Source organism: Pongo abelii, chromosome 8, assembly GCF_028885655.2.
Source record: "Pongo abelii isolate AG06213 chromosome 8, NHGRI_mPonAbe1-v2.0_pri, whole genome shotgun sequence".
Classification (NCBI taxonomy): Eukaryota; Metazoa; Chordata; class Mammalia; order Primates; family Hominidae; genus Pongo; species Pongo abelii.
Window position 1 is genome coordinate 65996914 of NC_071993.2, and position 71342 is coordinate 66068255.

General features: G+C 45.0%; 1 protein-coding gene across 1 annotated transcript; it reads left to right on the forward strand.

The window, feature by feature from the left end:
* Positions 1-2721: 2721 nt before the first annotated feature.
* On the forward strand, positions 2722-57363 carry POLR3A (RNA polymerase III subunit A). Its single transcript, XM_024253986.3, has 31 exons — positions 2722-2899; positions 6023-6158; positions 6463-6600; positions 7078-7249; positions 7513-7667; positions 9828-10067; positions 10190-10352; positions 10530-10666; positions 12955-13058; positions 14505-14646; positions 18385-18525; positions 21733-21802; positions 22270-22397; positions 22587-22725; positions 24436-24600; positions 27596-27768; positions 30147-30258; positions 31357-31475; positions 32344-32481; positions 39117-39287; positions 41314-41427; positions 46347-46433; positions 46521-46603; positions 47166-47336; positions 48188-48281; positions 48475-48567; positions 49672-49836; positions 50170-50334; positions 50938-51069; positions 52225-52357; positions 54896-57363. Exons 1-31 carry the CDS (start codon positions 2856-2858, stop codon positions 55042-55044), a joined length of 4173 nt encoding a protein of 1390 aa, XP_024109754.1. The 5' UTR covers positions 2722-2855; the 3' UTR covers positions 55045-57363.
* Positions 57364-71342: the final 13979 nt, after the last annotated feature.

The following is a 71342-nucleotide window of genomic DNA, read 5'->3' on the forward strand; positions in this document are numbered from 1 at the left end:
TAACTAAAATTACAGGCCTGCACCACAATGCCCAGCTAATTTTTGTATTTTTAGGAGAGACAGGGTTTCGCCATGTTGGCCAGGCTGGTCTCGAACTCCTGACCGCAAGTGATCCGCCCCCGCCTCGGCTTCTCAAAGTGCTGGGATCATAGGCGTGAGCCACTGTCCCCGACCGACTATTTTCTTTTTTTTCGTTTTTTTGTTTTTTGTTTTTTTTTGAGATCGCATCTCGCTCTGTCACCCAGGCTGGAGTGCAGTGGTGGGATCTCGGGTCACTGCAACATCCGCCTCCCAAGTTCAAGCGATTCTTCTGCCTCAGCGTCCCGAGGTGACCAACTATCCTTATTCTTAAGAAAATAGCCGGCTGGGCACGGTGGCTCATGCCTGTAATCCCAGCACTCTGGAAGACCAAGGCAGGCGGATCACGAGTTCAGGAGTTCAAGACCAGCCTAGCCAATATGGTGAAACCACGTCTCTACTAAAAATACAAAAATTAGCCAGGCATGGTGGTGTGCACCTGTAGTCCCAGCTACTCGAGAGGCTGAGGCAGGCTGAGGCAGAAGAATATTTATTGAATGGTTGTAATGTGCCTGTTACATTCTAATTACTTTTACCTTCATTTTGCTATTTAACCTTCCCACTGACTTTTAAGAAATAGGATACATATTACTCACCCCTGTTATAAGTGGGGAAACTAACACACAATAAGATTAAATAACTTTCCCAAGTTCACACTTTATATTTATATACGTGTATATACATATATATATATATATTTTTTTTTTTTTTTTTTTGAGGCAAAGTCTTGCTCTGTCGCCCAGGCTGGAGTGCAGTGGCACAATCTTGGCTCACTGCAACCTCCGCCTCCCAGATTTAAACAATTCTCCTGCCTTAGCCTCCTGAGTAGCTGGGATTACAGGAATGCACCACCACACCAGGCTCATTTTGTATTTTTTAGTAGAGACGGAGTTTCACCATATTGGTCAGGCTGGTCTCAAATTCCTGACCTCATGATCTGCCCACCTCGGCCTCCCAAAGTGCTGGGATTACAGGCGTGAGCCACCGCGCCCGGCCTGCACAATTTTATTTTTTATTTATTTTATTATTTTTTTTCTTTTTGAGATGGAGTTTCACTCTTGTCGCCCAGCCTGCAGTGCAATGGTGTGGTCTCAGCTCACTGCAACCTCCACCTCCCAGGTTCAAGCGATTCTCCTGCCTCAGCCTCCCGAGTACCTGGGATTACAGGCGCACACCACCACACCCAGCTAATTTTTGTATTTTTAGTAGAGATGGGGTTTCACCATGTTGACCAGGCTGGTCTCGAACTCCTGACCTCAGGTGATCCGCCTACCTCGGCCTCCCAAAGTGCTAGGATTACAGGCGTGAGCCACCACGCCTGGCCGCCTACACAACTTTAAATGGTGAAAGCTAGACTCCCATGATGGCACTGTGATTTCATAACTTTTGCTCTTAACCTCTAGATAAGTCACACACGATCCAAACCTTGTTGGTATAATATTGTAAACATTAGAGCCGGGTGTGGTGGCTCACACCTGTAATCCTATCACTTTGGGAGACTGAGGCGGGCAGATCATGAGGTCAGGGATTCGAGACCAGCCTGGCCAACATAGTAAAACCCCGTCTCTACTAAAAATACAAAAATTAGCTGGGCATGGTGGCGGGCGCTTGCAGTCCCAGCTACTCGGGAGGCTGAGCCAGGAGAATCGCTTGAACCCGGGAGGCGGAGGCTGCAGTGAGCCGAGATTTCGCCACAGCACTCCAGTCTAGGCGACAGAGCGAGTCAACATTATTCCATGATCAAGTGATGGAGTACCGAAATGAATTAGGAAAACCCGATATGCCTTGTTTTTTTGTCTGTGACATTGTGTTTTGCTAGTGACGATCCATGGCGTCTGAAAATGAGATAGCGTCCCTTCTTAAAAATTGAAAGTTGTTAAACACTTTTGTTAAGTTCCGTTTTGAGTTTCTCACAAATAATGAGGACTTAGTTCTAGGTTCTATAGCGCTGAGCCCTGTGGTGAGGTGATTTCCTTGCTAGGCTCATGCACTAATATATCACACTAGGATCACCTCCCACAAGTTGTCACAGACTGTAGACAACTTATTTCAAGACATGAATGATCTTTACTTTCCATTCTCCCTTTTCTTCTGTGAATCACCATGGCTGTTTTCACTCTAACAGATTTTCAACTGTTTTTGTAATCAAGAATATAAGTTTAATTCCTCCCCCCTCCCTCCAAATAACTTCATGAACTGGAGGCACGTGTGCGCCCATATTTTCCGCTCTGTTTTCCTTTGTTGGTCCTCCACAGATAGTGCCCTCTGATGGATGGGCCGATTCATTTTAGCTTCCACCTTCCCTTAAAACAATTAGAAGCTCTTAATTTAGATGGTACTGATGTTAATGATGATGATTTTCCATTTTATGCAAGTTTTGGCCCTCTGCTTGTCTAAAAGTCTTGAGGCAAAGAGTTATATGCAGTTTCTCTGCAGGTGTCTGATTACCTGGAGAAATTGACCAGAAATGGGATTTTTAAAACACAGCACTCTCCTCGGGACTGCTTCCAGGAAGCGCCACCAGGTGACGGTGCGGGGAAAGGGAAAAAAAAAAAAAAAAAAAAAAAAAAACGGCGTGCCGGAAGTCTCTCTTGACAGACAGACGCGCGGGCGAGTAGCGGAAGAGGAAGCGGACACGTGGTACACTCTACGGTGGCCGAGAGGATGCCGCAGATGTGTTAGCGGCGAGTCCAGAAGCAGCCCCAGGAGGTGCCGGGGGCATCGTTTCTCTAATCTGGCCTCCCGAGTGCCAAAGAGGCGTCCCGGCAGCGGTCATCATGGTGAAGGAGCAGTTCCGGGAGACGGATGTGGCCAAGAAAATGTAAGACGGAGAAAGAGTGGCCAAAGGGCTGAGAAATAGGGCAAGGGGTCCGAGATCAGCGGTCCCGGGTCTTGGAGGGTCAGAGATGGGGTGCAATGGGAAGGGGAGGGCCAGTAGTCCATAGGTGTGACCAGCGCCCAGAAGTACCAGCGTTGGTCAAAGAGCATTGGTCAGGCTGAGGGGATTTCAGCACCTCGAGAGGTCCCTGGACTTGGGCGGAGAAGTCGGAGTGGCCTGAGCCTTAATGATTTCTGCACCCTGGGCCAAAGCTCGCGTTCTCCTGAAGTCATACAATGATCCCTGTTCTTCAGCGAACTATCCCCTGCTGCAGCGAGGGGAGCAATCTGGGGCGGGGACTGTCTCTAATTCTGTCAGCCGCAGAGCGTCTGACACGGAGGCAGTAGTTGCTTACCAAAAGGATGGGGTTGCCCACTAGAAAGCTGTACCACAGGCCGACGGATGGCAGTGTCAGAAATAAAGCTGCTATATTCCGGGCTTTTGCCTTCAGAAATACGTTATTAGGCGGTGGCTCCTTCTTAGAGTTCTCAGTAAGAAAGTGAATCCAGCCGGGCGCGGTAGCTTACTCCTGTAATCCCATCACTTTGGGAGGCCGAAGCGGGTGAATCTCCTGAGCTCAGGAGTTTGAGACTAGCCTGGGCAACGTGGCGAAACCCCGTCTCTATCAAAAATACAAAAATTAGCCGGCGTGGTGGCGCGCCCTTGTAGTCCCAGCTACTCGGGAGGCTGAGGCCGGAAAATCACTTGAGCCTGGGAGGCAGAGGTTGCAGTGGGCAACCTCCTGCACTTCAGCCTGGATGACAGAGTGAGACACTGTCTCAAAAAAAAAAAAAAGTGAATTCATCATTCTTACAGCAGACACTGAATAGGATACTGCGCGTTATTCCCAGTGTTGGACGTTAAAAATGCGGTCTGAATAAAACTTTTACGCCTAATCTAGTTGAAGAAGGTACACAAGTCAACACTGGGTACGACAAGTGCAATGACAAGAGTAGGTCCAGGGGGTTCTGAGAGCACATAGTGGGTCCAGGCAAAAGAAAGCAGACCAAATTGCTTTCTTCAAGGAGCAGACCGGAGGGAGAGAGCACAGGTGATGAGAAGGAAGCAGAAGACTTGAAGCTGTGTTAAGAAGTCATCTTGCAGGCAGTGAGGAACCTTTGAAGGATTTTCAACAGAAGAGTATCTTGATAAGAGTTATCCTTCTGGAAAATCTCTTGATTGATGGTGGAAAGAATTAGAGGTTGAGAGACCTTGATACACAGAATACCTTGCTTGGGCAGCTGTGTGGATGGTTGCCATTCACTAGAACAGGTGTCTTACCTAGGCGAATGCAGCATTCTCCCATATGGTAGCTCCACATCGAAACTGGCCCTTCACACCCACCTGTACACCTGTGCCCAGTCAGATATAATACATTCTCACAAAACAGATCAAGTGCTTCTGTCAAAGTGCAAATTAGGGGTATTGTCCATTAAAATCCTCTAGCAGAGGCCAGGAGTGGTGGCTCACGTCTGTAATCCAGCATTTTGGGAGGCCATGGCAGGCAGATCATGAGGTCAGAAGTTCAAGACCAGACTGGCCAATATGGTAAAACCCCGTCTCTACTAAAAATACAAAAATTAGCTGGGTGCAGTGGCGCATGCCTGTAACCCCAGCTACTTGGGAGGCTGAGGCAGGAGAATTGCTTGAACCCGGGAGGCGGAGGTTGCAGTGAGCTGAGATCGCACCACTGCACTCCAGCCTGGGCGACAGAGCAAGACTCTGTCTCGGGAAAAAAAAAAAAAAATCCTCTAGCAGCTTTCCATTGTGTGTGCCATCACGCCCAGCAAGTTTTTTGTATTTTTAGTAGAGACGGGGTTTCATCATGTTAGCCAGGATGGTCTCAATCTCCTTGCCTTGTGATACACCCACCTCGGCCTCCCAAAGTGCTGGGATTACAGGCATGAGCCACCGCACCCGGCCACATTTACGTTATTTAAATAAATTCCCTACCAAAGTTCCCAAGCCCTCATGCTTTAGCTCCTGCATGCTTCACTGACTTCATGTTGTACCATTAGCTTTCTATGCTCCAGTATATACTGATTTCATTTGGTTCCTTGAAAATGCCAAGCTTGTGCCAGTCCCAGGACCCTGGCCCTAGTCATTCTCTCCACTTTAGATGCTCTTCCTTCTGATTGTCAGTTTTACAGCGAGGCTTTCTGACCATGCAACATAAAGTAATTCCTCAGACTCTACTGCTTACATCACTTCTGCATCTGTTCACATTTGTATATTTGTTTGTTTGTGTTCTGTCTTTCCCACCCTGACCTGTGAGCTCTGTGTTGGCAAGGACCTTGTCTGTCTTAGCTAATCTGTATCCTCAGCCTGTAGGATGGTGCCTGGCACATAGGAAATAGCCAATTTGTTGGAAGAATGAATGAAGGGACAGACATGGGAGAAAAAGTATTGGGGTCTGTTTTCAATGTGTGGGGTTTGAAGTACCTATGAGATATCTAGGTGGAACTGTCCAGGAGGAGGTGTCTATACAGACGTCCAGTTGGGTAGTAGTAGCTGGCCTATAGAGATAGATTTGATAGACATCAACATGTATGTGAGTGGCATGATCACTCAGGAGAATGTGTAGGATGAGAAGAGGATGAAGGTTGTAATGCTAGGTGGTACAGTACACCAATATTTAAGGGATAGCAGTAGAAGAAAAGACCTCAAAAGAGACTGTACAAGGAGCAGCCAGAGAAGGGAAGAAGAAAACTCAGAGTGTATGGTGTCACCAAAGCCGAGAGAAAAGCACTTCAAGATTGGGCAGGGTGCCGCCAGTGCTGCAGAGGTAAAATGAGGAAATTCTTATTGGATTCGGCAGCAGGCAGGTTTTCTAGGTGGCCTTGGTGAGCACTGTTCCTTTGATGGTGAGAGTAGAAACTGGATTCCGGTAAGATGAAGGGATATTTGTGAAGGAAAAATGAGAGAGGGTTGAATATATTTAATACTGGTAGGAAAAGCCAGTGGAGACAGTTGGAAGGATAGATTGGTTATGGTGGGCTATGTATGTAATAGACATTTTTGGTCACAGATTTTGCTGTAATTTTCACCTTTTTCTTCCCATTCCAGAAGCCACATCTGTTTTGGAATGAAGTCACCTGAGGAGATGCGCCAGCAGGCGCACATCCAAGTTGTGAGTAAGAACCTGTACAGCCAGGACAACCAACATGCCCCCTTGCTATATGGGGTGCTCGACCATAGGATGGTAAGGCCCACTGACCCCTCCTGGTACCTGTGTCTTGCCCTGCTGATAAAACTGGTGACTTACCAGATTGAAAGGAGCAGGGGCTTCCATCTCCTCAACTGCCCCTGCACATACCAGAGTAGGTCAAGAACTCCTTCTGAGTCATGAAAATTAGAAAAGAAAGAAAAACAGTGGGAAGTGATCTCAGAAAGGAAATTTAAAAAGCAAAAGAAATGATTCTGTGTCACCTGGCCGGGCATGATGGCTGGGCACTCTTTCCTGTCCAGCAGTCTGTGTTGATCATTGGGTGTGCTTTTTTTCAAAGGGTACGAGTGAGAAGGATCGTCCATGTGAAACCTGTGGGAAAAACTTGGCTGACTGTCTAGGCCACTATGGGTATATCGACCTGGAGTTGCCGTGTTTTCATGTAGGGTACTTCAGAGCAGTCATAGGCATCTTACAGGTAAGCACACAGGTTCTGATTTCCAAGACATAAATTCTGGAGTGATTGGTCAGGGACACTGGAATGAACTTAGGAACTGTGAGTGGTGGGGGATACATCTAGGGGACTCTTTTATACTAAATACATAATATTTTCATCTCACACTACATTAAATCACTCAAGAATTATTTATTTTGTTTATTTACCTTGAGAAGATAGTAGATAACGTGTTGTTAAAAAAATAATAGTAGTAATTCAAACAATACAGAATAGCACAAAGAAAAAAATAAAGTTAACAAAGTCTGGCTACTGACCATGAGTACTGCTAATCTAGTGAACACAGGCTTCCTCTCTGCATATCCATAGTATAGAGCCATTTGCAGATCTGTGTATATGGTCACTTGGTTAAGGGTACAAGACAGGGCGATGGCATTTTTAAAAGAAAATAATTTTTCATTCTCCCTTATGCTTTTATCTGTCTTGCTTAATTTGAAAAAGATGATCTGTAAAACCTGCTGCCACATCATGCTGTCCCAAGAGGAGAAGAAGCAGTTTCTGGACTATCTAAAGAGGCCCGGCTTGACCTACCTTCAGAAACGAGGACTGAAGAAGAAAATCTCTGACAAGTGCCGAAAGAAAAACATCTGCCATCACTGTGGCGCTTTTAATGGTGAGTGAAATGCACAGAAGGCTAAGCAATAGCCCTTTTCACTCACTGTCTTCTGTTTAGTTTATTAGGTTTACATAATGTTCAGGAGTCAGCTTTTCTCCTTATAAGGCTTAAGAGCCCAACAACTGATGTCCTATTGGGAAATGGACCTCTCATCTTTCATTGCTATAGTAGTTTCAGTAATTTCATTAACCAAACTACAACCTCTGGCCAATCTGAGAACCTAATTTTTTATTTATTGGTAAATAAACTAACCCTTATAGGTACTGTAAAGAAGTGTGGATTGCTGAAGATAATTCATGAGAAATACAAGACCAACAAAAAAGTGGTGGATCCCATTGTATCAAATTTTCTTCAGTCTTTTGAAACAGCCATTGAACATAATAAAGAAGTGGAGCCTCTCCTGGGAAGGGCACAGGTGAGCCTGAGAATGCACGCCCGCCTTCTGCCTGCGTCTTCCGCACGTCACACGCACACTCCCACCCCAACCTCCGCCCCACCCCTAGACACCCACTTTCTTCCAAAATGAGAGGTCCAGTTAGGTTTGACAGCTCTCCGGTAATTCCTTTTTTTTTTTTTTTTTTTGAGACGGAAGACAGAGTCTCGCTCTTTCACCCAGGCTGGAGTGAGTGGTGCAAATCTTGGTTCACTGCAACCTGTGCACCCCAGTTTCAAATGATTCTTCTGCTTCAGCCTCCCAAGTAGCTGGGATTACAGGCATGTGCCACCATGCACACCTAATTTTTATATTTTTAGTAGAGACAGAGTTTCCCCATATTGGCCAGGCCGGTCTCGAACTCCTGACCACAGGTGATCCAGTCGCCGCAGCCTCCCACAGTGCTAAGATTACAGGCGTGAGCCACCACGCCTGGCCAGCTCTCCAGTAATTCTTATTTGACCATAACAGTGTTTATCTGGCACTAAGGCTAATGTGGACTGGCCTTGTAACACTAATTGTTTTTGTTTTTGCTTTTGTTTTTAATTGAGATGGGGTGTTGCTATGTTGCCCAGTCTGGTCTCAAACTCCTGAGCCCAAGAGATCCTCTCACCTCAGCCTTCCAAAGTGCTGGGATTACAGGCACATGTCACCATTCCTGGCCCCTTGTTTGTGTTTTTACCTCAGTTCTCATTTTTTATTATTTTATATATTTGTTTATTTATTTATTTTAATTTTTGAGGCAGGGTCTCGCTCTGTCTCCCAGGCTGGAGTGCAGTGGTGTGATCGAGGCTCATTGCATCCCCGACCTCCCAGGCTCAAGTGATCCTCGCACGTCAGCCTCCCAAGTAGCTGGGACTACAGGCACACACCACCACGCCCAGCTAATTTTTTAATTTGTTGTTGAGACAAAGTCTTGCTATGTTGCCCAGGCTTTGAACTCCTGGGTTCAAGCAGTCCTCCTGCGTCACCCTCCAAAGTACTGGGATTACAGGTGTCAGCCACTGCACCCTGGCTTACCTTAGTTATTTTTTAACAGTAACACTTTTTTTTTTTTAGAGACAGAGTTGCTCTGTCGCCCAGGCTGGAGTGCGGTTGCACGATCTAGGCTCACTGCAACCTCCACCTCCGAGGTTCAAGAGATTCTCTTGCCTCAGCCTCCCGAGTTGCTGGGACTACAGGTGCCCACCACCATGCCCGGCTAATTTTTGTATTTTTGTAGAGACAGGGTTTTACTATGTTGGCCAGGCGGGTCTGAAACTCCTGACCTCAGGTGACCCACCCACCTCAGCCTCCCTAAGTGCTGGGATTATAGACATGAGCCACCACGCCCAGCCAGTAACACTTTTTTTTTTTTAGATGGAATTTCGCTCTTACTGCTTAGGCTGGAGTGCAATGGCGTGATATCGGCTCATGGCAACCTCCACCTCCCAGGTTCAAGTGATTCTCCTGCCTCAGCCTCCCAAGTATCTGGGATTACAGGCGTGTGCCACCATGCCCAGCTAATTTTTGTATTTTTAGTAGGGACGAGGTTTCGCCATGTTTGTCAGGCTGGTCTCGAACTCCTGACCTCAGGTAATCCAACTGCCTCGGCCTTCCAAATTGCTGGGATTACAGGCATGAGCCACTACGCCCAGCCTCCAGCTACCAATATTTTACGGACATTTTTTATGTCAATTGCTGTGTTTGTCTAGTATCTTTTTTCCCCCCAATGGCTTGCTGCTTTTCCACATATGGATATACCATGATTTTATTTAGCCAATAAACTGTCAGGCTATTTCCAACTTTTCACTATTAAGAACAGCTTTTATTACCTTCCTATTCTGTCACATGGATAAAAAATAACAACAACAACAAAAAACAGCTTTTGTGAACATTCTTGTAGCTAAATCTTTGTGTTCCTTTCTGAAGTTACACCCCTTGGAATAATTATGAGAAGTGGAATTTTTGGCTTGAAAAATTGGAATAAAAGACATACACAATTTTAAGGCTCTTGAAGCATAGCGTGTCATCCATAGAAATCTCTGTTGTCACTTATCCTTAGTGACAGATAGGTTAGAAAACATAGTGAAGGAAAACCTTGCCCAAGCTATGGAAAACTAACATAGTATACTCCATTTCTGCCTTTCTTCCTTTCCATAGGAAAACTTGAATCCCTTAGTAGTTCTGAATTTATTTAAACGAATCCCAGCTGAAGATGTTCCTCTACTTCTGATGAACCCAGAAGCCGGAAAGCCGTCTGATTTGATTCTCACACGACTTTTGGTGCCTCCTTTGTGTATCAGACCCTCCGTTGTGAGTGATTTGAAGTCTGGCACCAATGAAGATGATCTGACAATGAAACTGACAGAAATCATCTTCCTAAACGATGTTATTAAAAAGGTCAGTGCCTCCCATTTACTTGTAAGCTTCGTAGTATATCTATCCAAAAACTTCTGGTCAAGAAAATGTGAGAAAAATCAAACTGACCAGGTTTGTTTCTGTTTGGGCTGTGCTGGTTTTAGCATCGGATCTCAGGAGCCAAGACCCAGATGATCATGGAGGACTGGGATTTCCTGCAGCTGCAGTGTGCCCTCTACATTAACAGTGAGCTCTCGGGCATTCCCCTCAACATGGCACCCAAGAAGTGGACCAGAGGCTTCGTCCAACGCCTGAAGGGAAAACAGGGTAGGTTTCCCACAAGATGTGCAGAAGCCGGCCCACTCTCTTTGGTTCCTTTTTGTGGAGTGTCTGTCCAGCTTCTCTGATTGGAGGTCACAGGCTTTCCTCAATCTCTCTGTTCTTATTGTTCGCATCAGCACATGGTATGCCATGGGGACCTATGACATGTTTTTGGCTATTTAGGTCGATTTAGAGGAAATCTCTCAGGAAAGAGAGTGGATTTTTCTGGCAGGACAGTCATCTCGCCTGACCCGAACCTCCGGATTGATGAGGTAGCTGTGCCAGTTCATGTGGCCAAAATTCTAACTTTTCCTGAGAAGGTAAGTGACCACTCAGCTGCTGAATTCTTTGTTTTAAATTCAGTCTTTTACATTATATTTTGGTATTGCAAACAACAGGCAGTAGAAAGTCCCCAGTAACCCACTCAACCCGGTTTGGTTTATATGAGTGTATGTGTCTTCCCAGTTTGTTTTATACATATATGGTGGTGTATATTCTCTAAACCATCTGCAGCCACAGTTGTTTCTAGCTTCATGTGTATATACTCATATATATGCTATACTTTTTTGCAACTTTTTTTCCAATTAATAACATCTTGACCAAGCATGGTGGCTAATGCCTGTAATCCCAACACTTAGGGAGGCCAAGGCAGGTGGATCATCCGAGCCCAGGAGTTCAAGACCAACCTGGGCAACACAGTGAAAACCTTGTCTCTACCAAAAATACAAAAAATTAGCCAGGAGTGGTGGCAGGCACCTGTGGTCCCAGCTACTGGGGAGACTGAGGTGGAAGGATTGCTTGAGCATGGGAGGTGGAGGTTGTGAGCCAAGATCACACCAATCCACTTTAGCCTGGGTGAGAGTGAGACCATCTTTAAAAAAAAAAAAAGTAGACACTTTTCTATGTTGGTTCATACCTCATATTTTAAACTAACTAAATGGTAAACATTATCCGTAGTTAATTTTCTTGGGATAGATTTTTTATTTTTAAAACTTTACATTCACTGAGTCAAAGCATTTGAACATTTTAAGGCTATTGCTACATACCCAGAAATGCTTTTATTTTATTTTTTGTTTTTGTTTTTTGTTTTTGTTTTTGAGATGGAGTCTCGCTCTGTCGCCCAGGCTGGAGTGCAGTGGCGTGATCTCTGCTCACTGCAAGCTCCGCCTCCCAGGTTCACACCACTCTCCTGCCTCAGCCTCCCGCGTAGCTGGGACTACAGGCGCCCGCCACCACGCCCAGCTAATTTTTTGTATTTTTGGTAGAGACGGAGTTTCACCATGTTGGCCAGGATCGTCTCGATCTCCTGACCTCATGATCCGCCCACCTCGGCCTCCCAAAGTGCTGGGATTACAGGCATGAGTCACCGCATCTGGCCTGGCTTTTTTTTTTAAGAGGCAGACTCTCGCCCTGTCACCCAGGCCGAAGTGCAGTAGTGTGCTCATGGCTCACTGTAACCTCAAACTCCTGGGCTCAAGCCATTCTTATGCCTCAGCCTCCCGAGTAGCTAGGACTACAGGTGCACACCACTATGCCTAACTAATTTTTAAAAAACATTTTTTAGAGATGGGATTCTCAGTATGTTGCCCAGGCTGGTCTTGAACTCCCAGCCTCAAGTGATCATCCTACCTTAGCCTCCCAAGTCACAGAGATTACAGGGCCCTGTGCCCAGCTAGTACTTTTTTTTTTTTTTTTTTTTTTTTTGAGACTGAGTCTCACTCTATTGCCCAGGCTGGAGTGCAGTGGCACAATCTCAGCTCACTGCAACCTCCACCTCCTGGGTTCAAGTGATTGTCCTGCCTCAGCCTCCTGAGTAGCTAGGATTACAGGCACCCGCCACCACACCCAGTTAATTTTTATATTCTTAGTAGGGACGGGGTTTCACCACGTTAGCCAGGCTGGTCTTGAATTCCTGACCTCAAGTGATCCACCCACCTCGGCCTCCCAAAATGCTGGGATTACAGGCGTGAGCCACCATGCCCAGCCCATACTTTTTTTTTTTTTTTTTAAATTGAGGTCTAGATAACTGCAGGGCCTGCTAATGAGAATATAGCTTTACCCGTGAGACTCACAGTTAGCCCAGATCGTAGATGTTCCTGGTCAGCTTGTGTTGTGTGTCCTCAGTTGAGTTACTAATGATCCAAGAGTTAATTTCTCCAAAATGGTGTTCCACAAGACAATTGTTTAAGAGGTTCCAGAACACATTCAATGCAGACCAGGGCTTGTGGTGCTGGTGTCACAACTTTTAAACCTTATAAGCCCCCGGTAAGTTATTGCAGATCAAGTCGCCACCTGTTTCTAGAATCACAGAAGGTGCCTATAGATCAGTCTAGCCTACCCGTTTTACCAGTGAGGAAACCAAACACCAGGAAAGGAATTGGCCATGTCACTCAGTGAGCAAACAGCTGAGTTGACACTGGAAGCTGGATGCTTGTTTGCCAGTCTGTTGTTCACATTATACTCAAGATCATAGGCAGCAGGCTGCCCAGGATGCCTCTCTTTCTCCTAGAATCTGAACGAGGAAAGTAAAGATTAAGACGCATTTCAGTATCATTTGTTAGTTTCTGGATACCTGGGAGTAACTTATTGTGTATTTTTTGTACTGAAGGTAAACAAAGCAAACATCAATTTCTTGAGGAAACTGGTTCAAAACGGCCCTGAGGTTCACCCAGGAGCAAACTTCATTCAGCAGAGACATACGCAGATGAAAAGGTAATTTTTTCCCAATCTAGTTGGATTTAACTACTTTCTCATGGCAAAGCTCACTGTGGTCATACTCAGCCACAGAATGCGATCCAGAATACAGTTTGCATGACATTTTGGCATGTGGAAAATATCTGTTTAAGTTTCCGTGAGCCGAGGTATGTCATTTGCTCTGTTCAGTCATTGAATATACATGAAGTGCTCCTTTGTTCTCAGGCTTGTAATGTTATTGGATCCAGGAGGACAAAATACCATGGATACTAAAGTCTAAAGAGAATCATTATTGCTGGGCTTGGTGGCTCACACCTGTAATCACAGCACTTTGTGAGGGCAAGGTGGGCAAATCACTTGAGGCCAGGAGTTTAAGACCAGCCTGGCCAACATAGCAAAGAAACCCCTTTTCTACTAAAAATACAAAAATTAGCCGGGCATGGTAGCGCACGTATGTAGTCCCAGCTACTCAGAAGGCTGAGACACAAGAATCACTTGAACCCAGGAGGCAGAGGTTGCAATAAGCTGAGATCACACCACTGCACTCCAGCCTGGGCGACAGAGCAAGACTGTCTCAAATACAATCAATATATAAAGTGGATCATTGCCTGTGTCACCTGAGCTCTCAGGGCTTTTAGCATTTCTAAAATTAGGATATGTCTTTTTTTTTTTTTTTTTTTCAAGATGGAGTCTTGCTCTGTTAACCCAGGCTGGAGAGCAGTGGCACGATCTTGACTCACTGCAACCTCCGCCTCCCAGGTTCAAGCAAGTCTCCTGCCTCAGTCACCCAAATAGCTGGGATTACAGGCACCCACCACCACACCTGGCTAATTTTTGTATTTTTAGTAGCAACGGGTTTTCACCATGTTGACCAGGCTGGTCTCGAACTCCTGACCTGGTGATCCACCTGCCTCGGCCTCCCAAAGTGCTAGGATTATAGGTGTGAGCCACCACATCTGACCAGATATATCTTAAGATCAATTTATCATAGTTTTTTTTTTTTTTTTTTTGATGTCTCACTCTGTCACTCAGGCTGGAGTGCGATGGCACAATCATGGCTCACTGCAGTCTCCACCTCCTGTGCTCAGGTGATCCTCCCACCTTAGCCTCCAAAGTAGATGGGATTAAAGGCACACACCCCACCACGTTTGGCTAATTTTTGTATTTTTTATAGAGATGAGGTCTCACCATGTTGCCCAGTCTGGTCTCAATCTCCCGGGCTCAAGCAATCTGCCCATCTCGGCCTCCCAAAGTGCTGAGATGACAGGAGTGAGTCACCTCGCCCACCCTGTCATAGTTTAATAGAGAGCTTTTTTCTTGGCACATAAAACTATATGACATTAAAATGGAGGCATCTTAGATTTGATGAAATAACATATTAAAGATTGAATCCTGATCTGAAGAGGGAGAAACTTGGTAAGAGAACTTTGTTTTCACAGATCATGTTTATTGTTGCACATTCAGGTTTTTGAAATATGGAAATCGAGAAAAGATGGCTCAAGAGCTCAAGTATGGTGACATCGTAGAGAGACACCTCATCGATGGAGATGTGGTGCTGTTCAATAGGCAGCCCTCACTGCACAAATTGAGTATTATGGCTCATCTGGTGAGTAGCACTGCTTTTTTGATTTTCCATCATGTAGAAATTTGCCATGACTGTTCAGTGCTAAACAGTGGACTTCTAAAATTAAAATTGCTTGTTATCTCAAGTTTTCATAACTTTTTTTTTTTTGAGACAGGGTCTTGCTCTGTCACCCAGGCTGGAGTGCAGTGACACAATCACAGCTCACTGCAACCTTGATCTCCCAGGCCCAAGCAAGCCTCCCACCTCAGCCTCCAAAGTAGCTGGGACCACGGACATATGCCACCAAATCTGGCTAATTTGTTTTTTTTTTTTTGGTTGAGACGGGGGTCTCACTATATTGCCCAAGCTAGTCTGGAACCCCTGGGCTCAAGCGATCCTCCTTCAGCCTCCCAAAGTTCTGGGATTATAGGCGTGAGTAGCCTCTGCAGCTGGCCCAAGCTTTCATGACTATTGGTCTCCCTCTTCTCTCACATATTAGTTTGAGTGAAACTTTGTAATTTCAAGCTTCCTTTTAGGAAGCTTTAATATTTTTTAATATTAAATTTTTAATATTTGCAACGTAATATTCATACAAAACACTAAGAGAGGATTTATTTGAAAGTGACTAGCATGGTTTCACAAAAACATATACACGTATATGTGTTATGTGCACCAACTTACGTAAAATAGGTGCGGCAGAAGATTGACTTTTTTTTTTTTTGGAGACAGTCTCACTCTGTTACCCAGGCTAGAGTGCAGTGGCACAATCTGGCTCATTGCAGCTTTGACCGCCTCGGCTCAAGTGATCCTCCCACCTCAGCCTGCCATAGCTGGGACTACAGGTGTGTGCCATGATGGCCAGCTTTTTTTTTTTTTTTTGAGACAGAGTCTCACTCTATTGCCCAGGCTGGTGTGCAGTGTCGCAGTCTTGGCTCACAGCAGCCTCTGCCTCCCAGGTTCAAGTGAGTCTCCTGCCTTAGCCTCTCAAGTAGCTGGAGTTACAGGTGCATGCTGCCACGCCCAGCTAATTTTTGTATTTTTAGTAGACCCATGTTGGCCTGGCTGGTCTCAAACTCCTGACCTCAGGTGATTCACCCACCTTGGCCTCCCAAAGTGCTGGGATTACAGACATGAGCCACTGTGCCCAGCCTTTTTTTTTTCTTTTTTTTTTTTAAAAGTGGAGCTGAGGTCTTGTATTGCCCAGACAGGTCGCAATCTCCTGTGCTCAATGGATCCTCCCACCTTAGCCTCCCAGAGTGCTGGGATTATAGGTATGACTCACAGTGCCCAGCCAGAAAAATTGACTTTTGATTTAACTTTGCATATTAACTAAGCAACTAAAATGCTTAAAAGATTTTTTCTTTGCAGTAGTCTTCAAACTAAGACCTTAAATCATATTTTTTGGTGATTTAGTTTTACAACAGGAGCAGTTCCTTTTTCTGGAGATTTAAAATGGAAATGAGGTACAGCTTTAATTTGTTCAATATTCATAGATTCTCATATCTGTAAAGCTGTTAATGCATAAGCCTTTGCAAACAGTGTTTAAGCAGCCTCTTATGGTAATATTTTTTCCTAGATTCATTTTGGGGCAGTCTGAACACATTATATCAGTCTGTTTACGTAACAGTAGAAATAACTAAGAAGTAGTTTGTGATTATGGGATTATGATTGTGAGAATGTAGAGGGTTAACTAAAGCCTTCTCTTTCTGGAATGTTTTGCTTGGCTTTGGAACATTACAAAATATAATTATTAGTTTTTTTTGACTGGCAATGGCACACACCTGTAGCCCCAGCTACTCAGGAGGCCGAGGCAGGAGGATCACATGAGTCCAGGAGTTCAAGGCTACAGTGTGCTATATCACGCCTATATATAGCCACTGCACTCCAGCCTGGACAATATATGAGACCCTGTCTCTAAAAAAAAAAGTAGAAATTTTTTTTGTTTGAAAATTTTGAGGCCAGGTGCGTTGGCTCATGCCTGTAATCCCAGCACTCTGGGAGGCCAAGGCAGGTGGATCACTTGAGGTCAGGAGTTCGAGACCAGCCTGGACAACATGATGAAACCCCATCTTTACTAAAATACAAAAAATTAGCTGGGTGTGGTGGCACGTGCCTGTAATCCCAGCTACTTGGGAGGCTGAGGCAGGAGAATCACTTGAACCCAGGAGGCAGAGGTTGCAGTGAGCCAAGATTGCGCCACTGCACTCCAGCCTAGGCGACAGAATGAAGCTCCGTCTCAAAAAAAGAAAAAGAAAATTTTCAAATGTACACTAAAGTAGAAAGAATGGTCTAATGAACTTACATATTCCCATCCCCTATATGCAATAATTTTCAAGGTTTAGCCACACTTGTTTTATCTTTCCCATTTTTCTTCAATGAACCCACATCTGTGTCATTTTTCAATATGTATCCAGTTTACATTTGTAAGAAAAACTTACATAACCACAGTGCTATAATCATACCTAACAAAATTAACAGTCATCTCTTGGCATTCCCAGGTCCATACCTAGTTCATATTCATATTTCCCCATTTGTCTCAAAAATGTCTTTTTGTGGTTTGTTTAAGTCAAGATGCAAGCAATGAATTCATTCTAATTAATTCATTTATCATCATTGCCTGTGTTATTTTATTGGGCTACAAAATGGAACCCCACTTTTTGAATGTATCATTCCTTTCACATTTATTACCTAGAATTCTTACAATGGAAAATACCCGCTTGTTAATTAGGTCTGTTTGCTTGCCCAGAGGTGCAGCTCATAAAGCAAAGGCTGTGTAAATGGTTAAGTCTTTGTCCTTTATTGTCATTTTGGGAAGTAAGAACTTAGTGCTCTCCTGTGTTCGTGTGCTTAGGAAAAAAAAATTTTTTTTTAAAAGAAAGGGCCAGGTGCGGTGGCTCATGCCTGTAATCCCAGCACTTTGGGATGCCAAGGTGGGCGGATCGTGAGGTCAGGAGTTCTAGACCAATGGTGAAACCTCATCTCTACTAAAATATAAAAATTAGCCTGGCATGGTAGTAAACGCCGTAATCCCAGCTACTCAGGAGTCTGAGGCAGGAGAATTGCTTGAACCCAGGAGACAGAGGTTGCAGTGAGCCGAGATCGCGCCATTACACTCCAGCCAGGGCAATAGAGTGAGACTCCGTCTCAAAAAAAAGGGGGTTAGTGCTCAGTAACTTCCAACTAGATTGGTTGGGGTTATTTGTTTGTTTTGACTTTCTCTTTTTTCAGTGTCATTATAAACACATGGGTTTTTATTTAGTTGGTTTATTTTAATCAACTTCTGCTGTTAATCTTTTTGATACTTGAAATCATGACATCCTTGGCCAGTGGGAGCCTTCACATTGGCACCTTGGTTGAAATTCACTGCTTTGGTTCAATCTAATAAAGCTTCTCGAATGAGTCTTTTTTTTTTCTTTTTTTGAGATGGAGTCTCCCTCTATCACCCAGGCTGGGGTGCAATGGCACGATCTTGGCTCACTGCAACCTCCGCCTCCTGGGTTCAAGTGATACTCCTGTCTCAGCCTCCCAAGTAACTGGGATTACAGGCATTTGCTACCACACCTGGCTAATTTTTGTATTTGTAGTAGAGATGGGGTTTCACCATGTTGGCCAGGCTGGGAATGAGTCCTAAATGATATCACTTGACAGAACATACTGGAAATCTTCTTTCTTAACAGTGCCCAGTTTTCCAGGAAGCCATTTTTAATGTTTCAAAACAGAGAAGCTTTTAGATAAATGCCTAAGTCCTCTTCCTGTTTTGTTTTGTTTTGTGTTCCACAGGCCAGGGTCAAGCCCCACCGGACCTTCAGATTTAATGAGTGTGTCTGTACACCCTATAATGCTGACTTTGATGGTGATGAAATGAACCTTCATCTTCCTCAAACAGAAGAAGCTAAAGCAGAGGCCCTTGTTCTGATGGGGGTATGTAGGGTGGCACAGCCCAGCTTTTGCATAACAGCTCCTTGAAAGGAGGCAAAGGGAAACTTACATGAAAACACCACCACAACTAACAATGCCAAAGAAGCCAGGCCGTTTCTGTTCTTAAACCGACCACTAACTGCCTATATATCTCTCTTTTTATTGGTTTCTTTTGAGCCTTTGAAGAATCTCTCTTGGAAATTAGTGTATACATGAGTTAGGGTCTGTAACAGATGCGTTGAGGGGATTTTCTGGCCTATAAATGTGGGTTCTGGGAGAAAATGTATACATGAGGGCCAGTTATGACAAGGTAAGAAAAGAATATAGCAGTATCAATGTTGGATGTTACAGGGGAAGAAGATGTCCTACCTAAGTAAATTTTCCAGTAGCTGAAGATTCTTTAAGCACCAGCACATTTTATTGAACATTCTGAATGGAAACCTTCCTAAACTATATTATATACTTCGTCTTCTTAAAGGATGCAGTGTTATACATAATGATAATAACTCTTACCACCACTTTATTTGACAAATACATAAGGAGTGCCCAGTAGATGCTGCAGGAGATCGGTGATAGTGAGGCACATGCCTGCTCTTAGGGAGCTTACAGTTGGGCTTTAACTGTTGGCACAGGCTGGCGCGGTGGCTCAGGCCTGTAATCCCAGCACCATGGGAAGCCTAGGCAGGTGGTTCACTTGAGCTCAGGAGTTCAAGACCAGCCCGGACAACATGGCGAAACTCCATCTCTACAAAAACTACAAAAATTAGCCAGGTGTGGTGACGCACGCCTGTAGTCCCAGCTACTCAGGAAGCTGAAGTGGGAGGATTGCTTGGTCCCAGGAGGTTGAGGCTGCAGTGAGCTGTGATTGCACCACTGCAGTTCAGCCTGGGCAACAGAGCAAGACCCTGTCTCAAAAGAAAAAAAAAAAACCTGTTGGCGCTACATGTACTATTCGCTCCTGACCCAGCAATAGCACAGTGGGACATGGCACCTGCTGTGTAGGATTCTCCCCTCCTGAACTTCATGATCCCCAACTATTGAGTATTTTAGAGCTTCAGGCTTGCTTTTTTCAGTATTCCAGCTTCCTATATTAGGAACTGGTAAGTCTTATAGTTGTAAGTGTCCCTACCTCCAAAAGCACTTATTACCATTTCTGATGTGATGCTTTTAACCTGTTTTGGTTTAGGCTTTTAGTATTGCATGCATCATTTTGGGGTTTTAAGTTGTCTATATGTTTAGATTTATTTTCTTTTTCTTTTTTTTTTTTTTTTTTTTGTTTGTTTGAGACGGAGTTTCACTCTTGTTGCCCAGGCTGGAGTGCAATGATGTGATCTCGGCCCACTGCAACCTCTGCCTCCCAGGTTCAAGTGATTCTCCTGCCTCAGCCTCCTGAGTAGCTGGGACTACAGGCATCTGCCACCACGCCCAGCCAATTTTGTACTTTTAGTAGAGACAGGGTTTCACCATATTCATCAGGCTGGTCTTGAACTCCCTACCTCAGGTGATCCGCCCAACTTGGCCTCCCCAAATGCTGGGATTACAGGTGTGAGCCACTGCACCTGGCCTTAGATTTATTTTCTATAATGAGCATATATTATTTTTGTAACAAAGAGTAATGTTTAGAATGCTGCTAGAAATAATAGCTATCAGCTTGCAACCAACCATTTAGACTTTGCTGCCTGAGGATCCATACTGTGGACATTGTGTTACAACTGCATATTTCATTGGTTACAAATGGCAATAATAAAACAAAGTCTCCAAGGATTTTGGGGTAGAAGAATCCTTAGTTACCATGTGGACAAGTTTCCTCAATTTCAAGTGAGAAAATACCTATCATTCTGATTTAGCAATGCTGTTCTCAGTGGAGTGCATAGGGCTCTAATTTGGATGTGGGCCCAAATTACCCACTAGACCTTTTCAAAATACACTAATCTCAGCCCCTTGCACTCTGCTTCTACCCCTAGACTACCTGTATCCCACCTCAGAGAGAGTCTCTAAACCAGGAGTAAGAGCAGTCAGGTGGTGTGCAATAAAGAGGCATATCTGGCTAAATAGCTGTCTCCCACTCTGGTTGAAGGGTCCCTGCTTTGGATAGTGGCTCAGAAGTAGGTGGTAATGGGCCTTTGTCTGAGAGGACCCTGCTTTCTGGGTGAAAAGGCCCAGAAAACCCACAAATACACATGTGCATTTTCATATCAAGATTAGAGCAAATGTACTCTCATACACACAGAGCCTTCTTTACATGAGTTAATTATGTTTTACTACCTAACACCCTTTTTTGCCCAACATAGGCCCTCATTAAATGTTTAATTAAATTCTGTTGTTGGATTGATTATTATTAGAACATAATGTCTTAACCAAGGGACATTTAACAGTTCTGTCGTCATTGTGGACAAGTGTGGAATTGGTTGACTTCAGAGGTCACAACGCTCCTCATCATTCACAGAAATGAATTTTCTTTGGAGAAGCACCTATAGTAATAACAATAGGGCTGGGTGCAGGAGCTCATCATGCCTGTAATACCAGCACTTTGGGAGGCCGAGGTGGGAGGATCGGTTGAGCCCAGGAGTTCGAGACCAGTCTGGGCAACAAAGTAAGACCCCGTCTCCACAAAAAAAAAATGCAAAAACTTAGCTGGGCATAATGATGTGGGCCTGTAGTCCCAGCTACTTGGGAGGCTGAGCTGGGAGGATCACTTGAGCCCCACGAGGTTGAGGCTGCAGTGAGCCATATTTGTACCACTGCACTCTAACCTGGGCTATAAGCAAGACTCTGTCTCAAAAACAAACAACAATAAAATCTTACATGAGTAGAGTTTTTCATAGAATTCTGAAACAACTTCACTTGGTATTTCATTTTGGTGTCAGTAGGACCCTCCTAGGTCAATCTTGCTGGTATTTTTTTCTCTCCCCTTGACAGATAAGGGAACTGGGAGTTAGTGACAAAGCTGAGATTCAGACCCCTGGCTTTCATTTCTCAGCCTCGTCCTTCTGCTACTCTATTATTATTAGAACGTAATGTCTTAACCAAGGGACATTTAACAGTTCTGTCGTCATTATGGACAAGTGTGGAATTGGTTGACTTCAGAGGTCACAACACTCCTCTTAAATAGTTATTTGTTCATAACTATTCAAAAACCTTGTGATTCAGGCTTTGGACCGCATCATGCATCCGAGAACAGCTAACTGACTGCGCTTACTTTTCCTGCAGACTAAAGCAAATCTTGTAACCCCGAGGAACGGGGAACCGCTGATTGCTGCTATTCAGGATTTTCTAACAGGTAGGTTGGTGAAGTTCACTTGAAAGGAGACTTCTGACTGGAACACAGTGTTCCTCGTTCATAGTGATTCATGTGATGACTTGAAAAGCTATTTAATAGCCTGTGTTTAATTTGGTTTTTTGTTTACTAAGTTTGATCATGAACCTCCCCATGGTTTTTTTTTTTTAATTGATTGGTTATTCATTAATTCAGCAAGTCTTTAGTGAGCTCCTCTCATGGACTGGGCATTTTCTAAACCTAGTGTCTGGCTTAGAATCTGTCCCTTTTGCCTGGGGATACAGCAGTGAACAAAACAAAGTCACGTTCCTGTGGAGGTAGATCCTAGTTGGAGGAGAAAGCCAGTAAGTGGCTGTTTGTTTCAATTCACGCTGTTGGTCATGGTTCAAATTTATTTTAAAATTGAAACCTTGCAGTATTCTCACAATTTCATTCCTTTTCTTTGTTTTGTGTTGGTTCCTAATGCTTAGGTGCGTATCTCCTCACTCTCAAGGACACTTTCTTTGATCGAGCCAAGGCTTGCCAAATCATTGCTTCAATACTGGTTGGCAAGGATGAGAAAATTAAAGTTCGCCTCCCACCGCCTACAATCCTAAAGGTGTGTGTGGGAGTTGTGTGTTGGTGCACAGGTGTGTGTATGTGTCTGTGGGGGTAGACTGGTGAAATGAGTGGAACCGTGTTGGTGCCAGGCTTGAGTGCAGTCCCTGGGCCGCCTGGCTTTGTCTACCGAAGGGGGATTGAGACCAGGCTCAGCCCACTGACTCTCAGGCCTCCTCCCCTCCCTCAGCCTGTCACCCTGTGGACCGGAAAGCAGATCTTCAGTGTCATCCTCAGGCCTAGCGATGACAATCCAGTGAGGGCCAACCTGCGAACCAAGGGCAAGCAGTACTGTGGCAAAGGGGAAGATCTCTGTGCCAATGATTCCTGTGAGTGGATGGAACTCGGGTGGGGAGAAGGAGGAACGTGACAGAAAAGCAAGTGGCTGGTCATCAGCTTTGCTGGTACCTTCGTGAAGCAAGCAAATTCATTGTTTCTCTAAGCCTTAGGTGGAAAGTTTTTTCTTCAGGAAAATGTAGCTGGTATTTCTTCTCTCAGATGTAATTCCCCATTTATCTTAAAAGTAGAGATCTTGTAGACACGTGATGCAGTGGTTAGAATGTTCTCTCCAAATGTGTTTTGTCTTAAGTGACTAGTTTTTCTCACTTAGTAGTTTGTCTTTATTTTGTCATCTTTTTCGGGGGGGGGGGGTGGCAATAAACAAGGATTTTACTATTTAAGGCATTTAACTTTTTTTTTTTTTTTTTTTTTTTTTTTTTGAGACTGAGTCTTGCTCTATCACCCAGGCTGGAGTGCAGTGGCGCAGTCTCAGCTGACTGCAACTTCCGCCTACTGGGTTCAAGCGATTCTTCTGCCTCGGCCTCCCAAGTAGCTTGGATTACAGGCGCCCACCACCACGTCTGGCTTATTTTTGTATTTTTAGTAGAGACGGGGTTTCACCATGTTGGCCAGGCTGGTCTTGAACTCCTGACATCAAGTGATCTTCCTTGCCCTCCCAAAGTACTGGGATTATAGGCGTGAGCCACTGCACCCAGCCTGGATTGATTTTTTTTTTTTTTTTTTTTTTTTTTAAAGACAAACAGGTTCTCCCTACATTGCCCAGGCTGGTCTCGAACTCCTAGGCTCAAGCAATCGTCCCACCTCAGCCTCCCAAAGTGCTGAGATTACAGGTGTGAGCCACCACACCCAGCCAGGGAAAAGATTTACATGCAAGTCATCTAAGTCTGTCTAAACCAGTTCAACCCAAAGTGCAGTCCACAGAGCCCTGCTGTTTAGCCAGCATCCATTGAGTTACTTTCTGATGTGAGCACGTGCGCTCACCCAGACCACTACCAAACAGTTCCCTAGCAGCCTAGTTTGAGTAGCACTGATTTAGAATGGGCTTTGCTAGCGAGACCTTGGGACTAGAAGTGGATCTCCAGGACTCTGTACTGAAGAACTGAATTGCAGAGTTCTTCTGAAGGTCAGGATTTCTGCTGTCTTCCAATGAAGAGCAAATGTTTTGAAGGGCACTGATACTCATCAGGTTTATTTCTTTGGAAATATGCTCTCTGATCTTTAAAATACTTCAGCTTCTTGTTTTAGACTGTTTTGTGTCTTTTTGGATATGAATTTCATTTGGTTGTTGTATAGGCTGTACATGATGGTACCTTTGTTAATATTTAATATCTTATATGAGTAACAAATTATTTATAGTTTATAGAGCACTTCACTGTATGTTATTTCATCTGATGCTCAAAATATCCCATAACATAAAGATGACAAGTGCTTGATACTGTTACCCACAGTTCACAGATGAAGAGAGTGAGGGTCAACTGGTATATTTCAGGGTTAGGGTCAACTGGTATATTTCAGGGTTAGGACTACACACTAACTGGAGTTTTTATATTTTTCAAAAATTCCCAAGTTTTCCTTTAACCCCCCACCCCCCCACCAAAAAAAAAGCTTTGAGGAGAATTTCTGTTTGTTCTGCTTTAAGTGTCAGTATGGGAACATATTTTCTCAGCTGTCTCAAATTCATTTTGGAATAAGGCAAAGTAATAAATAATTGTTGTCTAAATATATAATCATTCTTCCAGATGTTACAATCCAGAACAGTGAGTTGATGAGTGGCAGCATGGACAAAGGAACCCTAGGGTCAGGATCCAAGAACAATATTTTTTACATTTTGCTGCGAGACTGGGGGCAGAATGAAGCTGCAGATGCCATGTCACGGCTCGCCAGGCTGGCTCCTGTCTACCTGTGTGAGTATCTCAGCATCCTTCTTTTAGTTAAAACTGCAACTGTTAGAGTCTTAAGGGTTTACGTTATTTTGTTCTTTTACTGCCATTTCATCCCCACCACACATATACATACAGAAAAAGATACTCGTTCCAGGCTAAATCATGTGTGCTGTTATTAATGAAATTAACTCAGTACTGAATAGTTTCACAACAGATTTGAATTTGCTTTTCAGTTCTCTTCTCAAAACCAGCAGTAGCTCCCTATGGTCTTCTAGACAGGGTTAGATTATAAAACATCCTTGATGGGCTGCTTCCAAGGTCCCTGTGGAAGCACTAGAACACTCGGGGCTGTCCATGTTTCAGTTCTGCAAGATTACTCAATATTTGCCTACTATGCTTTCACTGTTCTATTTTTTTTGTTTGTTTGTTTGCTTATGCTTTGAGTGGGCCATGAGTGGGCCGTGAGTCAAGTGATGTTTGCATGCCCCCAAAACTTTATTCCACTCTTATACTTGCCTGGATATACAATTTTAGACTGAAAATTATTTTCCCTCAGAATTTTGAAGGTACTGCTCTACTTCTTGCTTTCAGAGTTGTTGTTAACGGGTATTGTCATTCTTATTCCCCAGTTTTTGTATTTGATTTTTTTTTTTTTTGAAGATAGGGTCTTGCTCTGTCACCCAGGCTGTAGTGCAGTGGTGTGATCTTGGCTCACGCAGCGTCTCGAGCAGCTGGGACTACAGGCATGTGCCACCATGCCCAACTAAGTTTTGTAGAAATGAAGTCTCACCATATTGCCCAGGCTGGTCTTGAACTCCTGAGTTCAAGTGATCCACCTGCCTCCACCTCCCAAAGTGCTAGGATTACAGGCATTAGCTACTATGCCCAGCCCTTGAATTGTTTTTTTCATTTTAGAAACTTTCAGAATCCTCTCTGTTCTCACTCTGAAAGTTCACAACAATATACCTTTGGTGTGGGTCTTTTTTCATTCATTGTGCTAAGCACTCAGTAATTTCTTTTAATCTGCAGCTGTGTGTCCTTCCATTCTGGAAATTTTCTTATGTTATTTCTTTAATAATTTTCTCTTTTAGTTTATCTGTTCTTTCTTTTTGGAACTTCAGTTAATTACATATTAGAACTCCTAGATTAATTATCTAATTATCTTCTTTTCCGTTTGTCATTTCTTTATTCTAGATTCGCTTTATCTTTTAATACTTCTGTTGATTTTTAAAATTTTATCACTATCATGTATTTAATTTCCAATAATATTTTTCAATATACTTATTCACAGGTAGTGTTTTTGTTTTTTTTTTTTTTGAGACGGAGTCTTGCTCAGTCGCCAGGCTGGAGTGCAGTGATGCAATCTCAGCTCGCTGCAACCTCCGCCTCCCAGGCTCAAGTGATTCTCCTGCCTCAGCCTCCCGAGTAGCTGGGACTACAGGTGCCTGCCACCACGCCCGGCTAATTTTTGTGTTTTTAGTAGAGACGGGGTTTCACCATGTTGGCCAGGGTGGTCTCAAACTCCTGACCTCAAGTGATCTATCTGCCCACCTCGGCCTCCCAAAGTGCTGGGATTACAGGTGTGAGCCACTGTGCCCAGCCTGTTTTGTTTTTAAAGCTTTCTTGTTTTGATCCCTGAATGTATCTTCTCTGATCACTCTGAGAGAATATTATTTATAGTTTTATTATATTTGCTTCCTGAATTTTCTGTATCCTTTTAGTTTCTTTTTCCTGTGCATTTGTGTCTTTTGTCTTTCATGTTAAAATCTTTCCTCAAATATCTGGTGGTCCTTCAGGAGTAAGGACTGAAACACTGATTGGAAGTGGAGCTGACTGGTTGATGGACCTCTCAGTTTTTTTATTGAGGAAAAAAATCTTCTGTTGAGGGGCTAATGAGGGGCTACCCAACATCCTTATTAGTAACACTTTTCTCTAGGGAAGCTTGATTTCCCTAGAGATGTATTTTGCAGTCTCCATCTCCTAACTTAGGGTAGAGACCTGGCTACTGGGATTCCGGGAGCTGCACAGGGAATCAGGCTTAGGGTTCTCAAGCATGGAATATACAGACTTTCCCTCAGTGCTCTTGTTTACAGTTATTTCATCTGCTTGGTATTCCCAGACCCAGAGCCTCTCTGATTCCATTTCGCTGGGAGTGAACTCCCATCTCCTACAGGAATAAGGGCCTGGAGCCTTCCTTATACAGACTTTCCACTAGGTTTCCTTGTTTCCAGCACATTCATCATCTCCAGCATTTGCAGAACCTAATGATCTCATTTCTGAGCCTTTCCAGGCCCATTAGTCCTCTCATCTACAGATACTTGTAGGTCATACCTTCCTATCCTGCTAAGCCAGAAGCCACTCATTCACTCTCTTTATTTCTACATACAGTATATTGTGGCTAGGATCAGTGGTGGCAACCTAGTTCCATCAAAGGTGGAGAATACTTTTTTGTGTGTGTAACACAGGGTCTTGCTCTGTTGCCCAGGCTGGAGCGCAGTGATGTGATTATGGCTCATTGCAACCTCCATCTCCCGAGTAGCTGGGACTACTGGCATGTGCCACCATGCCCAGCTAATTTTTTAAGGTTTTTGTAGAGACGAGGCTGATCACAAACATCTGGGATCAAGCGAGCCTCCTGCCTCAGCCTTCCAAAGTGCTGAGATTACAGGCCTGAGCCACTGTACCCAGCCCTCAGGCCACCCTTTAGTGTTTAATGTCACTCTGCTTTAGATAATAGTTGGAAATGATATTGTGTTTCCCCACCAGCTTGTAAGGTCTCTGAGAGAAGTCAGTTGAGTCTTAGTCATTTTGTGTAACTCCCTAATGACTGAGAAAGAAAGCCATTATTTAATTGAATTGTGGTGAATTCTGTGAAGATATACACTTTTTTATACTTTAAACTATACATACATAGTTTCTATATAGTACAAACTGTATCTAGCAGGCATAAACTATATTTAGTAGGTTTGCTGAGTCTCATTTATGGCCCTTTCTTCCTGCTCTACCAACTCTACAGCTAACCGTGGTTTCTCAATTGGGATCGGTGATGTCACACCTGGCCAAGGACTGCTAAAGGCCAAGTATGAGTTGCTGAATGCCGGCTACAAGAAGTGTGATGAGTACATCGAAGCCCTGAACACGGGCAAGCTGCAGCAGCAGCCTGGCTGTACTGCTGAGGAGACCCTGGAGGTGAGCCCGGCCCTTTGGTTCAGGGTCACCACTTTCCGTGCACAGTGGCTAAGGTGGTGCCCTCTGGGGTTGTGCTGAGCCACGAAGAGAGGTAGCAAAGGAGTGGGCAAGTCAAGGCATTGGCATCTGTCCTGTTGGGGCCCTAGGCTCACAGTGTGCATCCTCGTTTGTTTCCTGAGGGTAGGGCCTTTCATCAGATCCCTCATGTCCCTCCTAGCTTTCACATCCAGGTGGTGAAAACATAGCCATCTGTTCATTCGGCCACACGGGGCTGCTCTTGTTCTGGTGGCACACTCAGGTCCCTTCTGTAACTGGTACTCGAGTGCTCCTGCCTTTTCTATTTTCAGCATCCTTCAAGTAGGAACTGACACCACAGCTCTTTGGTTTTTGGGGGTTTGGTTTTTTTTGTTTTCGTTTTTGTTTGAGACGCAGTCTCGCTTTTCATAGTTTTATGAAGCACTCCAGCCAGGCTGGAGTGCAGTGGTACGATCTTCGCTCACTGCAACATATGACTCCCTGGTTCAAGCAATTCTCCTGTCTCACCCTCCCAAGTAGCTGGGATTACAGGCACATGCCACCATGACCACCTAATTTTTGTATTTTTAGTAGAGACAGGGTTTCACCATGTTGGCCAGCATGGTCTCGATCTCCTGACCTCGTGATCCGCCCGCCTCGGCCTCCCAAAGTACTGGGATTACAGGTGTGAGCCACTATGCCCAGCCAGTTTTTTTGTTGTTGTTGTTTTAAGATGGAGTCTCACTTTGTCACCCAGGCTGGAGTGCAGTGGTGCAATCTCATCTCACTGCAACCTCTACCTCCTGGGTGCAAGCAATTATCCCTGCCTCAACATCCTGGGTAGCTGGGATTACAGGCTCCCACCACCATGCCCAGCTAATTTTTTTTTTTGTATTTTTAGTAGAGGCGGCGTTTTGCCATGTTGGCCAGCCTGGTCTCAAACTCCTGACCTCAGGTGATCCACCCACCTCGGCCTCCCAAAGTGCTGGAATTACAGGCATGAGCCACCGCGCCCAGCCTCCCCACAGCTCTTTGAATGTATGGTCTTTGAAAGAGACTTGGATACAGGAGAGGGAGAATTCATGTCTAATAGTCACATCCCCAGCCTGCTGCCCCTCATTTGAAAGTATTTTAGCTAAGATCTCGACCAGCATGGGTCAGAATCAGAATCACCACCAGCCTGTGAGAACCTGAAACTCCCTCAGCAGTCTGAGTGTACCAGGCGTTCACCTGGCCGTCTTCTGCCTCACCGATAAACCCGTGGCACTGAGCTTTGACTCACCTGAGTGTGGAAGAAAGCCTCTTTAAGCATTGGGAAGTTTTCTAATGAAATACATTTTCTAAAGCAGGGAGAAACCAGAATTTTGTGAGGTATTTACCATTAGCTCATTCTTAATCTTACTTTCACTGAGTCTTAAAGAGAGAGAAAAGGATATCCCTCACTGGTACCTCCTAGAAAATTACTTGAGGCCTTGGCAGCAGCAATTTTTCATGGAACCAGACTCGTAACTGATTCAGCATCCTAGTCTGTAAGTTGAGGAGTAACTGTGGATGAGCTCATGAGCCGGAATATTCTTGTGAAGTCACCTCATCACATGCCTAGCTTGTGGACATTCAGATGTGTGCTTGGCAAGAAAAAGTAGAAAGACAAATTTACAAACAGTATAGGCAATTCTCTTTTACATACCACGTATTATCTTATACATTTGTATGGGGTGCATGTGTGTGTCCACACAGCTATTTATATACAGATATTTTGTTGTGTAGGGTAGTATACACAAAGCCATACATTCTACCTTATGGGCCATTTAACGGATTTTTCAAGTTTTTATTACTGTCAATTTTAGGCCAGGCTTGGTGGCTTATGCCTATAATCAAGGCAGGAAGATCCCTTGAGGCCAGGAGTTCGAGTCCAACCTGGGCAGTATAACAAGACCCCATCTCTACAAAAAAATTTTTTAAATTAGCCAGGCCTGGTAGGGACATATACCTGTAGTCCTAGCTACTCAGGGGTCTGGGGCAGATCCCCTGAGGATCACTTGAGCCCGGGAGTTTGAGGCTGCAGTGAGCTGTGATTATGCCATTGTACACCAACCTCAGCAACAGAGTGAGATCCTGTCTGTAACAAAAACAAAAAAAAGAAAAACTTTTTGCCTTATACACCAATTTTAGAACCTTGTAGAAGATGCACATGTTTATATAGCCAGGGCATTTTGCTCCTCTAAGGTTCTGAAACATTTATTGATCGGAAATTGGGCATCTTCCCTCAGTATTTTCAAATTTCTTTAAATGTTAGATTGAACATTTGTAATCCACAGAGACAATGAGGACAACCCACCAAGGATCTCCTTTTCTCCCACTAGGCACTGATCCTGAAGGAGCTCTCTGTGATCCGTGACCACGCTGGCAGTGCCTGCCTCCGGGAGCTGGACAAGAGCAACAGCCCACTCACCATGGCTCTGTGTGGCTCCAAAGGTGTGCATGCCCCTCTCTCACCTGCTGGCAGTGTGTTCTCTGTACAGGCTGTTTGGCTCCAGAAAATGTGATAGTCACAGCTCCAAACAGACATTTCATTTATTTAAGGGGATCTTTTTAAATCAGAGAGAGAGACTTAATTATTTGCATTTTGGGAAGTTTAACTGCTTTGGAGGAACTTGTTGGTAATGTGTGTGGATTCTGAGTTTGAGGGTGCTTTGGGCAAACGTGGTCTTTAAAAAAAAATGAGGCCAGATGCAGTGGCTCATGCCTGTAATCCCAGCACTTTGGGAGGCCGAGGCTGATTGATTGCTTGAGCCCAGGAGTTCGAGATCAGCCTGGGCAATATGCCAAAACCCCGTCTCTACAAAAAATACAAAAAAAAAAAATTAGCTGGGCATGGTGGCGTGTGCCTGTCGTCCCAGCTACTCAGGAGGCTGAGGTGGGAGGATCACTTGAGCCCAGCAGGTCAGGCAGGTTGAAGAAGAAGAAAGCCAGGGATTTTTTAATGTACTTAATGATGTGGCATAATTCTTTTATTTTGTAGATACCGAGGCCCTCAAAGCGTTTGGTTTTATGATAATGCATTCAAAATCAAAACCTCTGTGCTTCTACTGCTGTACACTTTTTTTTTTTAACAGGATAAAGTCCAGTCTCTTTAACTTTGCTGCCTTTTACCCCATTGCTCTCCTGCTTCTTACCCTCAGGACATAGCCCACACTTGCCCATTTCTCTGTCTTTGCTTCCTACTTTCCTACCCACTTTGGAATTCCTCCCCCTCTCCCTTTATGTCCAAATCATAATGTCCTCCAGGAGTCCAACCTGGACTTGCTGAAGCCTCCTTGAAGACTCGCCTGTCACTTCCCCAGCCTTTCCTCCAACCCACACATGCTCCTGGCTCCTCTCGCCCTCGTTCCGCCTTTCTTGAGTTCCTGACAGCTCCTTGTTGTCTTGATTGTATTTCTGTCTTCTACTGTTCCAGGACCATGACCTCGTTGAGCATAAGGGCCTATTCCTGTTTTACCCTTCCGATCTGCGTGCACTTCAATTAGTGTTATTTTGGTAAATGAATGTTACATTTCTGGCCCATGTCCCCAGGTTCCTTCATTAACATATCACAGATGATTGCCTGTGTGGGACAGCAGGCCATCAGTGGCTCTCGAGTGCCAGACGGTTTTGAAAACAGGTCCTTGCCTCACTTTGAAAAACACTCAAAGGTAAGCAGTAGCAGATCAGGTAGAAATGTGAAGATCTCTTCATCTACACTTCCCTCCAAGGAACACAGACCTATTCAGATCAAAGACCGTTGGCCAATTTCATGTGGAGTTTTATATATGTATTTTTTGCCATTTTATTAAGATATACTTCAGGCCGGGCACAGTGTCTCATGCCTGAAATCCTAGCACTTTGGGAGGCCAAGGCAAGAGGATTGCTTGAGGCCAGGAGTTCGTCTGGCCAACATAGCGAGACCCCATCTCTACAAATAAATAAACTTTAAATACATATATACTTCATATGTAATTATTACAATTATACTTCATATGTAATTTACCCATGTAAGGCATACAGTTCAGTGACTGTTAATATATTCACAGAGCTGTGCAGCCATCACTACAATCTACTTTTAGAACATTTTCAGTGCGCAGAATGAAACCCTGTAGACATTAACAATGTTTGGTTATGTTTTGGAGGTGGGCAGGTCTGGCCCACAGGAAGGATATCTTGAAGGTGTCATTTCCCAGGGAATGGGCAGGCAGCCTCCATCCACAGGGTGTCCTCTGAGGTCCTTGACTGCTTACCTACTTTAAGGAGAGCATCTGGATCTTAGGTTTCCCTCTCCTGGGCCACTTGCCTGCCACTGGCACCAGCACCAGCACCAGCCCTGGCTGGGCCCTCATTCTACTTGTCCCTGGTATAAAGTATTTCTCCGTAAGGAAAGGGCAAAGAAAGCCTGCCATTTCATGAGAATATACTGGCCAGGTATTTATAGTCTCAAGGTGGGGCATTTTCTGATTTGAGTGGATTTCAGAATCATGGGCCTTGAACTGTTTTTGTTTGATTTTTCTTTTTTCTACCTCTCTTTAGCTCCCAGCTGCCAAAGGCTTTGTGGCTAATAGCTTTTATTCCGGTTTAACACCAACTGAGTTTTTCTTCCACACAATGGCCGGCCGGGAAGGTCTAGTCGACACGGCTGTAAAGACAGCTGAAACGGGATACATGCAGGTAACCTGAAGAAATGTAGGCCATTAGCAACAGAGCAGGACAGAGCTCTGTGGGTTTTGACTATTGAGTGTTTGCACGTTTTGCACATGAGCTGTAATTTATCTAGTCTTGGGTTAAATTTAAAAGGAAAAAATTTAGAAAGGTAGATGCCCTGGAAATGAACAACCAAAAAAAATGTAGTATGTTCCAAATCATCCTATGATGATCAAGACCAGGCCAGAGCCACGCATAGCAAAGCGCTGTTAGAGGAGAACATGGCTGGAAGTACATTGTGGGATATGTCATTCAACCTCACTAAGCCTCGCTTTACTAACACGTGACAATGAGGGTTATTGCGAGGCCTCTGCCTCTCTCTTTGCAACTATTTATGTAACTCATTATTAATATCATTCTAATTAACTCTAATGACCTATTCCAGTGCTTGCTGCAGGGCTTGGATGCTTAGAAGGAAAGCATTTCCTCAGAGAGTGTATAGCTCTGAGATAATAGACTCTGGGGCACAGGGCTAACTAGAGGCTTCTCAGCGTTTGTGCTTCTCAAACTTTACCACAAAAGTACCCCTAATGGCCGAGGAGTGAAAAATACGTCTTCTTGTGTTCTTCCATAAGACCACAGGAAAAAGATGTCTTTTCAGTCCCTGTACTCTCCACTCAATAATTTAACTGTATTTTTTTTTTAATTTTATTATTATTATACTTTAAGTTTTAGGGTACATGTGCACAACGTGCAGGTTTGTTACATATGTATACATGTGCCATGTTGGTGTGCTGCACCCATTAACTCATCAATTAGCATTAGGTATGTCTCCTAATGCTATCCCTCCCCCCTCCCCCTACCCCACAACAGTCCCCGGTGTGTGATGTTCCCCTTCCTGTGTCCATGTGTTCTCATTGTTCAATTTCCACCTATTAGTGAGAACATGCGGTGTTTGGTTTTTTGTCCTTGCGATAGTTTGCTGAGAATAATGGTTTCCAGTTTCATCCATGTCCCTACAAAGGATGTGAACTCATCATTTTTTATGGCTGCATAGTATTCCATGGTGTATATGTGCCACATTTTCTTAATCCAGTCTATCGTTGTTGGACATTTAGGTTGGTTCCAAGTCTTTGCTATTGTGAATAGTGCCACTATAAACATACGTGTGCATGTGTCTTTATAGCAGCATGATTTATAATCCTTTGGGTATATACCCAATAATGGGATGGCTGGGTCAAATGGTATTTCTAGTTCTAGATCCCTGAGGAATCGCCACACCAGCTTCCACAATGGTTGAACTAGTTTACAGTCCCACCAACAGTGTAAAAGTGTTCCTATTTCTCCACATCCTCTCCAGCACCTGTTGTTTCCTGACTTTTTAATGATCGCCATTCTAACTGGGGTGAGATGGTATCTCATTGTGGTTTTGATTTGCATTTCTCTGATGGCCAGTGATGATGAGCATTTTTTCATGTGTCTTTTGGCTGTATAAATGTCTTCTTTTGAGAAGTATCTGTTCATATCCTTCGCCCACTTTTTGATGGGGTTGTTTGTTTTTTTCTTGTAAATTTGTTTGAGTTCATTGTAGATTCTGGATATTAGCCCTTTGTCAGATGAGTAGGTTGCAAAAATTTTCTCCCATTCTGTAGGTTGCCTGTTCACTCTGATGGTAGTTTCTTTTGCTGTGCAGAAGCTCTTTAGTTGAATTGGATTCCATTTGTCAATTTTGGCTTTTGTTGCCATTGCTTTTGGTGTTTTAGACATGAGGTCCTTGCCCATGCCTATGTTCTGAATGGTATTGCCTAGGTTTTCTTCTAGGGTTTTTATGGTTTTAGGTCTAACATTTAAGTCTTTAATCCATCTTGAATGAATTTTTGTATAAGGTGTAAGGAAGAGATCCAGTTTCAGCTTTCTACATATGGCTAGCCAGTTTTCCCAGCACCATTTATTAAATAGGGAATCCTTTCCCCATTGCTTGTTTTTGTCAGGTTTGTCAAAGATCAGATAGTTGTAGATATGCGGCATTATTCCTGAGGGCTTTGTTATGTTCCATTGGTCTATATCTCTGTTTTGGTACCAGTACCATGCTGTTTTGGTTACTGTAGCCTTGTAATATAGTTTGAAGTCAGGTAGCGTGATGCCTCCAGCTTTGTTCTTTTGGCTTAGGATTGACTTGGCGATGCGGGCTCTTTTTTGGTTCCATATGAACTTTAAAGTAGTTTTTTCCAATTCTGTGAAGAAAGACATTGGTAGCTTGATGGGGATGACATTGAATCTATAAATTACCTTGGGCAGTATGGCCATTTTCACGATATTGATTCTTCCTACCCATGAGCATGGAATGTTCTCCATTTGTATCCTCTCTTATTTCATCGAGCAGTGGTTTGTAGTTCTCCTTGAAGAGGTCCTTCACATCCCTTGTAAGTTGGATTCCTAGGTATTTTATTCTCTTTGAAGTGATTGTGAATGGGAGTTCACTCATGATTTGGCTCTCTGTTTGTCTGTTATTGGTGTATAAGAATGCTTGTGATTTTTGTACATTGATTTTGTATCCTGAGACTTTGCTGAAGTTGCTTATCAGCTTGAGGAGATTTTTGGCTGAGATGATGGGGTTTTCTAGATATACAATCATGTCATCTGCAAACAGGGACAATTTGACTTCCTCTTTTCCTAATTGAATGCCCTTTATTTCCTTCTCCTGCTTGATTGCCCTGGCCAGAACTTCCAACACTATGTTGAATAGGAGTGGTGAGAGAGGGCATCCCTGTCTTGTGCCCGTTTTCAAAGGGAATGCTTCCAGTTTTTGCCCATTCAGTATGATATTGGCTGTGGGTTTGTCATAGATAGCTCTTATTATTTTGAGATACATCCCATCAATACCTAATTTATTGAGAGTTTTTAGCGTGAAGCATTGTTGAATTTTGTCAAAGGTCTTTTCTGCATCTATTGAGATAATCATGTGGTTTTTGTCTTTGGTTCTGTTTATATGCTGGATTACATTTATTGATTTGCATATATTGAACCAGCCTTGCATCCCAGGGAAGAAGCCCACTTGATCATGGTGGATAGGCTTTTTGATGTGCTGCTGGATTCGGTTTGCCAGTATTTTATTGAGGATTTTTGCATCAATGTTCATCAAGGATATTGGTCTAAAATTCTCTTTTTTGGTTGTGTCTCTGCCAGGCTTTGGTATCAGGATGATGCTGGCCTCATAAAATGAGTTAGGGAGGATTCCCTCTTTTTCTATTGATTGGAATAGTTTCAGAAGGAATGGTACCAGCTCCTCTTTGTACCTCTGGTAGAATTCGGCTGTGAATCCATCTGGTCCTGGACTTTTTTTGGTTGGTAAGCTATTGATTATTGCCTCAATTTCAGAGCCTGCTATTGGTCTATTCAGAGATTCAGCTTCTTCCTGATTTAGTCTTGGGAGGATGTATGTGTCGAGGAATTTATCCATTTCTTCTAGATTTTCTAGTTCATTTGCGTAGAGGTGTTTATAGTATTCTCTGATGGTAGTTTGTATTTCTGGGGGATCGGTGGTGATATCCCCTTTATCATTTTTTATTGCGTCTGTTTGATTCTTCTCTCTTTTCTTCTTTATTAATCTTGCTAGCAGTCTATCAATTTTGTTGATCTTTTCAAAAAACCAGCTCCTGGATTCATTAATTTTTTGAAGGGTTTTTTGTGTCTCTGTTTCCTTCAGTTCTGCTCTGATCTTAGTTATTTCTTGCCTTCTGCTAGCTTTTGAATGTGTTTGCTCTTGCTTCTCTAGTTCTTTTAATTGTGATGTTAGGGTGTCAATTTTAGATCTTTCCTGCTTTCTCTTGTGGGCATTTAGTGCTGTAAATTTCCCTCTACACACAGCTTTGAATGTGTCCCAGAGATTCTGGTATGTTGTGTCTTTGTTCTTGTTGGTTTCAAAGAACATCTTTATTTCTGCATTCGTTTCATTATTTACCCAGTAGTCACTCAGGAGCAGGTTGTTCAGTTTCCATGTAGTTGAGTGGTTTTGAGTGAGTTTCTTAATCCTGAGTTTTAGTTTGATTGCACTGTGGTCTGAGAGACAATTTGTTATAATTTCTGTTCTTTTACATTTGCTGAGGAGTGCTTTACTTCCAACTATGTGGTCAGTTTTGGAGTAGGTGTGGTGTGGTGCTGAAAAGAATGTATATTCTGTTGATTTGGGGTGGAGAATTCTGTAGATGTCTATTAGGTCCGCTTGGTGCAGAGCTGAGTTCAATTCCTGGGTATCCTTGTTAACTTTCTGTCTCGTTGATCTGTCTAATGTTGACAGTGGGGTGTTAAAGTCTCCTATTATTATTATTGTGTGGGAGTCTAAGTCTCTTTGTAGGTCACTAAGGACTTGCTTTATGAATCTGGGTGCTCCTGTATTGGGTGCATATATATTTAGGATAGTTAGCTCTTCTTGTTGAATTGATCCCTTTACCATTATGTAATGGCCTTCTTTGTCTCTTTTGATCTTTGTTGGTTTAAAGTCTGTTTTATCAGAGACTAGGATTGCAACCCCTGCCTTTTTTTGTTTTCTATTTGCTTGGTAGATCTTCCTCCATCCCTTTATTTTGAGCCTATGTGTGTCTCTGCATGTGAGATGTGTTTCCTGAATACAGCACACTGTATGGGTCTTGACTCTTTATCCAGTTTGCCAGTCTGTGTCTTTTAATTGGAGCATTTAGCCCATTTACATTTAAAGTTAATATTGTTATGTGTGAATTTGATCCTGTCATTATGATGTTAGCTGGTTATTTTGCTCGTTAGTTGATGCAGTTTCTTCCTAGCCTTGATGGTCTTTACAATTTGGCATGTTTTTGCAGTGGCTGGCACCAGTTGTTCCTTTCCATGTTTAGTGCTTTCTTCAGGAGCTCTTTTAGGGCAGGTCTGGTGGTGACAAAATCTCTCAGCATTTGCTTGTCTGTAAAGTATTTTATTTCTCTTTCACTTATGAAGCTTAGTTTGGCTGGATATGAAATTCTGGGTTGAAAATTCTTTTCTTTAAGAATGTTGAATATTGGTCCCCACTCTCTTCTGGCTTGTAGAGTTTCTGCCAAGAGATCCGCTGTTAGTCTGATGGGCTTCCCTTTGTGGGTAACCCAACCTTTCTCTCTGACTGCCCTTAACATTTTTTCCTTCATTTCAACTTTGGTGAATCTGACAATTATGTGTCTTGGAGTTGCTTTTCTCGAGGAGTATCTTTGTGGCATTCTCTGTATTTCCTGAATTTGAATATTGTCCTGCCTTGCTAGTTTGGGGAAGTTCTCCTGGATAATATCCTGCAGAGTGTTTTCCAACTTGGTTCCATTCTCCCCGTCACTTTCAGGTACACCAATCAGACATAGATTTGGTCTTTTCACATAGTCCCATATTTCTTGGAGGGTTTGTTCGTTCTTTTTATTCTTTTTTCTCTAAACTTCTCTTCTCGCTTCATTTCATTCATTTCATCTTCCATCACTGATACTCTTTCTTCTAGTTGATCGCATCGGCTACTGAGGCTTCTGCTTTTTTTTTTTTTAAGTAATGTTTTTAACTACTTAAAACACCAGATAAAGTCAACACTACAAGTTGCTGGGCCATGAACTTGCTGTGGCTTTGTTTTTTCTCTCTCCCTACTATGGAAGCATGGCCCTTTGCAAGCTGGAAAACCAGGGTAGATAAACCAGAGATGTGAATGAGTGGGCCAGAACAAACACTGTGATTAGCGTGACAGTGGACACCTATTTCCAAGTCAGTAGATGCCTATTTCCATCATCTCTCCTGTACCTCATGTATCATTGTCTGATACTTTTAATCGTCTTTTTTATGTGTCGTCCGTGGAATACAATTAATCATCTTTCAATGGGAAATTGCCCTTCAGTGTGGGAGCATGCTGCTTTTGTCAGAAACCCAATAGACTGTGAAATACTTTTACCACTCTTGCCATAATGTGTGTTTTGACTTAATTTTTTTGTCTTTACTTTTTGAATTAGAGAGTATGACTTTGCCAGAGCAGTATGTTAACGTAAACCAAATTAGTTCTGGCATAAGGGATTTTTTGTTTTGAAGTTGCCTAGAGGAAGATTTCTTTCCCTTTAATTCACTGAGCCACCATAGCATTGCTGGCTGGAGTGTTCAGCTGGTGGACAGTTCTCCCTAAGCAGATTTGAGAAGTCATTGCTGCCTGCTGGTTCAGACACAATACTGTCCCTGTTCTCTCTTCTTCCCCCTCTGTCCCAGAAGAGGGCCTGCACCTGATCCTCTGTAATTCATATTGAAGTCTGCAGGGGTCCTGGCTTAAGTTCTGTTTAGAAATGCAAAGCTATTGCATTAATTTATACCTTAGGGAGAAAGAGAAGGAAGGTAAAACAGCCTAGGAAAACAGTGTTTGCAGAGTTCTTTGTGGGTGATGCGGTTTAAATTGCATGTGTTCTAAAATACACTAAAATGCTGGAGGTTGGAGCATATTCCAAATCCCACTGCACAGGCTAGTAAGGCATTCTTGCTCTTGTTCTTGGGGTGAGAGGACTCTTTTTAAAGGGTTTCTAATAAAGTATTTTTATGTGATTAAAGTGCTTGTAACCTTGAGACTCTTGAGTTGCAAATCTTATCCTCTCCACATGTGATTAGTCTTCTCTAAGCAGCTGAGCTTTTTCCTCCTTTTCCTTTAGCGAAGGCTTGTCAAATCTCTTGAAGATCTTTGCTCCCAGTATGATCTGACAGTCCGAAGCTCTACTGGCGATATTATCCAGTTCATTTATGGAGGAGATGGCTTAGATCCTGCAGCTATGGAGGGAAAAGATGAACCTTTGGAGTTTAAAAGGGTTCTGGACAACATCAAAGTAAGATTTAGCATTATATCTGGGGTTAGAGTGTTTTTAAGGATGTTTCTTTAGGATGGAAGTACTGTTTGGACTATCACTTGCAGTTAATAAATACTTCAGTATTTATAATCCCAAGCACTGGATTAGTATCTCTTTTCTTTGTGTTACTCTGTATAATTTTCCGATATTAAAAGGGAAGGCCAGGCACAATGGCTTATGCCTGTGATCACAGCACTTTGGGAGGCCAAGGCAGGAGGATCACTTGAGGCCAGGAGTTTAAGACTAGCCTGGGCAGCAAAGTGAGATCCCATCTCTATAAAAAAAAGAAAAAAGTTTTTTGTTTTGTTTTAATTTCCAATATTTAAAGGAAAAAGGCCAGGCGCAGTGGCTTACACCTAGAATCCTAGCAATTTGGGAGGCCAAGGCAGGAGAATCACTTGAGGCGAGAAGTTTGAGATCAGCCTGGGCAACAGAGGAAAAACTCTATCTCTAAAAAAATATTTTTTAAAGAATTAGCCAGACATCAGGCAGATCACAGGATCAAGAGATCGAGACCATCCTGGCCAACATGGTGACACCCCGTCTCTACTAAAGATACAAAAATTAGCTGGGTGTGGTGGTGCATGCCTGTAATCCCAGCTACTCGGGAGGCTGAGGCAGGAGAATCGCTTGAACCCCAGGGAGTTGGAGGTTGTAATGAACCGAGATCGCACCACTGCACTCCAGCCTGGCAACAGAGCGAGATTGCATCTCAAAAAAAAAAAAAAGAATTAGCCAGGGGTGATGGCATGCTCCTGAAGTTCCAGCTACTCAGGAGGCTGGGGCAGGTGAATCCTTAAGCCCAGAAATTTAAGGCCACAGTGAGCTGATCTCACCACTACATTCCAGCCTGGGTGACAGAGCAAGACCCTGTCTTAAAAAAAAAAAAAAAAAGATGAAAAAAAAGTTGTTTTCAGTTGAAAGTCTAGTGTTGGTAGTAATCAAATGCCAACAGAAGAGGGCTTTGTTTGGTTTTGCTCTGTGTCAAGTAGAGCATACCAGAGACCAGTTTTATAAGTCATGGGCATTGAAAAGCAGGCACACTTCACATACTTTGAGAATATAACTTGGAACAACCTTTTTGGAGAGTAGTTGGAGAATATCATTCTGAGTTTTAAATACGTGTCCCTTTTGACCCAATAGTTTCCCTTACAGAAACTCCTTTTGTTCTCTAGAAATGGTCTAACTATGCCAAGAATGTTTTTTCTAGGCTGCTTACAGTAAAGGCAAACCCATCAGTAGAGGATAGTTCAAATACATGATGGTCTGTCTATACAAAAGAATAATAATGCAGCCATTAAAACATTGAGTCAACTTGGACAAAGCAGAGGAGAGGAAAAAAGAGGAAATTCTGCCGGGGCTCACGCTTATAATCCTAGTTCTTTGGGAGGCCGAGGCGGGCATATCACTTGAGGTCAGGAGTTCGAAACCAGCCTGGCCAACATGGTGAAACCCCGTCTCTACTAAAAATACAAAAAAATTAGTCGTACGTGGTGGCGCTTGCCTATAGTCCCAGCTACTCGGGAGGCTGAGGCAAGAGAATCACTTGAACCTGGGAGGCAGAGGTTGCAGTGAGCCAAGGTGGCACCATTGCTCTCCAGCCTTGGCAATCCAGCAAGACTCCATCTCAAAAAAAAAAAAAGAAATTTATGAGCTTCAGAAGTGGGAGAATATTTTCACTCTTGAAATGTTTGAGTTTTTTAAATAACAGTTTATATTTTTAATGTAAATCTGGTGGGGGGCAGCGGGGTGGCGAAGGCTGGGGAGTGATGGGACAATACCTGCTGAATAGCCCAGAAATTTTTGTGTAGGATGGAGTATCCATTTATCCAGTTTTCACCTTCACATGAAAGGTAGAGTCCACAATTTGTTTTGAAAGAAAAATCACAGGTTGCTAAAAGCTCACCTTGGGTAAGGTCATTTTATCCTTTGTAAGTTCTCTCATCTACTACCGTCCGCTCTCTGTGGCACCCACACATAATGTAATTTTCTTTTAATACTCGAGGCAGTCTTCCCGTGTCCGAGTGAGCCTGCTCTCAGCAAAAACGAGCTGATCCTGACCACAGAGTCCATCATGAAGAAGAGTGAGTTCCTCTGCTGCCAGGACAGCTTCCTGCAGGTAAGCTCTGCCAGGTGCTGGCTACTGCACCCAGCCTGGCTGTCATAAAGAACTCTGTTTGCCAAGGGCTGGCAAGTGGATTTTATAAGCTGGGTTTTTGTTTTTTAAGGTAGGGTTGTTCCTTTGTTAGAAAGTTCAAGAATGGGCCAGGCGTGGTGACTCATGCCTGTAATCCCAGCACTTTGGGAGGCCGAGGCAGGTGGATCACTTGAGGTCAGGAGTTCGAAACCAGATTGGCCAACACGATGAGACCCTGTCTCTACTAAAAATACAAAAATTAGCCAGGCGTGGTGGCGGGCACCTGTAATCCCAGCTCGGGAGGCTGAGGCAGGAGAATCGCTTGAACCCGAGAGGCGGAGGTTGCAGTACGCCAGGATGGCACCACTGCACTTCAGCGTGGGCAACAGGGCAAGATTCCATCTCAAAAAAAAAAAAAAAATGACAGGCAGTCATTCAAAAATGGCCAAGGCAAAATCTCACCAGCCAACATGCAGAATTTATCTCATGACTTTCTTAGTTTATGTCTTTCACTCAAGCCATTTCCCTATTAGAAGAAAAATGTTTTTTTCCCCTTTTAGAAGAAAAATGCTGATTTTGTTTGAGCGCTGTCCCTAACACCAGCCTACCTACTCTATCCTGTGAGCCAACTCTTCCCTCAATCATTCTGAATCCCAATAATTATTAGTACTAGTAGTCTTGTTTTGATACCATTTATTTTAAACTGCTCTTTCTTTTGCTGTATTGTGGATCAAAAATCCATTGAATCAGCCTTTTCTATTCTTCCAGGGAGCTGTTACCTTGATACCCTCTTAAGGTTTTTTGGCTCATTTGTTTTTTGTTTTTTTTTATGGTTCTGACCTGCTCAGGCAGCTCCTTCATGTTTATAATCATGGTTAGGATCAAAAGCAAAGGGATACAGAAATCAGTAAATGGTTTCCTTTGTGTACTAAATAGTAATTCAAATGTAGCACAAGATCAGCAGGCCAAAGAAGAATGTATCTCTTTCAGTAGATCAAAAATAAAAACAGCGAGTGAAGCTTAAATAAGAATATTTGTGTTAAGGAAGCTCCTTGCTTCTTGTGTTCATGTGTCAAGGTGTGAAAGGTGAAAAAGAGACTCTTCCAGATTTTAAAATCAGGAGTGTGGCAAGGCTGGGTGCCTTTGTCTGTTTTGCTCCTCCAAAGGCTTTCTTATTCTTTTTTTTTAACTAACAAATTAGAGTTGTAATTTGGTTTTTCTTCACTCTCATGTTTACGTATTTATCTGTTTGTCCTCGAAGACCTTAACTGAAACAGGTTATGAAAGCTATAACGAGGTAACGTACTTAGCATGCTGTGAACGCCAACAGAAAGGGCCCACTCCAGCAGCACCCCAGCATTTGCCAGCACCAGAGAGAGCAGGTTTCTGTCCCGGTTCTGGCAAACATTGCTTTGCTTTGGACTGGTTCCTTTCTTGCCCTTGAAAAGGTTTAACACAGGTGACCTCCTACCCGGCAGCATTTGTTTATTCAGTGAGCACTGGTTTAGCACTCACCATATGTCACACAGTCCACAGATCCTGGGGATGCAAGGATGACTAAACATGTCCTTGCCACTGGCAGCTCACAATCTGATGAGCTCAGATTTGCTGAGAGGGTCCAAAATCCACTAGCCAGAACAGATGTGTCTGAGCCCGTGAAATGTTCTCCAGCCCTAGCCCATATCAGAGCTGAGGTGACAGAGGCACTCCTGAGTGGCATTGAACCCAGGTCCCTGCCAGAGGAGAATGCCCGTGCAAATAGGCCTGCTGTGGAGCATGAGACGCTAACTTCTGGTTAATCGTGTGATGAATTGCCTGCCAATAGCCATGTTGTGAGTTCATTCCCTCTAGTATGCATGGGTTGACTCAGTGTGAATTTTTAGCAGATTGTTTCAGTTTTCATTTCCAAAAAGTGAGCTGTTTTTCTTTTTTTATTTTTAAACCTGATTTCCAGAACCTTTGTGTAGGGAAAGTCATTCAGCAAACCCACAGGAAGTGTGTCCATTGGGGTGAAAGCTGAGCTATGTCATTCCCAGTGCCTAAGCCGGCAGATTGTTTTAAGTGTGTTATTTTTACTCCCTATGTGTGCACAGTGCCTTGCAGATGAAAACCTTCTGGGTCTAAGGCTTGGCCTTAGGTTCTGCTCATGTTTTTCCCGTGCCAACAGGTAAGGCAGCTTTTAACAACTGGTGATCAAATGGCAACATCTGGGCCAAGAGGGCTTTCGGGACCTTTCTCAAAAGGACCCAGCCACTGTCAGGCAAAGCCCCCTCTTATACTGAATATATAGAGGAAAAATTCAGTGGCAGCAAGTGCAAATGCCTTTGAATATTCTGTTAGAGCCATGCCAGGAGAGGTTGTCCCACTGCCCTCTCCAGCTTTGTTTTTCATCTCTGGTTTGCAAAAGGTAACTGTATCTGAAAACATGGTGTCAGACTCATCATTAATAACAAGGAATCAGGAGAGTTTCTCTTTAAAAAGAGTTTCTTGAGAACTCTAAAGTTCTTGCGAATTAATAAAAGTTTGGTTTTTTTTTTTCCTGAGACAGTCTCATTCTGTCGCCCAGGCTAGAGTGCAGTGGCACAATCTCAGCTCACTGCAACCTCCGCCTCCTGGGTTCAAGTGATTCTCCTGCCTCAGCCTCCCAAATAGCTGGGACTACAGGCACATGCCACCATGCCCAGCTAATTTTTGTATTTTTAGTAGAGACGGGGTTTCACCTTGTTGGCCAGGCTGGTCTCCAACTCCTGACCTCAGGTGATCCACCCGCTTCAGCCTGCCAAAGTGCTGGGATTACAGGCATGAGCTACCGCACCTAGCTGGTAAAACTTCTTAAATAAAAAACCCTTTCTATGTAAAACAATGATTGGGCTGCAGGGTCACCCTTCGTGGGCCTCTGCACTTTCTCAGTGGGAAGAAAGAGAGTGGGCCAACACAGACAGTCATGAGAAAGCAGTATTCATGGGAACTGACGGCCAGGATGTGATGGGCCCCCGAGGTAGCCCCTTGGCCGCCTGGGCTCCTGGGAGACAGACAGAATTTCCCAGTAGGCAAAGATTACATTGAAGAAACCCCTGTTCAGAGAAAAGACTTTGAAGAAAGCATCTGACTTCACGGAGAGGTTGGTTGCCTTGGCCAAGCGCCGACCTCATTCAGGCCTTCAGTGCCTTCTGCTCTAGGGTGGTGGGGCTAAAGCCATGCCACCTCACAGGGAGGTCTTGCCAAGCTGGGCAGCAGCTGGCTGGGAAAGGCATAAGACCATGTGGACACAGATGCTAAGGCTATTTTAACAAGAACATAAAGTTCTAGCGGTTTGCTTGTAGAAAGGATAGTAACTAGAAATGGCTAGTTAGGAGGCTAATGAGATTTCTTTTTGCAAGGTTAGGATAGAATGGGGCTAGGAAGTCTTAAGCTGTCTGTGGGTACCTTATAGGATTTTATTTTTGCAAAAATGGGCTCCTGGTTCAGGCTTCGGCATTTTCAGCCTTTTAACAGGCTGAGTGCACTTTGGGCAGGGCATGCTGGCCTTCTCTCTGGGGGACCCTCAGCCTACCCTAGAATCAAGAAACAGAACCTCACGAGGCTTCTCGGCCACCACAGTATGCAGTCTGCCCTCAAGCTGCTTGTCCGCCATGTGTGGGCGTCTGTACTCATCCAGACACACAGAGCAGCTGGATGCCTGCATTTGGCCAGAGTGCCATTCAAGCTTACCGCCACTGTGATTTCCTTGCTGCTACAAAGGAGGGGCAGTCTATCTCCTCTTCCCCATATTCTCAGAGACTATCCCGTCCCTAGGCCACACCAGAGCAGCCGATGCCAGCTCCCAGGATGGCAGGATAATGGCCTCTGGAGGATGGTTGCTACTGCATGGCAGGTGCCATCAGCTCACCCTGAGAATTTCTTTAAGAGCCAGTCTGTAGCCCGTGATGATTGACCCACTGTGAGCAGGATGTTAACCGCTCCTCTGTAAGTGCTCCTTCCCTGTGAGCACTCTCCAGGAGAAGGTGCTGGCTGATCCTGGCTTTAGGAGTGGTGATGGGCTGGGTCTATTTCACAGACACACTGTAAATCCTAAAACAGATAGTTTTACCCATTTGAGTGGTTGCCAGAAAACCTGAGTCAGGGCTGTAGTCTCTAGCCCAGCTCTGATCTTCTACCTGTGTATTTTTCACCTTCTACTTACTGTACTTGGTCATCCTCCTGGGGCTGAGAGTGCTGTTCTTAAATACAGTGGGAATCGCAGCATATACTGATGCTTCACATCTGGCTTTGACAGTGGTTTCCAGGAATCCTTACAGACTTCTAATTGTGTGTGGGAAGACAGTGTAGGCCTAGGCCTGTGGGGAGAGGTGGTTACCAGAGGGGAAAAGATAAGCTGGGTTTGGGGAGTGTTTTCTTTGAAATGAAGGTAAGCTCAAAATGTGTTTGAAATGCATTTACTGTCAACAAAGCTATGCTTTAGTTGGTAGTATTTAAACTGATCATAACACCTTCAGAAGAAACCCTCAAAAATTAATCTATAGAAGAAGAGTATAAATGCTTCAGTTGTACCTGTCCTAAGCTGTGTTCTTATAGCCCTCGTGGCACGTGGGAGAGCAAGAACGAAGGCTCCCACGCACTTTGTGGTCTCTGTAGGTAGTGCCATGAAAGCAGTTGGAGGAGAAGGCCTTAGAGACACATTAACCAATGGAGTGTGTGTCTGGGGTATGGACAGTGTGGTGTGTTCTTTGGAAAACCACTTCGTAGTAGAAGCAGTATCCAGATTGGGTCGTTTATACTATATATGGAGCTAACACTAAAATATGATGGACTTGTCATATACAACTGAGGTTTATGAAATGAATTATGTCATCTGCATGACTGTGAAACTTACAAATGATGTTTGCTGTGTAATCTTTCAGGAAATAAAAAAATTCATTAAGGGAGTCTCTGAGAAGATCAAGAAAACCAGAGATAAATATGGCATCAATGATAACGGCACAACAGAGGTAATATCCCTCCAAGACGCGTTAGAACCCCGAGCTGTTTGCAGGTGCTGCCGGCCCTAACTCTGTGCTTGGCTTGTATTCTCCCAGCCCCGTGTGCTGTACCAGCTGGACCGCATCACCCCCACCCAAGTAGAAAAGTTTCTGGAGACCTGTAGGGACAAGTACATGAGGTAGGGATGCTTTTGTCTTGGACTGACAGTCATCCACGTAGGTCTCACGTATCCCTTCTGTTTCCCCATGTGTACAAAACCCTGCACCAGCTCACTTGTTAACTGCCAGTATTTGATCAGATTCTGTCACATTTTCTCTAGGGGGGTCTGATGAATTGCCAGGCTGAATGCTCCAAGATACAGAAATAATTGCAAGGAAATTTCTTGGTGTCTTCTCTCCATGGGGAAACTGCTAACGAATATGGCAGATGCCACTGCTCTGTTTGCCGTCAGTACCATTGGTTAGCAGACCACTTAGATTTTCTGTATCCATTACATGCTGACCACAAGCAGCCATGCAGAATTGAGTTGCACTGCTGCCCCCTCTCTGACCATTACTTTCCCCTGTGTGCACCTATTTCTGGTCTACGCCAGGCTTTTTCTCTGTCACAAACATACCCTTCCCGACCCTAATAGGATCTATATTCTCTGTTGAAAGGTGATAACCAGAAGCCTCTCCCCAGCAGTTTTGCTGGACTTTTCTTTGGCATGCTGCATTCTCATCCATACCTTTGCCTTCTAGGGCACAGATGGAGCCAGGTTCTGCAGTGGGCGCTCTGTGTGCCCAGAGCATTGGTGAGCCAGGCACCCAGATGACCCTGAAGACTTTCCACTTTGCAGGCGTGGCCTCCATGAACATCACCCTGGGCGTGCCCCGGATTAAAGAGATCATCAACGCTTCCAAGGCCATCAGGTGCCTGCTTTCATTTCCCTCTTGTTCCACACATGCCTGTCCTGTTTCCTGAGAAACAATGATCCTCGTGTCACATGCATATGTGTGATAAACTCTGGGTGGCATGCTTGTTGTGTTAATCCTATTTTGGTTTTTAAAAAAGCAACTCAAGAAAAAGTCTAAACTGGATACAGTCAAAATAGAAGCAATGGTTTTGTTATGGCCACAAGTAACATGAAGAGAGAAAATGTTAAAAATGACTGGAAAAATTGGAGCAATGTGTCAGTGGAGATTTCATCCTTTTGATGTCATTATTCCAGCCTAACTAGGCCTGACTGAAGTGTCTGCCACTTGCCCTGTGGTCATATTCTGTGAGCCCCTGGTGATTTCATGATGGGATTTCTAGTTGATCTAAGGCTAGAAGAAATAGAAATGTATTACAATGCCTTTGATGACAAAAATAATGATTTTTACCTATGACCTATATTTAACAAAATGATAATACGTAGCATTAAATGAAAGATACTCGGCTGGGCGCAATGGCTCACGCCTGTAATCCCAGCACTTTGGGAGGCTGAGGCGGGCAGATCACGAGGTCAGGAGATCAAGACCATCCTGGCTAACATGGTGAAACCCCGTCTCCACTAAAAGTACAAAAAATTAGCTGGGCGTGGTGGCGAGCGCCTGTAGTCCCAGCTACTCCGGAGGCTGAGGCAGGAGAATGGCATGAACCTGGGAGGCAGAGCTTGCTCAGTAAACTGGGGTTGCTAGTAACATTATGATTCTAAATAGCGCTTGGGTTTAACAAAGCAGTGGTCTTCAAATAGGCTCCTCCCTTGTGCTAGTGCCATTTTTCCTTTGCTTCTCAACAGCACTCCAATTATCACAGCACAGCTAGACAAGGATGATGACGCGGATTATGCTCGCCTCGTGAAAGGGAGAATTGAGAAAACCCTCTTGGGAGAGGTAAGAAGAAATCCCTATTGATAACAAGAAAACTAGCTCAGCAATGTTGCAAGGAAGTGTAAAAATCAGCTGCCATCTATTGACCAGCCTGTGGCGTCCACACTACTCAAGCTCTTCAAAAAAAGCAAGCAGTCGCGTGCTCTTAGGAAAGGGGAAAGCGGCTGATTAACAGTCTGATCTTTTGACACTCCAGATTTCCGAGTATATTGAAGAAGTGTTTCTTCCTGATGACTGCTTTATTCTCGTCAAGCTCTCCCTGGAACGGATTAGGCTTCTGAGACTGGAAGTGAGTCACATAATTAAATGTAGAGAGGAAGTCATCCTGTTAGTCCCAAGATAGGTACTGATAAACTAGGGCAAGAGCTAAGCAAGACAGAGGAAGCATTGCAGAACCTTCTGTTTGGTTTCTGGTTTTTGTGATTCTGTTGTCCCCTCACATTTTCTTTCTAAACCTGACCTTGATACAAATATACCCATCTAAAGACACACAGAAAATTAGTTGAAATTTTGTGCAGACTGCAATACCAGTTCACTGTGACACGGTATTATGATAAGTGGTCTTGTTGTCCCTCTTCCCAGTGTCTGGAAGGACCCTAGGGCTCGCTGTGTCTTACTCATCTGTGGGTCCCCAGCGCCCAGCATGGCAGCTAGCCTAGGAAGTTCAGTAAATGTTTTTAGATGGGGAGATTAACCTGGCTTCTTAAACTGGCATGCATGGGTAATAGGAAACAGTTGAAAGCTGATCAGCCTTTCTCACAAACAGACCAACTTGGGGTGCAAACTGAGTAACTTCCCGACACCCTCTTCTTTCTCTCGGGTAGTCAAAGCTGTACTAGCCCTTAAAACACATTCTGTCAACTCGTTCTCTCACGCATCAAGTTCATATGTTACCCATATAACAGTTGACTCTGAAATGCAGCAACCCGCTTTCCAGTTTAGGGATTTCTCTAGCCTGTCTCTTGCTGCCTGCCTTGTGGCTCCTTTGCAGAAGAGATGAGTTGTATCCAGGAACGTAGCACATGAACCATTGTGAAAGTGTCAGGTAAAGGGGAGGCCCCATGGAAGCTTTTAATTAGCCTGGCCTCCAACCTCCAGCCTCCCTAGAGCTTCCCACAGAGGCTGCGTGTGTTGCCATGAACTGAGCATGAATTTTCAAGGGCAAATATTTTGTTGTGGGTGAAAAAAACTACTCTTTATGAATAAAGCACAGATATATATACACATATAGTACATAAAACAGATATGTAGCATATCTATGGTATTAATTTCATGGTGCGGGTGGGGGGTGCTTAGAACGAACCTGACTAAAAGGATTTCTTAGAGGGGCAATAATGAAATAAACAAAGAAAAACACTGGAATCAGTAACACCTACACCTGGCCATGTTGCAGGTGAACGCTGAGACAGTGAGATATTCCATCTGCACATCCAAGCTCCGTGTGAAGCCCGGTGACGTGGCTGTTCACGGTGAGGCTGTGGTGTGTGTCACCCCCAGAGAGAACAGCAAGAGCTCCATGTACTACGTGCTGCAGTTCCTGAAAGAGGATCTCCCCAAGGTGAAACAGAAGTCGCTTCTCATGGAGACCCAGCATCTCCCTGTGGTGTGACACCCAGGGCTGGGACCTAAGGACTTTGTCACTTAGTCCCATTTCTTCATTTCTTCTTGGCCTTATCCCCAAGGAGTTAGTCTGTTAGATTCCTCTCTGTTCTATCAAAAAACTGATGTTAGGATGAGGTGCAGTCCCCTGAACAACTTCTGTTCTCCCTTATCCCTAAAACTACCTCTAGTGTGTCACAGATGACCACTGCTGAAAGCTGGGGTGATCAAGGTGATCAGCCCAGGGCATGGCTCACCCTGTCCTCACAGCTTTCTCTGTCTCTGAATCTAGGTGGTGGTGCAGGGCATTCCAGAGGTGTCCAGAGCTGTCATCCACATTGACGAGCAGAGTGGAAAGGAGAAGTACAAGCTTCTGGTGGAAGGTGATAACCTGCGGGCAGTCATGGCCACGCACGGTGTGAAGGGCACCCGAACCACCTCCAATAACACCTATGAGGTACTACTCAGCCCACGGGGTCGCCTTAGGGTTAGGCTGTCTTCCTTGTGCCATCTGCAGTCCACTGGTTCCCAGCATACTTCTTTTTTATTTATTTATTTTTATATATATATATATTTTTTTTTTTTTTTGAGATGGAAGCTTGCTCTGTTGCCCAGGCTGGAGTGCAGTGGCGTGATCTCTGCTTACTGCAAGCTCTGCCTCCCGGGTTCACGCCATTCTCCTGCCTCAGCCTCCCGAGTAGCTGGGACTACAGGCAACCACCACCACGCCCGGCTAATTATTTTTTTTTTTGTATTTTTAGTAGACATGGGGTTTCACCATGTTAGCCAGGATGGTCTCGATCTCCTGACCTCGTGATCCGCCTGCCTCGGCCTCCCAAAGTGCTGGGATTACAGGCATGGGCCACTGTGCCCGGCCTCCCAGCATACTTCTCTGACCATCCCGTTTGCCCTGGGTCTGCAACTAAAAATTGCCCAGCAATCCATTTCTGGAAAACAGCACAGGGTTTGCTTTGAAACTGCAGGGCAGGGGAGAAAGTGGAGAGAATTTGCAGTGGCCTCCCGGAAGGGGCTGCTTCTGCTCATTCCTGGCTCTCTGTAGGTGGAGAAAACTCTGGGCATCGAGGCCGCCCGGACAACGATCATCAATGAAATCCAGTACACCATGGTGAACCACGGCATGAGCATCGACAGGAGGCACGTGATGCTGCTCTCCGACCTCATGACCTACAAGGTATGTGGGCAGGAGGCCCCCGGGCTGCCTGGGCATCCCGAAACTCACTTTCAGGAGAATAAGCCTATGGAGTTTCTAAGACATGTAGAATACGCTGCTGTGAGGACCATCATAGAGAGAAAATACGATGTGAACATTGCTCAAAAACCAAAGTATGCTGGTCAGGCTGAGTGTCCTGGTGAAATCCCAGTATGAGAGTTACAGCCTCATGGCAAACTCACACCCAGTTGGTGGAGTGAAGAGAGCTGGAGCTTGGTTCCGTCCTCATCCTGAATGTCATCCATCCTAAAGCAAAATTAGCCACTGCCAAAGCCCAGAGAGTCCCATGGCAAGTTGAGGTGTTTCTTTCTCATTAAACCCATCCATCACTCTTCTGTAGCCATTCCCAGGAAAAAATAAGTTAACATGATCTGAAGTTGGGGGCGGGAGGCTGGGGTGGGTTGGTTGTTTTGATTTTTTTTTCTCTCTTTTCCAAAAAAAACGTATGTCCCTCTAGCTGTGCCTTAGGGCAGCAGGTTTTCATAAAGCTTCCCCAAGCAAGTCGGTAGTGTATTACAGAATATTTAGAAACCAGGTGAGGGAAATGGCCCATTTCCTACCACCCTGAGGCTGTCGGTTCGAAGTCTTCTGTGAAGTCCTATTCTTTATGCATCTTTTACTTTAGTCGCAGGAAACTGTGCATGCAGTTTTTGTTCTGACTTTTTGTTTAACATCACAAATATTTTCCATCTTGTTTCATGGTTTTAATAAATATACTTTTAAAATTATGGCACAATATTCCTTTGAGTAGAATTACCTAAATTTAATTAATTCTCTTCATACTTGAGGTTTTTACATTCTTTTTATTTTTAGTTCTTTAAGCCATAAGAAATCTCTTCAGAAATACTCCCCTTTTTTAAAGTTAGTCTCTGAATTCTAGTTCTCAATTCTTCTTTGTTCCGATGGCATCTGGATGCAAGTGTGAAGTTCCATGTTGCCGACGATTGACCACCTCAGTGGGACACAGAGGGCGGACCATAGCTCCCCAGGGCCTTTCACACCTGATGTTGGGTCTTGGAGGATTTTTGTTGATTGTATTGAAGGTGCACTGTGCTTTGGTTTCGAGCTTTTGCCATTGGTGTGAGTACCACCGTGACTCTTTCTCCCTTGACGCAGGGTGAAGTCCTGGGCATCACTAGGTTTGGCCTGGCCAAGATGAAGGAGAGTGTGCTGATGCTGGCCTCCTTTGAGAAGACGGCTGATCATCTCTTTGACGCTGCCTACTTCGGGCAGAAGGACTCCGTGTGTGGTAGGTTTGGTGTTTCTATGAACAGCATCAAAGGCCTTTACTATTTACGAATTAGACCATGGCTAGGCTTCTAAGGGAATGAAAGAAACTGAGTGGCAGAGTGTTTATTTTTTTAAGAATAATGTCATAGACACGAATTGGAACTGCTGGATCTTTTATCTCCAAAGCCTGACCGTAGCATCCTGCATCCCCATTTACATCTGTTGGATGACTTCCCTCTGTTAGCACAGATGGTTTTTGGTCCACGAAGCAAAGAGCATCCCTGGGCGTGTAAGAATTTTTCTAGCCCTTGACTTTGTAGTCAGCCACACTGATCCTGACCCCTGTGTGTGACACCAGGGCTGACAGGAGGGGGTACTGGCTGGGCACTGGGCAGAGCAGAATGTCCTACTGTCCTTGGGAGATGGCCATCGATGCCTGCTGAACCCCTGTGCCAGACACCATATGTGCCAAGTATCTCAACCCACCCATGGGGTGTGGATATTAAGCCCTTTGACAAGTCAGAAGACCAAGGTGACCTCACTTGCTGTCGAGTCTACCAGCAGAGCCTTGCTCTGCACCATGCCTCATCCCCGCCACTCGACAAAACATGGCTTTATGGAGCTGTGCTGGCCTGGGGGAGAGGGAGCACGAGGGGAATTCTCCCCAATGTCTGGCTTCCCTGCCTCTTCCGTGAGACCAGCAGTGACTGCTGAGCTTTGCTCGAGCCTTTCTGATTCTGCAGGAAGACCCTGCAGGCCTGGGGTGAGAGCTGGTAAGGGGCTGGGATTCGAGAGGGCCAGCAACCTGCCCCGGGGCACACGCCAGTCAGGCCCACGCCAGTCAGGCCCACACAGGGATTCCAAGTCTGGCTGCTGTTTCCAGGCCAGAGCTCTGCTTCCCAGTAGCCCTTTGCTCTCTCACCTCCTGCTCTTGTACAGATTGGCATCATTAGAGTATATACCTATTTTTTGCCTCTAAGATTAACTCTTTCTCTTTTCAGAAGGGACAGGGATTGGAGATGGAGGGAAATAAATATTACATAATTCTTTAAGATAAAGAAGGGTGAGAGCCGGGCATGGTGTTGCTATCGTCCCAGCTACTCGGGAGGCTGAGGCAGGACGATCACTTGAGCCCAGGAGTTTGAGGCCAGGCTGGGCAACATAGTGAGAACTCGTGTCTATTTAAATATTTTTAAAATTAAAAAACAAGCGTGGGCCGGGCACGGTGGCTCACGCCTGTAATCCCAGCACTTTGGGAGGCCAACGTGAGTGGATCACGAGGTCAGGAGTTCAAGACCAACCTGGCCAAGATGGTGAGACCCCGTCTCTACTAAAAAAAATACAAAAATTAGCTGGGCACGGTGGCAGGCGCCTGTAATCCCAGCTACTCGGGAGGCTGAGGCAGGAGAATCTCTTGAACCTGGGAGGCAGAGGTTGCAGTGAGGTGAGATCGCACCACTGCACTCTAGCCTGAGCAACAGAGCAGGACTCTGTCTCAAAAAAAAAAAAAAAAAAAAAACGAGCATGAAGGGAAAAGAAAAGGAGCAGCAGTTAGAGTGGGGCGAGAGGGAGGTACACGGAAGACTGGAAGAAAGCCCAAGGCCAAGAGAAGAGCAAGTCTGCCTGACAACAGGACTGAGACCCAGCATTCAAGCCTGACACCTGGAAGCTGGGCTTTTGCTGCAGCTCTGCGGCCCCACACACCACCACCTTTCTCCACCACCAATCTCCTAGACTGCCTGGCACTGCCACCCCACCCCCAATTTGAAGTTTTCCCCTCCTCCTGGTCCTTCAGCACATTGTAATCCAGTGTTCGCCCTCATTGCATGTTGGTCTTTAATTTAGTTTTTTGCCTCTCCGGTTCCTTGTTAGCACAAAGTATACAACACAGTAGCCATTTGCTTGCTCATCGTAGACTCAAGCCTTATGCCAGGTTGACATGGGGCTTGGAGAAAGAATCTGCACCACCCCCTTGATCCTGTAACTCTATAGGTGCCCTGCCTTCTGGGTGTTTCTCATCAGGGCTGTAGATCATCAAGGCTCAGATGCTCTTAAGCCTGGCCTGGCCCCTTCGCCTGAGCACAGCTAACAGCTGCCTACTGCAGTTTCCAAGGGGATTGTATTCTGCTCACTACTGTCCCAGTTGTTTGCTTTTCTTGGAGGCTCTAAGTTAAGGAAGCACTGGGTGGCAAACTTAGAGTTTCCTGAGCATCCTTCAGTATTCTTGCTAAGTTGTGTTCTCAAAGGCAGGGCCCTCCCAGGGTGCCTTTGGCTCAGGTGGGAGAGGAGAACTGGAGGAGCTGACTCTGTCTCCAACAAGCTCCTGGGCTGTGAGCAAGCCCTGCCCTTCCCTGAAAGTGCAGAATCCCCCCATCTGCACTCCACAGCCACCCTTTTTAAATGGGAAGGAAAGAGATTTGCCAAAGTTCAATCAGTTGATGTGGAGTGGCGCTGGGACTCACATCCTAATTTTCTGATACTTAAGCCAATAGTCTTTCTTCCTGAAAACGTACCTTGTGTTTAGAGGCTCTCTGATGTTCATTCTGGTTGGTTTCAGGGGTGTCTGAGTGCATCATCATGGGAATCCCAATGAACATTGGAACCGGGCTCTTCAAGCTGCTTCACAAGGCTGACAGGGACCCAAACCCTCCCAAGAGACCCCTGATCTTCGACACAAATGAATTCCACATCCCCCTTGTCACATAGTCCAAGGAAAGAGGGGACCATGCCTGACTTTGACTCCTTGTCCTGTCTCCAGCTGATGTGAAGAGTTTTGTGCTCCCTGGGACGGGGGTTCTGAGGTCCCCACCTATGCCAGCAATCAGAGAAGCCCCCTTGGCATCCCCAGGAGCAGCTTTTCCTCTGATAGGGCACAGCTCACACCAGTGACCCTGACTGTGCCACGCTGCTCGGGAGGGCTGAGGGTTTTATTGTTTGCTTGCTTGAAACCTAATCTATAGACGGCCCCACAGCTCCTGCACACCCTGCCTCCCTGGACTTAAGGCCCAGCCAGGTGTCATGGTCCATCCCAGCTCACTGCATACATCCGTCGGCTCCCCATGGTGTCTTCACACCTGACGGTGAGCCAGGCCTGAGCCCCGCACAGGCCAGGGCACGTTCTTGGATTTTCCATTCCTTGGTCGTGCTGGAATCTCTCAATGTGACATACTCATGTAAATATTGTTACTATTATTTATTTGTTCCATTTGAGGGATTTGGAATTTTTGTTATTTTAGTTTTATTTTTGAAACCAAGCATCTATAGAAACCAAGAAAGTCAGCATGTAAGCGTCACTGGAAAAACTGGTTTAAGCAAATAGAGCCGTCTGGGATTTATAACTGAGCTGCAACTGTCATGAGGCCCAGGCAGCTCTGTAACATCTTCTGTAGATGCCCCTGGTTACCCTGTTGTTTTCATCTACCTCAGACCCCTATCATGGGGCTCTACCCTGTGACAAGAGCCAAACCCATTCTCCATGGCCTATGGAAGCCTCACTGGAGTTTGGGGCCTGCTGCAATGGGGATGAGATGGTTTTTTGTAGAATTATGCTTATGTTCCTTGGATGATCTCTAGTTGATTTTTTAAGTTCTGAGTTGATGCTATTAAGGTACCCGGGGTAGCCATTGGTTCTTGGATCTGTGTTAGAATGAGTGCTTTCCCTTCCTACTGATGTAATTGTGGATTAGGAATTCTTAACCTGAGTGATTTTTGGCCAGTGGTTGGGTTTAAAATTCTATTAAAATTTGTAGTTTGGGCTGGGTGCTGTGGCTCACACCTATAATCCCAGCAGTTTGGGAGGCCGAGGAGGGCAGATCGCTTGAGCCCAGGAGTTCGAGAGCAGCCTGGGCAACATGACGAAACCCCTTCTCTACAAAGAATACAAAAACTACCCAGGCATGGTGGCGCATGCCTGTTGTCCCTGCTACTGGGGAGGCTGAGGTGGAAGGTTCACTTGAGCCTGGGAGGTGGAGGTTGTAGTGAGCCAAGATCGTGCCACTACACTCCAGCCTGGGCAACAAAGCAAGACCTTGTCTCAAAAAAAAAAAAAATTAAACGTAAAAAAAAATTAATTAATTTTTATAAAAAATTGTAGTTTGACCTTTTGATTTCCCTGCATCTACAAGGTAGACCTATTAACTTCTCTTGGGGTGTCAGTGATGTGAAAAAAAAAAATGCCATTTTTCTTAATGTTTAACCCCCCTTTATCTTTGAATTGAGCTAGAGCCTGGTTTAGGACAGAGGATTAAGTTTGTTAATGAACACTAATTCAGTGCTTCTACTTGAGACCCCACCGAGATCACCAGTTCTCATGTAACCTGGGAAGAGCCATAAAGGGGTACCCTGAACCCCAACTGCCTTCCTGGAAGCATGCCTGGGAAATAAACTGTAGGCCTGATCCAAGTCAGGATCACTGGGATCCGTGCGAAGGCCAGGGGAGGGTGGAATTGAATCATGGGAGGGAACTCCGGCACCTGTTTTCTTCTGCAGGTGACACACACTTTAAATAGAAGAGAGGTTGTGGCTATAACTTGTGGCTGGGAATAATAAAGATGGCACTGCCAAGGAGCCTCACCTTGCTTTAGTGAGTACTCAGTTGGGCGCTGCAGAGTCTGGAGTCTGTGTGAGACGTGTGTGATTGTGATGGGTGCGGATCAGCATATAGCACTTGGGAACAAGGCAGACCTTGGAGCAGAATGGTTATGTGAAGGATCACATCACCCATGGGAAGTCATACGTCCTGGAGGTGCTGGTCCTCCTCCTGGAACTGCCAGCCTTGCTAGGACTATCAACATCAACAGCATTGCCTGGTAAACCCTACTGTTTGTGCTCCCCACTGTGTCCCATGACTGGTGTTAAAATTCTCCCTGCTTTGATCATCTGCCCTGCCCAGGCCTTGGGCTTTATGCCAGCACAGAGCTCAAAGGCCAGGTAGTAGCACATCCTCAAGCATGAGAGCTCAAAGGGTTACATTTGAGTCTCTGTACCTGCTTGGAAGAAATAAAAATACGTGTGAATTCCATCTCATCCATGAATAGTTACATATTCTTGACTAGCAGTCTGTCCAGTTCTTTGCCATTTTTATGTCTTTTTTACAAGGGAGATTAAAATAGCTCCTGACTCAGTTACAGCTCCCTGCTATGTTCAGCACTTTAGGAGTGGGAGAGACATTCTGGACTCTCTCAGTATATATATGTGTCAGTTAAACTATGGTGCCATGTTTCTGTTTCAGGGTTTATCCATGTGTATTCGCATTGATTCATGTCTGATTGAACCTGGCATTGTAGGTTTACTTTTCTTGATTTTTGCTGTCTGTTGGCAGACCTCTTTATTTTTCAACCAAAACCCAAGAGAGGAAATATTTGCGCTATCTAAAACTATAGCAGAATCATCCTTATGGGTTGTGAAAAAGGGCATTGGCCTTGTATGAGCTCTAACTCCTAGAATGAGAACCAACCCCTGCCAGGAGCTCACCTCTTCGGGTGCTGGAGGTCAACAGTGAATGCCCCAGTTACCCCCACCCCTGTGACTTAGAAATGTAGGAAATAAAGTACCCCCTGAGATGCAGCTAATCCAGCCCCAGTAGGAGGTGCTGAAAGGACTCAAGTCCGGAGTCTGAAGGGCCATCTGGCCAGGATCAGGTGCATAGCTTAACTTTTATTCATTCAACAAAGATTTAAGGCTTGCTACTTCCAAGGCACTGTTCTAGGTATTAGGGGTGCAGCAGTAAACACAACAGGTGAATCAGATGTTAATACATCTGGCCAGGCGCGGTGGTTCACGCCTGTAATTCCAGCACTTTGGGAGGCCGAGGCGAGTGGATCACCTGAGGTCAGGAGTTGGAGACCAGCCTGGCCAACATGGTGAAACCCCGTCTCTACTAAAAATAGAAAAATTAGCTGGGTGTGGTGGTGCGTGCCTGTAATCCCAGCTACTGGGGAGGCTGAGGTAGGAGAATTGCTTGAACCAAGGAGGCAGAGGTTGCAGTGAGCCGAGATCACACCATTGCACTACAGCCTGGGAGACAGAGTGAGACTCCATCTCAAAAAAAAAAAAAGATGTTAATACATCTAAAAGGAATTCCACAGAAGCGGGTGAAGCAAAAAGGCTCAGGTTCAGTGTGCAGAAGTGTGTCCAGCACACTCTGGGGTGAAAGCTGCAGATCAAGGGACTGTGCTCCTGTGGGCACATCAGGCCCCACCAGGGTAAAGAAAGGTCCCTCTGTGGCTAGAGCTCTCTGGTTCCAACCCCCCCGACAGGGCCTCTCATGACACTAATTTGGCATCCTTACATTAGACTTGGATTCTGGGGAGTGTGCCCTGAGCGAGGACACAAGCCTGCAATCACTGGGAAAGGTTGCCACCATCCTTTCCTCAACCTACTGGCAGTGTTAGCATGTGAACATTTGAATCCATTAATATTTGCTACACTTCTGCTCTGTGCCAGGCAGTGCACTAGGCCCTTGGGGAAGGTCCCTGCATGAATGGAGCTTACCATCTGGTCAGGGTCATCTTGTTAAGAGCCTGAGTTCTACATTCAGTGTCAGGATTTAAATCCCAACTCCCCCTTTCTCTTTTTTATTTTTATAATTTTTTTTAATTTTAAATAGAGACAGGTCTTGCTATATGTTGCCCAGCTGGTCTCGAACACCTGGGCTCAAGCAATCCTCTCAAAGTGCTGGGATTACAGGCATGAGCCGCCATGCCCAGTGCCAATTCTCCCTTTCCATCTGGTGAACATGAACAAATTACTTAACCTCTCCTTGCCTCACTTTACTCATTTATAAGCTAGGAATACTGTTTAGTAGTGTTTGACTCATTGGGTCATTGTGAGTTTTAAATGTGATTACACATAAAAAGGTCTTAGTACAGTGCCTGGCACATAATACACATTAAATGTTTGCAATTATTAATACAGTGACATTATTTTTTACTGAAAAACATGGTCTGTGAATTCACAACTAAAAACCAATCCCCTGGCTCTCTTTATTTGACCCCAAGTGGAGCTTGGTGGACTTGGGATCCAGCCTCCCTAGACATAACGACTACCCAGCTGTCTGCTCAATCAGCAAGTCGTGGGAAGTATTTTACATGTGGGGGAGGAGAAGGGTTAGGGAAGGGGATGGATGTTGGCCACTGCGTGGTTGAGGGCTTGAACACTTCAATGCAGGCCACAAAGTAAGCGTGATCTCATTTTAGAGTCACAGGTAGAAAGACCAGAATAATTCAGACAGGAAGGTTTTTTGTAGAGGTGTGGATGTTGATAACAGCTATGTATTTAGATTATATAAGAAGGTATCCCATAAGGGAGAACTTAACATTTTTCTCTCTCTTTGAAAGAATATATCAGGGCCGGGCGCAGTGGCTCATGCCTACAATCCCAACACTTTGGGAGGCCGAGGCTGGTGGATCATTTGAGATCAGGAGTTTAAGACCAGCCTGGCCAACATGGTGAAACCCCGTCTCTACTAAAAATACAAAAATTAGCCAGGTGGTAGTGGTGCACACCTGTAATCCCAGCTACTCAGGAGGCTGAGGCAGGAGAATCACTTGATCCTGGGAGGCAGAGGTTGTGGTAAGTCAAGATCACGCCACTGTACTTCAGTCTGGGTGACAGAGTGAGACCCTGTTAAAAAAAAAAAAAGAAGAAGAAGAATGGAACAGAAAACAGAAAATGGGTATGACAAGGACAGAGGTAGGAAGTGACTCTATGTTTTTTGTTTGTTTGTTTGTTTGTTTTCCCAGACAGGTTCATGCTCTGTCACCCAGGCTGGAGTAGAGTGGCATGATGATCTCGCATCACTGCAACCTCTTCACCTCCTAGGCTCAAGCAGTCCTTCCCATCTCAGCCTCCAGAGCAAGCAGGACTACAGGCACATTGCCCAGCTAATTTTTCTTTCTTTCTTTTTTTTTTTTTTGGTAGAGATTGGGTTTCACCATGTTGCCCAGGCTTCACTCTGTTCTATTATACCTTTCTAATTTTGTACCTTCTGAAGGTCTTGCGAATTTTTTTTTTTTTTTTAATCAATACCTAGCAGCCTGGGCAACATGGCAAAACCCCATCTCTACAAAAAATACAAAAAAATGTGCTGGGCATCATGGCTCACATCTGTGGTCCCAGCTACTCAGGAGGCTGAGGTGGGAGGATCAATTGAGCCCAGGAGGTGGAGGCTGCAGTGAGCCAAGATCCACTGCATTCTGGCCTGGGCAACAGAGTGAGGCCCTGTCTCAAAAAAATAAATCAACAGCTGATGGTAAAGAAATCCAGTCATCTTGGAGCAGACCCTGTCCCGGAAAGTACTTGAGTGTTCTGAAGGTAGTTGAGTGGTCCCTTCCAGTGATAGCGACATAAAGCTGGTAGGTACCAGTCACCAGTTAGGACAAGGTGACCAAAAAATGCAAGTCAACAAGCCTGAAATACATAGGATTTTCTTTTCTGACATGAAAAGAAAAGTCCACAGTAGGCATTCCAAGACTGATAACGACAGTTCACCAAGTTGTTGGGGAGGGACCCAGGCCCCTCCCAGCCTTCTGCTACACCACGCCTCCACCATTCCTCATGGTTCAGTGTGGCTGCTGAGGTTCCAGGCATTCCAGCCAGGAGAAGGGGAAAGAGACATAGCACTTCCCTTTAAGGAAAGTTCCCAAAAGTTACTTGACACTTCTGTTTACATCCCATGAGCCAGAACTTACGTAGCCAAACCCAGCTCCAGAGAGGCTGGAAAATGTTTGGACTCTGGGTGGCCATGTGCCTAGCTAAAAATAGACACCTCTGTTAGCAAAGAAAGAGGGGGAGGACCACAGGAAGTGGAGAATGATCGTATCTCTGCCTCTGATGGGCAGGACCTTTCTTTTTTTCTTTTTTGGCTTGACAAAGGTCAGACTATACCCCTAATCCCTCAGAAAAAAGAGACTAAGACCCTGATCCCTTCATTCTCCTTTTTCCTTTCCCCTTCTTACAAATTTCATGCTTGAGTTACAGTGGGGTTTTTTTTTTTTGTTTTTTTTTTTTAATATATAAACTGACATTTAAATTAGATCACATTCCCTTTGCAGGCTGTTTAAAATGTTTCAGGGCTGATGGAAAATGTGACTGTCAAACATTCATTCAACAAATAACACTTTTTTGACCCCCTACTATATCCTGGCGCCAATACCAGGTCCTGGGTTTAGAGTGATGAACAATATTGCTATGGCTCTTTCCCTTGTGGAATTAATCTAGTCACAGCACTGTCCAGCAGTACTGTAGTATATAGTAATATAGATGACAGTAATTATGTAAGTCATATGTAATTTGTTTTTGTTTTTGTTTTTGAGATGGAGTCTTGCTCTGTTGCCCAGGCTGGAGTGCAGTGGCGCAGTCTTGGCTCACTGCAACCTCCACCTCCCAGGTTCAAGCAGTTTTCTTGTCTCAGCCACCCGAGTAGCTGGCAGTACAGGCACACGCCACTACGCCCAGCTAATTTTTTTGTATTTTTAGTAGAGATGGGGTTTCACCATATTGGTCAGACTGGTCTTGAACTCCTGACCTCACGTGATCCACCCACCTCAGCCTCCCAAAGTGCTGGGATTAGAGGTGTGAGCCACCACTCCCAGCCCATATGGAATTTTAAATCTAGTATTGGCCAGGTATGGTAGCTCACGTCTGTAATCCCAGCGCTTTGGGAGGCTGAGGCAGGAGTACTGTTTGAATCCAGGAGTTTGAGACCATTCTGAGCAACATGTCAAAACCCTGTCTTTACAAAGAATACAAAACATTATCCAGGCATAGTGGCACGCACTTGTAATCCCAGCTACTTGGGAGGCTGAGGTGGGAGGATCACCTGATCCTAGGGAGAAGAAATGAGAAATTAATTTTAACAATACATTTTTTTTAACCCAACGTACCCAGAATGTCATTTCAACATGTAATCAATATAAAAATAACTGAGATATTTTACACTCCTATTTTCATACCAAGTTTTCCAATTCCAGTGTCTATTTTACACTTAGCACATAGCGAGTTTCACGTGCTCAGTAGCCACATAGCCCAAGGGTTGGCCATTCAGCTCCTTCACTCACTCTCCAAGAACTTTCCAGTAAATGCTTCCTGGGGCTTACATTAACCAGAAATGATATTCTATTTCCTGCTAGCCTAGCCCCAAAGCTGAGACCTGTATGAAGGTGGATAGTCCACACTCAGAAAAGAGAAGCAGGATGGTAGTTATGGCAGTTGGAATCTGCCAAGGAGTATGGAACAACTCACCAGCCAAACGAACTCGTCCTAAAAATATGGATCTAATTTTTTTAAAAAAGAAAAAGGCCAAGTGCAGTGGCTCACACCTGTAATCCCAGCATCCCAGCACTTTGGGAGGCCGAGGTGGGTGGATCACTTGAGGTCAGGAGTTCGAGATCAGCCTGGCCAACATAGTGACACCCCATCTCTACTAAAGATACAAAAATTAGCCAGGCATGGTAGCGTATGCCTGTAGTCCCAGCTACTCGGGAGGCTGAAGCACAAGAATCGCTTGAACCTGGGAGGCAGAGGCTGCAGTGAGCCAAAATTGCGCCATTGCACTCCAGCCTGGGTGACAGAACAAGACCCTGTCTCAGGGGGAAAAAAAAAGAAAAAGAAAGAAAGGAAAGGGAAAAAAGGTGAAGAGAGCCCAGTGTAGACAGACCCGAGTCTCATCACCTTCTCAGGAAGCTTTTTGGGTTGCCCAGGACTTAAGTAGGCCTGTGCTTCCAAACTTCATTTCTGGGAGGAGTGCCAGTGGGCTGGGGAAGTTGGAGGCTAGAAGAAGCGTGTTCTTGTACCTTGCAGTCTGTTGCACCACCGAGGAACGGGCCTGACCCGAGTGGCCTGCAGTAAAGCTCCAAGTCAGGGAGCATGGTATAATCACCTGACACTGGTGTTACAGGTAAATCACAATCTCTCCCCACAGACAACATGATCTTCCTCATGTACAAGATAAGCTACTTCTTCAGTCAGACAGTACTCAGGGAAGTATGAATTTGCAGACCTGGTGATAAATCCACTGGTCTGGCAGAAATGGACCTGGACTGGGATAGCCATGACTCCAGCTCTAGCCACCTTTCTGCCTGCCATTAGCAGCATTGCCTTCGACAGGCTGCCTCCCTTCTGCGTCTGTTTCCCAGTCTATATAGTGGAGATTAAAGTCTCAGCCATGCATGTCTGCTTCCAAGCATCTGTGAGGCATCTGGAAGCTGGAAAGCTTTGTACATCACTTAGGCAGAACACGCGGAGGGAGCTGGTCACTGCTGATGGAGTCTCAAGTCTTGGCTAGCTCCTTCCATACCTCACCCTCCTACCTTTCAGGAATTGTCCTGAGACCTGAAGCTGAGCCCCGAGAGAGTGCCTGGGACCCCCCCCCCACCACCTGGCCCTGGTGTCAGTGTGTGCCACAGCTTACCCTGCTGTTCTCTAGGCCCCTTCCCTAATACTGAAACTACTGTCTAACCTGGGTGGGTTTATTTTTTTCATTTTTGGGGGGGGGGTGGGGAGAGGGGGGATAGTTTTGATCTTGTTGCCCAGGCTGGAGTGCAATAGCATGATCTCAGCTCACTGCAACCTCTGCCTCCTGGGTTCAAATGATTCTCCTGCCTCAGCCTCTTAAGTAGCTGAGATTACAGGCACGCACCACCATGCCCGGCTAATTTTTGTATTTTTAGTAGAAATGGGGTTTCACCATGTTGGCCAGGCTGGTCTCGAACTCCTGACCTCAGGTGATCCACCCACCTTGGCATCCCAAAGTGCTGAAATTACAGGCATGAGGCACTGCGCCCAGCCATGGATGTTTTGTTTTGCTAATTGTCTGCCTCTCGCCGGTCGAATGTAAGCTCCATGAGGACAGGGGTTTTGTTTTTTAATTCACTGCTGTATCCCCAATGCTTAGCACACAGAGCCTGGCACATAGTAGCCACTTTAAACACATTGGCCAAATAAATGAATATATGAAGGAGTGGATTCCATCTTAAATTCCCTTTTAGAATTTGATGTCAAGGAGGAGTGAGGGCCTTGGAGCCCAGCAGGCCTGGAGTGGAATCCCTGCTTGGTTACTGCATAGCTCCAAGTTGCCCCCATCCTGATCAGAGTTAAGATGTCCTCCTGGCTGCAGGGTCTCCCTATTTAAGGACTGCACAAGCGTAACTGCCTCTCGTCCTCCCACCACTTCACAAAAGGCTCAATTCCAATTTTGCCCAAAGAAGGCCCCTCACAGGGCCAGACCAAGGGCATCGGGCTCTGACCACCATCTCCCACCTCCCCACATATTCTGCCTTCGGGCCTGGGCCCCAACCCTGGCCCCAAACACAAGAGCCAGAGCCAAATGCGTCTAGCATATACCACCACGGGTGATTTATTTAAGGGTCTCCAAATAATCGCTTAAGTGTCACCATGGCAACCTGAAGAGTTGCCATGGAGATTGGAGCAGGAAACGTCCCCATGGAGACCCCTGGGAGACGCTCTAGGAAATCATTACCAGGTGGAGGGGGCTTGGGAAGGGGGAGCTGGACAAATAAGGGAGCCCCACAGTTTGTGTGCTGCCACAAGAAGGGGGGTTGAAGGGGCAAAGTAGGAAAGACCAGCTTAGAAAAGCAGGCAAGTTAATGATCTCCAACTCTAGGGTCCCATGTGATAAATAACTTCCATTATATCCGTAGAAGGGATCTGACAGAAAAGACAAGAGTCTGGTGGTAATGGTGGCCCCCAGGACGGAGTTGGAGGAAAGAGGTTTCTTTTTCACTTTATACTCCTTTGTACTATTTGACTTTCTTTTATCATAGGCATGTAAATAGTAATTATTCCAAAATTAAATAAGTTATTTACTTACTATGTTAAATATTTTATACGCATAAAACAACCCCATAGGGTAGGTATCATCTCCATTATATGGATGAGGAAACTGCTGTTCAGAAAGGTTCAGAAAGTGGCCCACAAGGCCAGGAGTGGCGGCTCATGCCTGTAATCCCAGCACTTTGGAAGGCCAAGGCGGGAGGATCACTGGAGCCCAAGAGTTCAAGATAAGCCTGAGCAACAGAGTGAGACCCTGTCTCTACAAAAATATTTAAAAATTAGCTGGAGGTGGTGCACACCTATAATCCCAACTACTCGGGAAGCTGAGCTGGGAAGATTGCTTGAGCCCAGGAGGTCAACGCTGCAGTGAACCATAATCTCAACATTGCACTACAGCCTGGGTGACAGTGTGACCCTGTCTCGAAAGAAGAAAGGAAAGAAAGGGAAGAGAAGGAAGGAAGGGAGGGAGGGAGGGAGGGAGGGAGGGAAGGACGGACGGAGGGAGGGAGGGAGGGCACAGTCATGGCGACAGTCTAGAATCAAACCCAGAGCTTCTTGTCCCCTATGCAAGCATGGATTCTCTGGTCTCAACCCAGCTCTGCCACTAACATGCCAGGCACCTTTAAGTAACCCACATCCCTCTAGGCCTCAGTTTCCTCACCTGTCAGATAGTTTAGCAGTTTGGACTGGATGAAGATGAAGGTCTCTCTAGCTTGACATCCTGAGTTCATGAAGGGATCCCCTCAGCACCATGGAGAATCACAGCTGTGGGTGGGGGGTGGGGAGTAGGGAGTGTGGTGACAGGGAGGAAAGGGGCATGACAGCAACCCTCAGGGGGCTTGAGAAACCTCTGGATTCTCCCTTTGCGAGAGTATAAGAGAAGCAGGGAAGGTAAGCCACCAGGAAAGTGTGCATCAAAACCACAATGGAGCCAGGCAAGGTGGCTCCTGCCTGTTATCCCAGCACTTTGGGAGGCTGAGGCAGGGGGATCACTTGAGCCTAGGAGTTTGAGGTTACAATGAGCTGAGATTGTGCCACTGCACACCAGCCTAGGCAACAGAGGGAGACCCTCTTTAAAAAAAAATTTTTTTTTTTTTGAGACGGATTCTCACTCTGTCACCAGGCTGGAGTGCAGTGGCGCAATCTCAGCTCTTTGCAACCTCCGCCTCCCAGGTTCAAGCGATTCTCCTGCCTCAGCCTCCCAAGTAGCTGGGACTACAGGCGTGCGCCACCACACCCAGCTAATTTTTGTATTTTTAGTGAAGACGGGTTTTCATCATGTTGGCCAGGATGGTCTCGGTCTCTTGATCTTGTGATCCACCTGCCTCGGCCTCCCAAAGTGCTGGGATTAGAGCTGTGAGCCACCGGGCCTGGCCTAAAATTTTTTTTTAAACATTTTTTTCAAATAAAAAAATTAGCTGGGTGTAGTGGTGTGCACCTGTAGTCTCAGCTACTCGGGAGGCTGAAGTGGGAGAATAACTTGAACCCAAGAGGCAGAGGTTGCAGTGAGCCAAGATTGCACTCCAGTCTGGATGACAGAATAAGACCCCGTCTCAAAAAATAAAAAATAAAAATTTCAGCCTGGACAACATGGTGAAACCCTGTCTCTATTAAAAATACAAAAATTAGCCAGGCGTGGTGGTGCACACCTGTAGTTCCAACTACTTGGGAGGCTGAGGTAGGAGGATCGGTGCCTGGGAGGTCAAGGCTGCAGTGAGCTGAGATTGTGCCACTGCACTCCAACCTGGGCAACAGAGAGCCTGTCTCAAAAAACAGAATAGAAAAAAAAATTTTTTTTGAAAAACACATGGCTGATGCCGGGCGCGGTGGCTCACACTTGTAATCCCAGTGAGTCAAGATTGCATCATTGTACTCCATCCTGGGTGACAAGAGTGAAATTCCGTCTCAAAAACAAAACAAAAAAAACACCCACACACAATGAGATACCTCCTCACGGCCACTGGGATGGCTGGAATAAAAAGATGAACAATTACAAGTATTTGCAAGGATGTGGAGAAATCAGAACCCTCCTACACTGCTGGTAGGAATGTCAAATGGGGCAGCCACTTTGAGACACAGTTTGGCAGTTCCTCAAAAAATTAAACATGTGGACACCACATGACCCGGCCATTCCTCTCTTAGCTAGTAGACACCCAAGACAAATGAAAATACACCTCCACATGAAAGCTGGCACAAAAATGTCCATAGCAGCATTATCCGTAGTACCCAAAAGCAGAATCTCCCCAAAAGTCTATCAACTGATGAATGGATAAACAAAATGTGATCTGTCTATACAATGAAATATTATTCAATCATAGAAAGGAATGAAGTTCTCATACATGCTACAACATGGATGAACCCTGAAAACATACTATGTGAACGAAGCCAGTCACAGAAGACCACACAGGATCACACAGTAAATGATTCCATTCATATGGAATGTCCAGAATAGGGAAATTGAAAGCAACAGAGAGTAGATTATTGGTTGCCTAGGGTTGGGGGAGAGGAGAAATAGGGTGAGAGAACAGCTAAGGCAGTGGTCTCCAACCTTTTTGGCACCAGGGACTGGTTTCATGGAAGACAATTTTTCCACAGACTGCTGGAGGATGGGAGATAGTTTCGGGATGATTCAAGTGCATAACATTTTATTTTGCACTTTATTTATATTATTATTACATTGTAATATATAATGAAATAATTATACAACTCACCATAATGTAGAATCAGTGGGAGCCCTGAGCTTGTTTTCCTGCAACTAGACAGTCCCATCTAGGGTGTTTGGGAGACAGGGATACCCTAAGTGTGTTGCTTATGCCCAGTCTACTCCATAATCTCGTTTTGGTTCACTGCAGAAAACCCTGCTTCACAAGGATAGGACGTTGGAAACGGAAGCAGGCTTTTCAGTGCTTTTCTGGCAGTCTCAGGAAATTCTGCCTTGACTTTAATCCAGAACGTACAGAGACTTGAAGTTGTCTCAAAGATACTTTCAAGGCAGCTGTGCAACTGAAGTATATCGACTCACTTGCCACCATAAAGCCTGCCACCAGATTCAGCTTAATTTTCCCTTGCCACTCACATATGGGGATTTGATATGGGTCTGCAAGCAATTGATTTATGATGGTCTCTGTACAGGCAAACTTCTCTGCTAACATTCCTCTGTATTTGCAGCCACTCCCCAGGGCAAGCATTACCGCCTCAGCTTCACCTCAGATCATCAGGCATTAGATTCTCGTAAGGGGCACAACCTAGATCCCTCACATGCGCAGTTCACAATAGCGTTCATGGTTCTATGGACTTGAATGCCGCTGCTGATCTGACAGGAGGTGGAGCTCAGGTGGTAATACGAGCAATGCGGAGTGACTGTAAACACAAATGAAGCTTCACTCGCTTGCCCACTGCTCACCTTCTGCTGTGCGGCCGGGTTCCTAACAGGCTGGGCTGTGGACCATTACTCTTACCAGTCTGTGGCCCAGGGGTTGGGGACCCCTGAGCTAAGGAGTTTCTTTTTAGGGTGATTAAAATGTTCTAAAATTGACTGTGGTGATAGATATACAATTATGCAAATATGCTAAAAGCCAGTGAATTGTACAATTTAAATGAGTGAATTGTATACTATGTGAATTATGTCTCAATAAAGATGTTTAAAAAGGAGAGAGGGATGGCACTGACCCAGGGCCACATAACCACTGAGTAGCCACCCCAAGTGCCCTGCCCCTGCCTATCCTTTTACTTTTCTGCTCTTGTTAAGGGGGACCAGAAGACTCTCCGTGGGACAGCCTTGAAGACTGATTCTAAAATGAACGGGGGCTGGGCGCAGTGGCTCCCAGCATTTTGGGAGGCTGAGGCGGGCGGTTCACGGGTCAGGAGTTCAAGATCAGTCTGGCCAATATGGTTGAAACCGCGTCTCTACTAAAAATACACAAAAATTAGCCAGGTATGGTGGCACACACCTGTAGTGCCAGCTACTCGGGAGACTGAGGTAGGAGAATCACTTGAACCTGGGAGGCAGAGGTTGCAGTGAGCCAAGATTGCACCACTGCACTCACTCCAGCCTGGGTGACAGAGCGAGACTCCATCTCAAAAAATAAAAATAAATAAATAAATAAAAATAAAAAATAAAATAAAATGAACGGGTAGTCAGGCATGGTGGTGTGCACGTGTAGTCCTAGCTACTTGAGAGGCTGGGGTGGGAGCATTGTTCAAGCCCAGAAGCTCAAGGCCGCAGAGAGCCATGATCACACCACAGCACTTCAGTCTGGGCAACAGAGTGAGACCCTGTCTCTCAAAAAAAAATTAAAAATAAAAATGAACTGGTGCCAGGTGGTAGGGGCCCTCCCCACAATTCCTTTCTGCCAGAGCAGTGTTCTTTAACAGACTGGGCTGCCTCAAGATTTCACTTAGGAAAAGGGGTGCCCTGCCAGAGGGAAAGAAATGCAAAGGTTTGAAAGCCACTGACAGAGAAAGGGTTAAAAAATGATCGCAAAGGGATTCAGAACCTAGGCTTGTCTTTGTATTAAGCATGTCTTTATTCTGATGTTTGACATCTTGGGGCCTTGCTGACCCTAGAGAAACTGCCCCTCCCATGGCTAGAGATGGTAAGGGACTCACTTGTGAGCATGCCTTTTGTATACAAACCAATCCAGAGTCCATTTTCCAACTATTCCCTTTAAAGGGCCCTTCCAGGGTTCTCACGCTCCAGGCCACTATTCCCCAGCCCTTACACCCCACTGACAAGCCCACTGAAATTATTCACAGTAGCCGATTCTAGGCCTGCTTCCTACCCTGCCTCGACCATTCCTTCCCTCAGAAACACAGCAAATGCTCCTGCCTACATTTTCCCCTCCCTGACTCTGCCTTCTGACCACCCTGGGGCCTCCACTCCTGGCCCTGCCTGGTATGACCTGCCCGGTATGACCTGCCCTCCCTACTTGGGAACTGTGAGTAACAACTATTCTTTCAATAGCAATCAGATCCTGATCTCTTGGCCTCACCATATGTGAATATAAATAAGATCTACATTTGAAAGCCGGCTACATGCTCCCTAGGCTTCAAACTTGCAAACTCTAGGCCCAGCACAGCAGCTCATGCCTGTAATCCCGGCAGTTTGGGAGGCCCAGGTGGGAGGAGAACTTGAGCCTAGGAGTTTAAGACCAGCTTGGGCAACCCAAAGAGACCCCATCTCTACAAAAAAAATTTTTTTTAATTAACAGGGTGTGAGGCCAGGTGCGATGGCTCACACCTGTAATCCCAGCACTTTTGAAGGCTGAGGCAGATGAATCATTTGAGGTCAGGAGTTCAAGACCAGCTTGGCCAACATGGTGAAACCCTGTCTCTACTAAAAATACAAAAAAATTAGCCAGGTGTGGTGGCACATGCCTGTAATCCCAGCTACTCAGGAGGCTGAGGCAGGAGAATTGCTTGAACCTGGGAAACAGAGGCTGCAGTGAGCCAAGATCATACCACTACACTCTAGCCTGGACAACAGAGTGAGACTCTGCCTCAAAAAAAAGAAAAAAAAATTAACAGGATGTGGTGGTGCATGCCTATGGTCCCAGCTACTTAGAAGGCTGAGGTGGGAGGATGTCTTGAGTCTGGGAGGCCGAGGCTGCAGCGAGTCACGATGGTGCCACTGTACTCCAGCCTGAGCAACAGGCGAGACCCTGTCTCAAAAAAAAAAAAAAGTTAAAAAAAAAATTTGCAGACTCCTCACCTCTGTGCTTCGATTTTCTCACCAGTAAGGCTGGGTTGCCAGCCATGCCTGCCTCAGGGCTGTCATGTATAATAGTGTAGGCTGTACCTTGTGCAAGGGAGCCATGCGAAGGACCTGAGTGGGGCCTCCAATGTGCTCCCTACTCTGCTCTCCAAGCTGGAGTTTTGCCAGGGAGAATGTGCGTCTTTTCCTCATTTGTAAAGAGGCCCAAATGGGACAGCAGTGGCCTCGCCCACCTCGTGAGGCTGCAGTCAGAACAAAAGCAGTAGAGTCCTGGTGTAGCACTTTGCACTCCAGAAGTGGTGTCATCAGGGTCTCCATGGGGAGCAAGGAGCACTTGAGATACTGCAACAACTTCTAGGAAGGCTTCCCTTCTCTTTTGTTTGGGGTAGTGGGCAGCTGTATATATATTTCAAGTCAATTTTATTAAAGTATCAAAAGAAGGTGACCCGAGCTGGTACCCAGGCTACAAATGAATAGATAGTTGCACACCCATGTCCAT

Excerpts from the sequence above, each read along its gene's own strand:
- POLR3A (XM_024253986.3), top strand. The coding sequence starts at position 2,856 with ATGGTGAAGGAGCAGTTCCGGGAGACGGATGTGGCCAAGAAAAT. Across the intron at positions 10,667-12,954 it reads TTCTAACTTTTCCTGAGAAG|GTAAACAAAGCAAACATCAA; the intron begins GTAAGTGACCAC and ends TTTGTACTGAAG. Across the intron at positions 21,803-22,269 it reads TATTCAGGATTTTCTAACAG|GTGCGTATCTCCTCACTCTC; the intron begins GTAGGTTGGTGA and ends CCTAATGCTTAG.